General features: G+C 55.6%; 1 protein-coding gene and 3 long non-coding RNA genes across 5 annotated transcripts; 2 read left to right on the top strand and 2 right to left on the bottom strand.

The window, feature by feature from the left end:
* Positions 1-9,718: 9,718 nt before the first annotated feature.
* ID3 (inhibitor of DNA binding 3) lies at positions 9,719-12,020 on the bottom strand. Its single transcript, XM_002715985.5, has 3 exons — positions 10,955-12,020; positions 10,762-10,844; positions 9,719-10,212 (listed from the first exon to the last, which is right to left on the bottom strand). The coding sequence occupies exons 1-2, from the start codon at positions 11,252-11,254 to the stop codon at positions 10,785-10,787; spliced, it is 360 nt and encodes a 119-aa protein (XP_002716031.1). The 5' UTR covers positions 11,255-12,020; the 3' UTR covers positions 9,719-10,212; positions 10,762-10,784.
* A 3,168-nt stretch (positions 12,021-15,188) lies between these two features.
* On the bottom strand, positions 15,189-31,737 carry LOC127493476 (uncharacterized). The gene is made up of 4 exons (XR_011390847.1): positions 31,439-31,737; positions 31,062-31,295; positions 26,172-26,312; positions 15,189-18,208 (listed from the first exon to the last, which is right to left on the bottom strand). It is a non-coding gene; the product is annotated as an uncharacterized lncRNA (long non-coding RNA).
* Positions 18,228-36,811, top strand: LOC108177736 (uncharacterized). 2 transcript variants are annotated; one of them, XR_011390848.1, is made up of 3 exons: positions 18,228-18,361; positions 26,150-26,437; positions 36,552-36,811. It is a non-coding gene; the product is annotated as an uncharacterized lncRNA (long non-coding RNA). The 2 variants fall into 2 exon arrangements; XR_011390849.1 differs by lacking the exon at positions 36,552-36,811 and adding an exon at positions 30,643-30,960.
* An 8,888-nt stretch (positions 36,812-45,699) lies between these two features.
* Positions 45,700-48,217, top strand: LOC138850713 (uncharacterized). Its single transcript, XR_011390850.1, has 2 exons — positions 45,700-45,793; positions 47,087-48,217. It is a non-coding gene; the product is annotated as an uncharacterized lncRNA (long non-coding RNA).
* The last annotated feature ends 12,731 nt before the right edge of the window (positions 48,218-60,948 follow it).

Below are 60,948 nucleotides of genomic sequence, written 5' to 3'. Positions count from 1 at the left end.
CGTTAAGCTGGGCTTCGGAGGGTCCCAGAATCAGGGAATTATTCTAGAAAGATCTGCAACATTGTGCTCTCAGCCAGCCAGTTTAGTACCCTGCCTTGTTAGCACCTTCTTTCCAAGAAAGGGTGGGTGTGGGCGGGGAGGAAAGGGAGGAGTAAGGGGGAGCTACTGTCATTCAGTCCTGTTCGCGGGACACCTGTCGATGAGGCAGGTTGATCATTAGCTCCATCCCATTCCACAGATAAGGAGACTCAAGATTGCTGTTACTGGCACCCAACTGACTGGGCAACGCATAAAGCCCAGGAATAAGTTTGTTCTGAGTGTGCAAAGCGCAGCTTGCCCAAGGGAAAAGTGCACCATCAGCAGAGAGAACCCAAACCTTTTAAACCTCTGTTTATTCTCCAGTGGGAGGCATGCAGCAGGTGTACAGCGAGTGCAGGTTCTCATCACCACCACCACCCGTCATTCAGAGTGCCACACCATCCGTGCTGGGGACACGCAGGTACGTCAGACGCCTCCCGTGCTGGGGACACGCAGGTACGTCAGATGCCTCCCATGTTGGGGACACACAGGTACGTCAGACACCTCCCGTGTTGGAGAGGACCGGCCTCGGGCGAGGGAAAGGAGAGCAGGAGACCGTCTCCCACTTGCTCAGCTCGCGGACACTGCAGACCCGCACCAGCTCATGGGAATCTCTAAGTTACCTTCTGAGGAAGGCTGTTTCCTGCCCAACTTAGAAATAAGGAAATTAAAAAAAAAAAAAAAGGAAATCGAGGCTCAGTGGGCTTCTCCGACTTGGCTATATGTTGCAAAACAGGAATAAAGACAATTTTGGGGAAAACAAATGTGTTTAAAAGCGATAAAGTGTATTAACAAAGTATATCAATTATCTAAGGTGCATGGGTCACAGTCCCACTTTACTGAAGAGCATATCAAAGATAGCTTTTACTGAGTTAAAAAATCAATTTTTAAGAGCTCTTTTTTTAAAAAAAAAATTACTTAAAGGCAGAATTATAGAGAGAAAGGGAGAGACACAGAGAGAGGTCTTCCATCCGCTGGTTCACTCCCCAAATGGCTGCAACGGCCGGAGCTGAAAAGATCCAAAACCAGGAGCCAGGAGCTTCTTCCGGGTCTCCCACGCCTGTGTGGGTGATGTAGGCGGGCAGACAGGATAAAATTGATTAGGATGGTGAGCTGGAAGACCACGCCCCCTGTGTGATCTCATACCCCTATCTGACCCCACCTGTAGCCCACCTCCCAGTTAGGCTACATAACCACACCCCTTTGGAAGTGGATAAGAGGCCTGAAATGGTGGGGGTGGGGGCAGGGGGGGCTCCCTTGCTGCCCCGCGTCTTTGGAGTGCATGGGCTTTGGGCCTTCTCTCACTGAATAAAATCCTTAAACACTTACCATGTTGTCTGGTCTATTTGAGCCAGTATTCAGAATTCTCTGAATGTGTGGCAAGAGCCCACAGGCTTATTAATACTGAAAATTATTAATAAGCAGTCCAATATCACAGGGGCCCAAGGACTTGGGCCATCTTCTACTGCCTTCCCAGGCCACAGCAGAGAGCTGGATCAGAAGTGGAGCAGCTGGGACTCGAACCAGCGCCCATGGGATGCCGGCACTGCAGGTGGCGGCTTTACCCACTACGCCACAGTGATGGCCCCCATATGGAAGATTTCTGTCTCTCTCTCTGCCTCTGTGTATCTGTCTGTCTCTGCCTTTCAAATAAAATGAAAATAAATAATAAAATACAAATTTAAAAAAAGAGAAGTGGTTAGCCCCCTTTCACATGAGAAAGCCCCATACCAGGCAGGTGAAGCTACGTGCCTGAAGTCACACGCACAGAGCGGACAGCAAGGCTGGGCCCCAGGCTCTTGTAGGCTGAGAGCTGGAGCCACGACGCCCTCCCGGGTCCATGTTGGAGGCCATTGCCTCTCCTTGCCTCCCTGCACAGAGCGGGGAGCGAGGGCAGGAGGGTGGGCAGTGGACTGCTTTCCACCCATGTGGGAAGACACATCATGGTCTTCTCAAGTATGTGTGTCTGTGTACCAGGTCTCACTGCGCCACGAGAGACAGATCTGGCACATTTCCCCCAAAACATCAATTTCACTAAAAATATAGAGACATCATTGTTTTACATATCTATTTTTATCAAAAAAATCGCATATCTTTTTTTTTTTTTTTTTGACAGGCAGAGTGGACAGTGAGAGAGAGAGACAGAGAGAAAGGTCTTCCTTTGCCGTTGGTTCACCCTCCAATGGCCGCCATGGCTGGCGCGCTGCAGCCGGCACACCGCGCTGATCCGAAGGCAGGAGCCAGGTACTTATCCTGGTCTCCCATGGGGTGCAGGGCCCAAGCACCTGGGCCATCCTCCACTGCACTCCCTGGCCACAGCAGAGAGCTGGCCTGGAAGAGGGGCAACCGGGACAGAATCGGGTGCCCCGACCGGGACTAGAACCCGGTGTGCCGGCCCCACAAGGCAGAGGATTAGCCTAGTGAGCCGCGGTGCCGGTCAAGAATCGCATATCTTTAATGTTTATTATTTTCATCTCATTGAAAGGCAGACAGAGAGAGATCAATTTTCCACCCGCTGGTTCACTCCCCAGATGCCCACAAAGGCCAGGGCTGCACAGGCCAAAGCCAGCAGCCAGAACTCCCTCTGGGGCTCCCTCATGGTGGCAGGGACTCAGGCACTTGAGCCCTCATCTGCTGCCTCCCAGGACGCATCAGCAGGGAGCTGGGTCTGGAGCAGAGCCGCCAGGACTGGAGCTGGCACTTGGCTGTGGGATGCGCACACACATCGCAAGTTAGGGCTTAACATCCCGCTCCACAATGCACATCCTGCGGTGTTATATTAAAGCCCAGATGGCTGTGGATGCACGAGAATACAAACTACACGTAGTATGCTAAGACAACGGATGGCAGCTAGCACTGGGAAGCGGCTTCTTACATGCCAAGTACCAATCTAACAGTTCTGTGTTAACTAAGCCGTAGCGACTATTGTGCCCATTTTACAGACGCAGACACCAAGGGCAAAAGAAGTGAAGCCACTTGTCCGATCCACACGGCTAGCAAGTGGAAGAGTGCGGGAACTCCTGGACCCTTCAGGAGCCAACTAGTAGAGTGTCTGTGGTTTCCACTGGGTGTCCGGCTGAAGGTTTGCGATTTACACAAGAGGATGAGGATGAGGATGGAGCAGCAGCCGGTCGCTCTCCAACGTCCTCTGGATACAGTCATATATGAGCGCTGCCAATGGTGACGTGCCGGCTGGGCCCAGGTACTCCGCGTCCGCTGTCTCATTTAGTTCCTGAATAGAGGTGGCATTTGGCCTCGCCGTCAAAGCACAGACAAAGGCACCCAGCTTGCACAGCAGAGTGACTGGCTTCGAGCCTCACCTCGTGCTCCACACTCCAGCCTCCCATTCCTGCAGACCCTGGAAGGCAGCAGGGACTGCCCAGTAATTAGCTTTCTACCCACCCACCCCCCGCCCGGGCCCACGGGAGACCCAGACTGAGCTCCTGGCTCCCAGCTTGGGCCTGACGCGGTCCCGGCTGTGGCCAGCACTCAGAGGTGATGCGAGCAGACAGGAGCTCTTTCTGGCTGTCTTTCAAATAAATGCATAACAACATAAAACAGACATTTACCAATAAATAAAAAGACATGCCTACAACGGCCCTGAGAACGGCCAGCAGCTGCAGCCCAGAGAGGTGGCGCCACACAGCTCAGAAGTGGCAGCGACAGCGCTGGAAGGGAGGTCTCAAGATGCCACGGCTCTGCCCCTGCGTCGTGTCCCCCGCCGCCCACCGTTCCGTTCTCTCCTGGAGAGGGCGGGGGCACGAGGGAGCTGCTCTGGGCAGACTCACAGGGGCTGCAGCTCTGCTGACTCCACCAGCTGGAAGCACACGTGTCATGCTAACTCCATCATGAGAACAGAGCAGCCAGGCGCTGGGCGGAAGCATGAAGAGCTGGCTTTCTACCCCCAGGTCCGGGAGGGACTCGCTCCGTGTGACCTTGGCTGAGTCATTCCGCGCCCTGGAACTCAGCTTCTCCATCTGTGATACCGGGTTGGCAGCCTCCCGAGGGCCTGCCCTGTCCTGGCTGCCTTCCAGGGGCTTTGCATTCAGTCCGCGTTAACCTCCACCAGGGGCTCGGGGCAGCCGGGATTCCTGCGACATCACAGGGAGGAAACGGAGGCCGAGGTTGTCCAAGGTGGCAGAACCTGGGAGAGCAGGTGCGAGGCCAGAGCCCTGTGGTCCCTGCATCATTTATTCTGCCAGGCACCAGGATGCCCCCTGGGAGAGGGAAGGGGCTCGGCGAGGCACCGCCATGCAGTCATGAGATGCTGGGGCCAGATCACCCTGCAGCCATGAGCGAGGAATTTCATTGTGCATCTGACACCCAGCCAGCAAACACCAGGGTGGGGGTCACCCAGGCCTTCCGAGTATCAGGCGCTGTACATACGTGACCCAGTGTCATCATATCAATCGCTTGAGGCCCAAAGAAGGTAACTCACCTGTGACGGCACAGTTGACAAGTGACAGAGCTGGGATTTCACCCAGCATCTCTCCCATCCTGAGTGACAGAGAGCAGCCCCAGGAGAATGCTGTGGCTGGGAGAGGCCACTTCTGTCAAGAGGCATGAGGTAGCACACCCGTTTTTTAAGATTTATTTATATGTTATTTGAAAGGCAAAGCAAGGGGAGAGGAAGGATAAAGAGAGAGACTGTTTGACTTCCCAAACACCCTTAACAGCCAGGTCTAGGCCAGGCTGACGCCAGGAGCCAGGCACTCCATCATGGTCTCCCATGTGGATGGCAGGAGCCAAGGACTTGGGCCACCTTCTGCTGCCTTCCTAAGCACATTAGCAGGGAGCTGGATCAGAAGCAGAGCAGCAGGGGCTGGAATCAGCGCTCTGATATGGGATGCCAGCATTGCAGGCAGAGGTTTAACCCACTGTGCCACAACCACCAGCTGGTCAGCGGCTGTACAGTTTTAAAAGGGCTGCAGACATCAAAGGCAATGGATGTAAAAGCCTGGTATTGGAGTCCTGGGCTCTGACACTCCAGGGTAACCTCTGACAGGTCCCCTAACACCTGTGAGCCTTGCAGGGGTGTGGGGAAGCAGCCCCTCCCTCCCTCTCGCGTGTAGCCTGTCAAATGCTGCACATTAGTGAATGGCCGCTTTGGAACTCCCTCTCCAGCTCCCTCTGTAGGCAGAGTGGAAACTGCATGCAAAACGTGACTGGCAGGATGTGGGACAGACACCGACACGACACGTACGTGGCGCCTCCTGGTCCACGGGATGAGCCCTCAGTGGAGGCCGGGTTCAGGAGCAGGGGAACGGGTCTTCACACGCGGGGACCCAGCCTCGGCTGATGGGGAAGGGAGCTGGGGTGGGGAGGGCCGCGCTGCCTGCCCCGAGGGTCTCCGGGCCCCCATCTCTTCCCCGTCTTCAAACCTTTCTTTGTTGCTAGAAATGGCCTGGGCTGGAAACAAAACGAGGTTCAGGGGGAGCCTGAATGCGTGGGCAGGAGGGTTCTCCTGGGGAGGCTGCCGTGTCCCAGGTACCCTCAACTGCCACACAGCCTACACGTTCAGCCCCAAACCCACCAACTGCCAGCTGGCCAGCGACCACCTCCACTTAGGGTAATGAGTTCCACATGTTTCCACAGCGCCCAGCTAAGCTTTTCCCCAGCAGTTCTTACACTGTTCTCTCCCTCCTGGCTTCCAACTCACTCGCTCGGCCACCCCGGCTCCGTTTGCACTTAAGGTGGGTGGGGGAGGGGCTAGGTGGGCAGTGACAAGGAGCCAAGGCTGGGAGCAGTCTTGACCCTCAGGGTGGGGGTCGTGCTCCCTCCCGACGGTGAAAATGACAGTGGCTGCTCAGGGTAAGAGGAGCATCCTAAGACCCTGGCGCCGAGGCTCAGGGTCCAGTCCTGTACTGACCACTAACTTGCCACGTGTTTCCTTTCAGTACCACATTTGTGACCTCTAAGGGCCCTCTGTTCCCCAACAGGTTTTAGATTTATTTATTTCAGCTTGCCTGTTAAACATGGGTGGCCCCCAGGGGACAGGGGGTCCCTGGGAAGCCTAAGCCCCTCCAACCCCGGCCAACATTCCCACCAGCCTGGGCTCCCCCTGACCACACCCTGCCCCCATGAGGGCTTCTGCCTGCAGCATCGGCACAACAGGGCAGTGGGGCAGAAATGAGGAGGGGAGGGGGCATCGCCAGTGGCACAGCCTGGGTGGGGAAGGGCTACACTGGGGGTAAGAGGGAGCTGCAGAGAACCGCCCCTCCTTAACTGCGTGGTGGTCGGAGGCAGCCCTCAAAGCCTGATCTCAAAGTGACCTACGACCCTGACCCTGCCTGTCCACAGGCTGACCCCCACTCTGTCCACTCAACGCCAACCACAGACTACAGTCGCTTTCAACCCACACACCCCCAAGCCCAGACGGGCGAACCCCAGTTCTGGCCACACCCTGACCCGCTCCCTCTGCTTTCAGGCCGACCCCCTGACCTTGACCCCGACTGACCCCCAATAGAAATACTCCCAGAACAACTAAAGCTAAACTCTGCGAGTGCGAGAGGACATCCCAGCGCGAGAAGAGGGCGGAGGGCAGCCCAGGCTCCTGCAGCAGCTGCGGGCCTGGGGCCACCCTCGGGAGGCCCAGAGGCCTGTGCGGGGCGCGCCGCAGGCGCTCGAGGAATGCGTGAGCGAGAACGGGGTGCGCAGCCGGCGGCCGCGCGCCGGGCAAGGCCGCCGAGGCAGGAAGCGGGTGGGGGCGCGCCGGGGCCGCAGCGGCCCGGGCGCAGCTGGGGGCAGCGGGGCGGCAGCGGGGTCAGGGCCTCCGCGGGGTGGGGGTGGGGGGCCCCAGGCCGGGAGGCTGGGAACCGGGAGGCCGCGCTGCTGGCAGAGCGGCGGGGGCGCCGCGAGGCTCCGGATGGGCTGCGAGCCCCGCCCGCAGGCTGCGGAGGGAGCCGGAGCCAGAGCGGAGCCAGAGCTCAGACATCCGGGCGCCAGCGAACACCTGCGAGCGGCCCCCAGGGCCAGCGGGGGGAGCGCGGGCGCCGGGCCGGGGGCGGGGCCGGGCGGCTCCGCCCCGCGGGGCTCCGGGCCACGTGGGCCAAGGCTCCGCCCCTGCCGGGCGCCGGGAAGCCGCCGGGGGGTGGTACGGGGGGGGGGGTTCGCTCCCGGGGGCGGGAGGCAGGCCTGGGAGTGGGCAGAGCCAAGCCCTGGAAGCCGCTGTGCGCGGAGGAGACGGCGCTGGGAGGGTTCGGGGTGCAGCCTGGGCCTGGGGACGAGTGGCGGCCGTGCGGGCAGCGAGCCCCTGTAGCCAGTGCCAGGCTGCCCCGCGCGTCCCCAGCTAGGCACCGTGTGTGGTGTCTCGGCCTGGCTTTGAATCGCTGCGCCTTGTTTCTCGGAGCTGTGTGGCCACGGGCAAGCTCCTTGGCGTGTTCCGAGTGTGTTTATTTACAAAGTGAGGCGACCTCCCCGATGCTGTGTTTCAGGGCCAGTGCGGAGGCTGCGTGCGACAGCGGGCGGAGGGCACCGAGAGCCCGCGCCGCGGTGCCGGGAGCCCGGCCAGTGCTTGGCGCGCCTTGCGTATTGCTAGGACCACAAACTGTCAGGGAGGTACCATCATCGCCCAGCCTTCCCCAGGTGAGGGGAGACCCCAGGTGGCCTTGGGTCTCTCCTTCAGCGAGCACCCACTGGGTGCCCGGCTCAGGAGAGGGCAGAGAAGAGCCGAGATGAAACCAGAACCTGCGTATTCGAGCTAGACAAGATAGGGTTCCTCAACTGCACTTGCTGTGTAACCTGGATCAAGTTACTCAGCCTCTCTGTTCTTCGGTTAGCTAGGAATAATGATGCCTGATTGCTGGGTTTTGGTGTGGGTTAAGAAACAAAATAAAATAGCCTGGGAAATACTCATATGGGGTTCTGACAGAAGACTCTACTGGGTGGGAGAGTTTTCCAACCTGCAGCCAAATGGCTTTCCCTCTGGTGACTAATGGATTGCTGTGCTGGTCTAAGCTTTTTGTCTCTGCCACCTGAACAGCTCGGTCCTGGGAGTCCTGACAGGCAATTTCCTTGGAATTAGCTTAATAATACCTCGTAGGTGTGTGATGCATTTCAAAGAACTTTCCCACCATTATCTTAGGTTTAGGGAGGCAGCAGGGCCGGAGGGGGGCGGGAGGCTGGGAGAAGGTCACTGGCAGCTGAGCCGCTGGGCACCTGGCTCTTGGGGTCCTGCAGCTCCTGAGCGGGCAGAAGGCAGCACACGGTGTGGAAAGGGGGACAGGATGTAAAAAGCAAAAGTAGGGCCTGGCTGTGCGGCGGCGAATGGTGTCATGTGGGGTCAGGCGACTCAGGGCTGCTTTCCCAGGAGCCCGCTCTTGCACGTGCCGCCTGGGGTTCTCCAAAGCAGGGATCTGTGGCTGTTCCCAGACCCGTCCCAGCACACCTTGCAATCCCCAGGCAGAGCCACGTGAGGCCTCGCAACTGGTTTGGAGCAAGGGCTTCTCAGATGGGGACCGAGGGCTCCCATGGGCATTGGAAGTCTCCTGTGGCTCAGTGAAGGTGTGTGTGTGTGTAGCGGGTTCATGGATTCTAGGAAGCCAGGCCAGCAGCGTGGTGAGCAGACAGAGGTTACGCCCCTCCCCACATGCCCCTCGTCACCCCAGAAAGCTCACCAGGGTTAAGGCACGAAAGGTGATGACGTGACCTGTTTGTTATGAAATATCGAAATAACTCGTGCCAGGGGCCAACACACAGATGAGATCATATCATAAACAGAAATCTAGTGAGGCCAGGCGTCTGGTGCAGCCCACCTAGGGAGCCACCAGGTGGGGGGGCGGCAGGGGATACTATGGGTTGGGGTCTTAGCCACTGCCCCACTCCCAGGCTGGGCCCACGGAATGGCCAGTCCCGGGTCCCGCTCCTGTCTACCACGGTGGCCGTCTCTGTAGGTAAGGGTCACCCACCTTCTGTGCTTCAGGGACGGTGAGAACCTGGCTCAGACCCACTCCCCACTGAGCCTCACCCGAAATGGGGACAAAGATAAAGTGGGTTCCCAAGGGAGGGCTGTATGAACACCCCAAGGACACAAGGCTGTGGGGCTTCCCCCTCAAATTCAAGGTCAGAGACCAAACCAGCTAGTGTTGGAGGGGGGACTGTACTTGTGCTTCCCAACCCACGTCCACATCCTCCTGCGAGTGGCTGCAGATGTGAGACGGGCCTCTCCATTTCTGACTTCTGGAAGCCAGGGCTGCAGCCAGAGTAGAGAGCATGAGGGAAATGAAACCAGGTCCAGTGATCAGTTTATTCATCTCTGAAATGGGTCTACCAACCACCATACAGGTTTGGGCACCGGGCAAGGCCAACTGGAAGCTCCACTCTTACCACATCTCTGCTAGAAAACCATCACGAATAATTAAGGACACGAAGGGGGCAGCTAGCTAGGTCTCAGGGGATGCGAGAACTCAAGTGTCCCACTTGCCTGAGCCCCCAGCTTGCCAGGTGCCACGCCTCCTTCCTAGCACAGGGCTAGGTCTCTCCTGGGCACAGTCCCAAGGGGCCTGGAGCTCCAGCTGGAGCCCCAGCCCCTTCCCCCTCCTGTCAGCTGGGAATTCTGCTTTTCCAAGTGGCAGGGAGGCTCCGTGTCCCTAAATTCTGCATTAATGCTTAAGGGAATGAGAAGAACGGGAACGAGACCAAATTATATACACAAGTGTTTAAAAATCGTTTATTATGTAAAATGTTAACTTTTATAAAAAGTTTAATATACATCGCACGGTTACAGAAAGTCACCTTCCTGTAAAAAAGTACAAAAGCTATATACTCTATTATAGAGTTCATAATCAGGGAAACAGCTGCTCCAGGGAGACCAGGAGACCAGCCCTGCCGCCGCCTCGGCGGACTTTGGGGTGTACCCACTCTCACCCCCACCCCCCACGGGAAGAGTCTGAAAACTTTGAGGGTGTAGTGGGGGCAGGGTGACGACGCCCAGCTGGTGACCTGCGCTAGCTCTGGCTCTTCCGGCCACCCAAGTTCACAGTCCTTCGCTCCCGGGCGCCAGGTCCAGGCTCGAGACAGGGGGGTTCGGGGGAGTGAAGTGGGCAGGGCGAGGTTGGGGCCCATCCATGCCCTCGGGCTTCCGGCCGGAGAAGGTCGCGGGGGGTCCCAGGCGGAACGGGCGCCAGCACCTGCGTTCTGGGCGGGGGAGAAGAGAGGAGCCGTCAGTTTCCGCCGAGCGCGCCGAGGCGGGGGCCGTCCGCAGACTGGCCGGCGCCAGGGCGGAAACTCGCTCTCTACCTCCAGCTGATAACTCCGCGCCCCACGCTGCCCCCACCCAAGTTGGCGCCAAAGGACCACAGGCGGAGCTTGCGCTCGCCCTCCCCCCAGAATGGACACTGCTGGCGGGGCGGGGGGGGGGGCGCGGAGAAGACACAGCGCCCTTTAAAATGACTCCCAACAGAAAGGCTATTTTACTTGGTCAGAACCGCGCCTCCTTGCCTGGCTCTTTGGCCCCTGCATGCAGCCAGGGGCAACGTGCAAAGGTTAAACAGGGAAACGCACGTTCGACCGAAACTGGTTCTGCCATTCATTTGATGGGACCACCGACATTTCACTTGCGCCCCCCACCCCCGCCCCGGCCTGAATGGTCCTGCGCCAAGGAAGGGATAATCCTTTCAAAGGCCTGCCAACTCCAGCCTCCCTCGGCCCCTACCCACCCCCGGGGGGCGGGGAGGCCAGACTCACCTGGAGGTGCCAGGTCATCCAGGTCAGTGGCAGAAGCTCCTCTTGTCGTTGGAGATCACGAGTTCCGGGGCGAGCTCTGCTGTCTGCAAAAGGAGGAGAGCAAAGGGAGAGTCAGGCAAAGCGCTCGGCACCTCGGGGGTCCCGCCGCATCCCGGTCTGGGCGCTCAAACCCCGCCCCGGCTCCCACGCGCACCTGGATGGGGAGGTGCGGGCCGTCCGGGGGTCCGGGCGCCGGCTCGGCCAGGACCACCTGCAAGTCGAGGATGTAGTCGATGACGCGCTGCAGGATTTCCACCTGGCTAAGCTGAGTGCCTCGCGGGACGCCGGGTACCAGTTCCCGCAGGCGCGAGTAGCAGTGGTTCATATCGTCCAGCAGGCTCAGCGGCTCCTCGGCCGCCGGGCCCTTGCCGCGGCCCCGCGCTATGGCCAGACTGCGTTCCGACAGGCAGCACACCGCCTCGTAGCAGCCGCGCACCGGGCTCAGCGCCTTCATGTTGCAGCGGGAGGGCTTCGGAGATGCACACGAGAGGATACAGCTAGAAACCCACTGGGGCAGCAAGCAATGCGCGCACGCCCGCCGCCGCCCGCCCTTTATAGCGCCCGCCTCGGGGACACGCCTCCTTATTCAAATCGGCCCGCCCGGCCCCGCCCCCGCCCCCGCCCCCGCCCGGCCTGGGCGTTCACAGCCCGCTTAAATTGCTAACAGGCTTCTTCGAGCTGGGCGCTCGCCGGAGACCGCGGAGCCGCGGATCCAAGGAATGAGGAAGCGCTGATGCTGGGGATAGGCGGGCCTCTTCGCCAGCAAGGATTTAAAAAATCACTTAAAACCATTAACTTCAAGAATCTGCCTTTTCCTGGCAGCGCCCCAGATCTTAGAGCTCCCCTGCCCCCTGCCAGGCCACCCTTAACCCAGCACTGGTTCGAACCCACAGCTCCTCCGAGGTCATAAATCGCTAAACAGCAAAGCTTTTTTTTTTTTTTCCTAAGCAAAAGATTTTTTCAAGGGAAACTTGTAAGGAATTAGTGCCGCCTTGTTCCCCAATTTGCTGTTCGTCTGACCTCCAGACTCACTGGCGTCAGGAATTATCTTGTGACCAGAGGGAAAAAAAATTAATTGCGGTGAAGCTGAGGTTACAATGAAGAAAACAGATTTGGGCTAGGCGCTGAGATTGCAAGAGGAGGAGGGGAAGGGGGTTTGAGCAAAGAACACTATTTATTTGAGCAACAGGGGAAAAGAGAAAAAAAAAAAAAAAAGGAGAAAGCCTGGATCCAGCGTGCTTTTTGCATGGGGGAAGAAAAGAGCCGAGGCTTCGTTCCCCATGAACTCCTTAAGGAATCGAATGCATGCCCAGTTGTGCTTGGGAAATGAATTTTGGACAGGGTTTTCAATATGGGAGAGCAGGAGAAGTGGTTTCCATATAAACCTTTTTAGGAGCCCCGATTGGGTCAGCACATCTTGGGTAACTTTTGCTTCCCAGCTCCCCGCACGGTCCCCCCCCCCCGACCCCCGCACCTTTCCACACAGCTCTTGCAGAGGTCCCTGGTGAGCCCGCGGCTCTGTCTCTGCCCCCTTGCTGCCCGGGCAGGGCCGCCACCTGGACTTGATTGTCCGCAGCCCTGCTGAGGTGGCTGCAGCTCCTCCTGCGAGACCAGCATTGCCACGGGACACTCGTCAGCCTTCCTGTCACCTTCCAGCACTCTGGGGACTCTGCATTTCCGCAAGGCTGGTTTCCATCTTGGAAATGACCAGGAAGCATCCCCCCAGTGGTTTCTTCCTTCATCAGCAAATATTGATGGACTCCGTTTGCATAAAACAGTGGCTCCCGCTCTCAAGAATGTCACAATTAGAGGAGACAAGATCAACACAGGAAACAATGAAGAGTTCAATAGTGTGTGGCGTTGATTAACAGGACAATAGGGGCTCAGGCCTGGGAGACTCAAAATAGTGACAGTGGGAAGGACACGGGACTGGAAACCAGAAGCCCTGCATTCAGTGTGCCCGCTCGGCCAGTCCTTTGTCAGGTAATGGTGAACAAACCCAGATACCCCGACCTTAGCTGCCTTGGGAGTAAAGTGAGACGGTGCCAAGCGATTATTTAAAACCCTTTCCAACTGTAGATGGTGAAGGCTTTGTGAGATTTGGACAGGCAGGTGTAGGATGGCAAAGGGCCCAGACAGGATGTAAAACAAGTCCAATGTCACACTACCTGCCATAGCAGAACCAGTCTAGGAGCCTCCTTCCTGCCCCGGTCACACCACGGGCGGTGTGTCCTGAGAACAAGGCCTTCCACAGTCTTCCTCTTGGGAGAGTAACCTTTTCAATGAGGGGGCTGCTTTAGTATCTATAAGAGAGGGAATAACCTGTGAACAGTCAGTCTCAGGACGCTGCCAGCGTCAGGTGCCAGCCATTCGGTCGTGGGACTCCCCAGCCACCCCACAGAAGAGCCTCTCTTCTACCGCGCAGTGGTTTGTGCAGAACGGGCCAAGCCCGGCAGATTCTAGAAAAGTGACGGCCTTCGGAACAGGCAGATGTATGCGCAAATACGCACTCTTTCCGTTTATTGATGTGTCACCTCTCCGTGCCTTAATTTTCCCATCCACAGAATGGAGCTCATCGGCTCAAGTGATTACTGAATGCCCCGTTCTGCAAGCTGCTTCTCCCCACCGGCCCTTCCTGGGGACCTCCATGGGGGCGGCGGGGGGGGGATAGGTGCTTGGTGGGCCCCTCCCTCTACTCTATTGATTACCACGGGTGCCTCAGGCTTCTGTAGCGGTTTGTGGTTGGCAAAGCACCTTCATATTTAGAATTTCCCAGGATGCTTCCCGGCTGACAGGCCCATGGGCTTGTGTGACAGATGACCCGGGGACAAGGGCGCCGCAGAGTTAGCGAGCAGACGCCTGTCCGGGCTGCTCCTTGGACCAGTTTCCTTCCTAGTCCTCATTTTTTTTTTTGGGGGGGGGGGGACCAAGATGGGGTTGGGAGGAAGCCCGTGACCTTTCGGGGGGCCTCTGGGTTCTTAAGGGTTTGATTCCGAAAGCGGCAGGTTACGGCCGGGAACACTGAATAGAGCTTAGAGCTCAGCGGCTGCTCTGTGCCCCGCGCTCAGCCCGGCCGGCCCGGGCCTTCTGCAGCCCGCTTAGCGGTGGCAGGGCCTCAGCCCCTTCTTCCAAACGCCTCTGAACCTTCTGTTCCCAGTTCTGCGCCTTTTACCAGCTTTTTCCCCCCTCTTGCATTTTTTATTTTTATGAAAGGATGTCATTAAGGCTTTTGTCTGCGCTGTTTTTGTTTCAGAACTTTTCTCACAATCCTATTTTTTGTTGAGGAATCCGCTCCTTTGCCCAGCTGTGGGTCCCGGTCCCACAGCTGTGTTGATCTAAGACTCAGCCCCAGACAGCCTGGCGCCAGGGTGGGACGTCATGCGTTCACACAGGGATGCGTGTCCCAGGCAACCTTTCCTCGGGCAGTCACCGGCCGGCGACGGCCGCCCGCACCAATGAGCGCCCGACACCCGAGAGAGGGGCGGGGCGCCGCGGCCGGCCGGGGGCGGCTCGTGCAGGGCAGAAGCCGCGAGCGGGGAGCGCCCGTGCGCGGGGCCCCTTGCGGGTCGTCTCCCCTCTCTCTTGCAGCTCTTTTCTTCCTTTTGTGACTTCCCTTTCTCTCGGGCTTCTTCCTTTAGCGATCTGTAGAATTTTTCTTCTTCCTTCTCTCCCCCCCTCCCGCCCCCTTTTAACTATCTCCTCCCAGTGTCAGGAATCATTTTGTAAGCATTTCCAGGAACTGGGTCTTCCACTGCCAAAGTTAAAAAAAAATTCAATGTTGTGCTCTCTGATTTTCTGGAGAGCTGGCAGAACTATTAAGTTATACTGTTTTAACTTTTTTTTTTTTTTTTTTTTATGTGGTCCTGGAGTCTCTGTGCTGCTAATTTCGAAGTTTTCTGTTTCCTAAACCGAGTCCCTGTCTACCTACCTATGTGTGTATGGTGCAGGAGCGGGCTTCCCCAGGACCTGAGGAACTTGTCCACAGTTACTGGGCCATCAGTGGCTGACCTGTGGCCAGAACCCAGCCCTGGGGACCCCCTGGTCATTAGCATTATGTGGTCTGCTGCGTTTCCCAGCGTGTACCTGTTTGCTCACCAGGTGCTTGTCAAGGTGTACTGAGGGCTTCCCAGCCACTGGTGTGGAACATGTCCCTCCTCCCTCTCCCTAGTGAGCGGGACCCCAGAGTACTGCTTGCAATTCAGAGGATACCAGGAACACACAGAGGGTTTACAATCAACACCAGGTTTAAATTCTCGCCCAGACCACCTACCCTCACTCTGCCTCAGTCGGCTCCTCTGTAGACCTGGGATGAGAATAACATCCACCTGCCTCGCAGCTGGGCCGATCAGAGGGGACGAAGGACAGAAAGTGCTGTGGGCAGCAGTTAGTTATATTGTTAAAAGATGTACTTATTTATTAAAAAGGCAGAGACAGAAGAGAGGGAAAGACAGAAAAAGAGTGTCCATCCACTGGTTCACCACCCGAATGTCTGAAAGAGCTGAGGGTGGGCCAAGCCTAAACTAGGAGCCCGGAACTCTCTCTGGATCTCCCATGTTGATGGCAGGGACCCAACTACTTTGGCTGCCATCCACTGCTTTCCAGGCAGGACATGAACCAGGTACTCTTAGGTGGGATGTAGGTGTCCCAAGCAGGGACTTGACCTGCTGCGCCTCCTCGCCCTCCCTGGGTTAGCTAATTTATGTGCAGTGATGGGACACAGCCCCTGTTAGCTGAGGTAGGTGGTGCCAGGTGAAATGAACAGCTCCTGCTGTCCAGGGGAGTATGTGCGAAGCTGAAGTCTAAGGCATGGGTCCTTGCAGTGTTTCTGGGGACTCTGGGTGGCCCATGCTGCAGCTCTGTGCTGTCATCCTCATCCAGGTTCATTGGATCCAAATTGCCAACTCTGCTTGCCTTCACATACGTTTTCTCCTTGACTGGGTTTATAGACAAGGAGAGAGGCTCAGCACGGTTAGGTTCACACAGCTAGTAAGTGACAGATCCAAGCTTTGCACCCCGATCTGCCTGGCTCCAAAGCTTGGGTCCTTCTGCATCTGGGCTTTTCCTTCTCCTTTCCTGCCAAAGGACCTCCGGAGAAGGTAGTGTGGACAGACTTAGAGGGCTTTATTCTACCAGGTAGTAAAGCAGCGGTGCGTGTGTGTGTGCATGCGTGTGGGGGTCAGCAGCATTTGGCCTAGCAGTTAAGACACCCACATCCCATTTGGGAGTACCTGGGTTCGAATCTTGGCTCCAGCTCTTGATTCCAGCTTCCTGCTAATGCAGACCCTGAGAGACAGCAGCGACGGTTCAGATGCTGGGTGCCCATGTGAGAGACCTGGATTGCATTCCCAGCCCCATATGGATGAGTGAATCAGTGGATAAAGGTTCTCTCTCCCGCCCCACTCCCGCCCTCGGCTCTCATATAATGATAGCAACAACAGTAGTAATAAAAAGCAAGGGTAGATCCGTTAGCTAGGAAGACAAGATACAGTGCTAGGGTATTAGAGGAAACTTTTCTATGCAGAGAGACAGCACAGCACATTCTTGGAAATTTAAAGCTCTCCCCGTCCTCGTCAGAGCCCTTCCTGTCCATGCTTTAGGGGATGTTTATTCTTAAAGAACAGAATGGCTGTTCCTGTGTTTAGGGTTTTGCTGTGGAGTTCAGTGCTCTCTTCCAACCCAAGGCAGGCCTGGCTTGAGCCGGCAACACCACCTTGAAGTTAAGCAGCCCCTCACTTTAGCAGGTGGGTGGCAACTGACCAAGGCGTATCCGTGGCTGGCCTGGCCTCTGGGCTGGAGGGGTGGGCACTGCAGGGGAGCAGGAAGGAAGCTGACTTTCCGGGAGCCACCATGTGCTGGGTGCTTTATAAATTCTGGCTTGTGTCGTCTGTGCTAGAGTTTTTAGGGGGTAGGTGTTATTATAATCATATTCTAGACACTTTCTAGAAGTTCAGAGATTTGTCCACACAGCTGATGGTGGTGGTGGTGGTGGGGACCCAACACTTAGGATTTGAAGCAGGCTATCGGCCCAAACACTGATGCACACAAGGACAGACAGGCTGCACAATGCCCAGACACACAGGGGCCAGTCCCCTCACCCTAGCATTTCTAGACTGAGGACGGACAAGGCACAGCCTTTGCCTCCTTTCCCTATCAAGGAAAAAGTTTGGAACTTCTAGATTTCAGAGCGCATCAGCAGGTTATGTGGGAATTTAACCTGACTTAACAAATAGCCAAAGGACAAGTGTCGTAAGAATACATTGCAGAGACCTTACTGTGTCCCAGGCCCTTTCATTCGTGGTTCCTTTGGACAGTCCCAGCCACCTATGGGACCTACTGCAGCCTGCTCTGTCTCCCTGGCCCCACTGTCCTGCCCACTTCAACTTGCCTTGTGTCTCTCAGAGTGCTGTGGCCCCTACTGGCAGGTAGCAAGGGCCTCTGAACTCAGTGTCAGCCCCATACTCACTTATGAGAGACCATATTGGTTGGGGATGGGGTAGGGTAGGGGCCGGTGCTGTGGCAGGTTCAGCTTTCACCTGCAGCGCCAGCATCCCATATGGGTGCCAGTTTGTGTCCTGGCTGCTCCACTTCAATCCAGCTCTCTGCAAATGGCCTGGGAAAGCAGCAGAAGATGGCCTGAGTGCTTGGGCCCCTGCACCCACGTGGGAGACCTGGAAGAAGCTCCTGGCTTTGGACAGGCCCAGCCCTGGACATTGCAGCCATTTGTGGGGTGAACCAGCAGATGGGAGATCTCTCTTGCTCTGTCTCTCCTCCTCTCTCTGTAACTGCCTTTCAAATAAATAAATAAATAAAACCTTCAAAACCCAAATGCTGGTTGTACTGAATGACTGATTCTGTGACACACCCCTCTTGCCCTCAGGCACAAGGGTCTTTGTACAGACAGCTGCTGACAGCTGGATTTGGTCCCCTACTAACGATGGGAGCCAGAGCAAGAAAACACACACACACACACACACACACACACACACACACAAAGCAAGAGAAGGGGAAAACCTAAAAACCTTGCAAAGCAATGCTTGCCCTTCCTAGGTAGGGTCTTGGGTTAGCCTGAGTCCCACCAGCAGGTCAAAGCCTGCTAGAGGAGGGAGGCTGGGAGGGGACACATCTGGCCACAAAGGGGCTCCCTCCCCCCCTTACCCCCCTACCGGGCACGCTCCACTGTGGGCATCCCAGAAAAGGCAGAGGTAGGGCCTGCAGCTCAGAGAGCGCCTCCTGCTGGTCCAAGCCTTTGTACTTGGGAGGGATCCTGACAGCGGCCCAGGCAGTCGCGGGTTTAAGAAGGATCCCGGGTGCTGAGCGCCAGCCACGGAGCCGGACATGTACTGTGTCCCTCTGTCCTCACGGTGGCCTCAGACGTGAGAGGTGAGGTGACTCGTCCAAGGTCACACAGCTGTGGGAGGCGGAACAGAGTGCAGAGTTTATGAGTCAGGCCACCAGCTGGAGGGGGATGGAAGGGGGAAAGAAGCTCTCATTTGAAAGTCATTTTGTTGCACAAACCTCTGTGGTGTCGGGTTCGGCTGTGTGTGTGTGTCTCAGTCTCTGGGTAAGTGAGGGGCCCTCCTGGCGTGCGTGCTGCGCGCCTGGGCTCCTGTCTGTCCCCGAGTGTCGCGCTGGGGGCCCCCAGAGACACGATTTTCCCCAGCGGTGCGGTCCCGTCTGTCCATCCTCACCCAACCTCCCTGCCAGGTGCAGGCCAGGGCCAAGAGGACAATGCGCACCAGCGCCCGGGTGGCCGCCAGACCCACTGCCTCGCCCACTGCCACCCTCCCGCCCGCACCCCGCGCCCCGGCTGCCCCCACTCTGGCCCTGCCCGACCTTCCCCGCCCGCGGCCAGCGCCCCGCGCCCCCCGCCCCCGGCGGTGGCGGCGCGCAGCTGCGGGACACACAATCGCCCGCGCCCCCTCCCCGCCCCCCGCGCAGCCCCTCGTTCAACAAAAGCCGCTTTCTTTTCCCCACAACAGATTAAAGACCAGGAGGGGGTGAAAAATAGCTTCTCCAGCCGCTGGCGGGGGAGGGGCGCGGCGAGCTGGGGCTTTGGGGACTCTTTGATGGCGAGTGTGTGGGAAACCCGGAGGAATGTGGCTGCTCGGACGCCGCGGCGGGGCCCGGCGCCGGGAGGAGGGTCCGCCCCCTCCCGGGACCCCCGCGCCCCCTGCGGCCCCGGCGCCCTCGCGCCGCCCGCACCCTGCGCGCCGCTGCCCGCTGGCTGAGCGCCTCCCGGGCGCCCCGGGCTCTGTCTCTCCCCGCAGCCCCTCAATCCGTTTTCTCAAATTCTCATTTCTGCTTCTTCTGCCTACTTCCAACTCCCGTCTTTCGGCAAGCCGCCCCTGCAGCTCGCGGTCCCTCTCCCCTCGCTGATCTCCATCCGGCCGCTCCGTATTTCTCGGTCCCTTTGTCTGAGACCCGCTCCCCCGTGCCTCTTTGTCTCTCTGTGTCTCAGCGGCTCCTGCTCAGAGCCCCTGCCTGTGGCTTCCTGGGTTGGATCCCAGGGATGAGGGACTTGGCACCTTCTCTGTCGCCCTTTCTCCTGCCTGTTTGGAGACCGGTGTAGGAAGAGAGAAGGTGGAAACCCAGGCAGGCCGCACGGGGTGGGGGTGGGGTGGGGGTGGGAGCAGGGGCCCTAGGGAGGCTGGGTCAGCCAGACCAGGACCCGAGTAGGAATCGGGGCTCTCTTGGAGGCCTCCAAAGCTTCAGAATTATTTCTGGCTCCCTTTAAGTCTCCGAAAGGAATTCCTGGCCCAGGACCGGTAGTGGCCTTGGGATCCTGATGGGAAGTGGGTTGGGTCTCCTGGCCCCCTCCTCTCTAGTCCTTGGGACCGGCTTGGGGGAGGAAAGGGGCTGTTCCAAGATAAAGATCTTCCAGGTGGCTGAGGATGAGGCCCAGAGGGGCGCTTGGCCTGGGACCTGGAACCCCAGCTTTTGCATTTGGCGCTGCCACTGGCCAGCAGCCCTGTGCAAATCCCTTCCTGCCTGGGCCTCAGTTTCCCCACCTGTAAAATGAGATATTTGTTTAGATCAGTGGTTCTCAGGCTCTATTCTGCCCACAGATCCTGAGATCTGATTTATTCCAAATGCATTGCTTTTATTAATTAATCTGCTTCCTCATTCTGTATTTATGAGACACGTGTTAGCCGGTTTCTGATTAGCATGATTCACAACCACACAGTACTGGTCTAACTCAAAGCACAAAGATGCCCCCTAGCACCCCAGTCCCAGCCAGTGACACCCCAAAGCTCTTCATGTAGGTTCCATGGAGGAGCAGAGGCTCTGGGGTCAGGCCACTTGGGTTTGAATCCTGAATCTGCCAGTGCCTGGGGATCTGACCTTGGGGAGGTCACATTCTCCTTGGGTTTCCTGACCTATAAAAAGGAGAAGTCTATAACATCCACCCGGCAAGACTGTGGTGAGCACTGCTTCAGGTAACAGGATTAAAATGGGAAAAATAGTTGTTGAATTAATAGCAGTTGTCAAGATGTTCATGCAGTCTACCAAGGCTGTCCAATAGAAATGCGACGTAAGCCAGGAAAGTTCATGGAGAGAGCTGGCTCTGTGGTGTAGAGGGTAAAGCCTCCACCTGCAGTGCCTGCATCCCATTGGGTGCCAGTTTGAGGCCCTGCTGCTCCACTTCTGATCCAGCTCCCTGCTGTTGTGCCTGGGAAAGCAGCAGAAGGTAGCCCAAGTCCTTGGGCCCCTGCACCCACTTGGGAGACCCAGAAGAAGCTCCTGGCTCCTGGTTTAGCCTGGTCCAGCCCTGGCTGTTGCAGCCATTTGGGGAGTGAACCAGTGGATGGTAGACCTCTCTCTCTCTCTCTCTCTCTCTGCCTCTCCATCTCTGGAATTCTGACTTTCAAATAAAATAAGTAAGTCTAATGTAGGATACTGGCATCACAGTGGCTTAACTCACTGTGTCACAAGACAGACCCCCTAAGCTTTTTGTATCACAATAAACTTATTTTGTAATTCCATTTTTCCACATTTTCTTTGAAAATCAGAGAGATGTTCCATTTGCTGGTTCATTCCTCAAATGGTTGCAACAGCCAGGGCGGAGCCAGTCTGAAGCCAGGAGCCCAGAAACCCAATATGGGTGTCCCACGTGAGTGGCAGAGACCCACGTAGTTGAGCAGTCATCTCCTTCACATTAGCAGGAAGCTGGAATGAGAGGCAGAGCTGAGATTCAAACCTAGCACTCCTAATTGGGATGCTGGGATGCAGTCATTGCAATCAGCATGTTAGCTGCTGAGCCAAGTACCTGCCTGCTTCACAAACTTTCTAAAAAATATGTATTCAGGGCTGGCACAGCCAGTAAAACCCCTGCCTGCAGTGCCAGCATCCCATACAGGCGCCAGGTCAAGTCCCGGCTGCTCCACTTCCGATCCAGCTCTCTGCTATGGCCCAAGAGCTTGGGTCCCTGCGCCCGTGTGGGAGACCTGGAAGAAGCTCCTGGCTCTTGACTTCTGACTGGCCCAGCTCCAGTCGTTGCAGCCATCTAGGGAGTGAACCAGGGGATGGAAGATCTCTCTCTCTCTCTCTCTGCCTCTGCCTCTCTGTCACTCTACCTTTCAAGTAAATAAACATTTTAAGAATATGTATTCATCTTTATTTATTTGAAAGACAGGGTGACAGAGAGAGAGAAAGAGAGAATCTTCCATACTTCCCAAATGTCCTCAACAGCCAGTGTTGGGCTAGGCAGAAGCCAGGAGCCAGAAACTCCATGTGGGTCTGTCACACAGGTGGCACAGGCCCAAGTACTCAAGCCGTCCTCTGTTGCCTCTCAGGAAGCTGGATCACAAGACAGAGGTGGGGCTTGATCCCAGGTACTCTGATACGGGCTGCAGGCTTCCCAAGCAGTGGCTTAGCCGGCTGTGTCACGAGGCCCACCTCTCCACAACTTTTTGAGGTTTCCTTGTATGTAATTTTATATTTTCCAATAGCCACATTTTTCAGAATATTGAAACTGGGCCAGTGTGTGGCCTAACAGCTTAAGCCGACGCTTAGGATGCTGGCATCCTCCTTTATTGGAGCACTGGCTGCTCTGCCCTTTTTTTTTTTTTTTTTTTTAATTTATTTATTTGAAAGTCAGAGTTACACAGAGAGAGAAGGAGAGGCAGAGAGTGACAGAGAGGGGTCTTCCATCTGCTGGTTCACTCCCCAATTCACTGCAATGGCTGGAGCTGTGCTGAACTGAAGCCAGGAGCTTCTTCCGGGTCTCCTACACAGGTGCAGGAGCCCAAGGACTTGGGCCCTCTTCCACTGCTTTCCCAGGCCATAGCAGTGACAGCTCTGCTTCTGATCCAGCTCCCTGATATGCACCTGGGAAGGCAGTGGATTATAGTTTAAGTGCTTGAGCCCCTGCCACCTCTGGGAGAAACCAGGATGGAGTTCTGGCTCCTGGCTTTGTCCTGGCCCAGACCTGGATGTTGAGGGCATTTAGGGAAGAAGCCACATATAACAGATCCCTCTTTGCATTGCCCGTTCTGTCTCTGCTTGTCAAGTAAGTAAATATTTTTTTATTTTATTTGAAAAGTCAGAATTTATTTATTTGAAAGTCAGAATTACATACAGAGAGAGGAGAGCCAGAGAGAAAGAGAGATCTTCCATCCGCTGGTTCACTCCCCGATTGGCCACATGGCCAGAGCTGCGCCGATCCGAAACCAGGAGCCAGGAGCTTCTTCTGGGTCTCCCACACGGGTGCAGGGGCCCAAGCACTTGGATCATCCTCTACTGCTATCCCAGGCCATAGCAGGGAGCTGGATTGAAGTGGAGCAACTGGGACTAGAACCGGCACCCATATGGGATGCCGGCACTTCAGGCCAGGACATTAACCCGCTGCGCCACAGTGCCGGCCATAAATAAATCTTTAAAAAATAAAATAAAAAAGGATAGTGAGATTAAATTTGTGATTATTTTAATTTATTTTTTAAAAAAGACTTATTTATTTGAGAGGCAGAGTTACAGAGAGAAGGAGAGACAGAGAGAAAGCTCTTCCATCCGTTGGTTCACTCCCCAAATGGCTGCCATAGCTGGAGCTGGGCCAATCTGAAGCCAGGAGCCAGGATCTTCTTCCGGGTCTCCCCGGAGGGTGCAGGGACCCAAGCATTTGGGCCATCTTCTACTGCTTTCTCAGGCCACAACAGAGAGCTCAATCAGAAGTGGAGCAGCCAGGACTCGAACTGGTGTCCCATGAGATGTGGGCACTGCAGGTGGGGACTTAGTACTCTATGACACAGCGGCAGCCCCTGTGATAATTTTAAATTTTGTTTATTTGAATCTCAGAGAGAGATCTTCTATCCACTAGTTCACTCCCAGAATGGCCACAACCTCTGGGGCTGGGCCAAATTGAAGCCAGGATTCAGGAACTCCGCCTAGGTCTCCCATCTGGGTGGCAGGGGCCCAAGTACTTGGGCCATCCTCTGCTGCCTTCCCAGGCACTTTAACAGGGAGCTGGATCAGAAGCAGAATGACCAGGATTTGACCCAGTGCTCTGATACGGGATGCCAGTGTTGCAAACGGCACTTAACCTGCTGTGGCACAACGCTGGCTCTGAATTAATTTTAATAATTTATTTTACCTAGCCCAATGACATCCAAAAATTATCTCAGCATGTAATTAATACAAAAAATATGATTTTTCATACTAAATCCAAAAATCTGGTGTGCATTTTACAATTCAGCACATCTGTTTGGACTGGCCACATTTCAAGTGCTCAGTAGACAAACCTGGCTAGTGGCTACTGATCGGACAACATGGATCCGGTTGGTAAAAGAAAGTCAAGGCAGACAATAGAGAGAGGAGAGGAGCTGAGCTTTGAAGCCAGCTGAGATTCTGACAGTTGGAGAACAGTCAGGAGGAGGACAGGAGGGAGAGGACAGAAAATGGGGTGGACAGAGGTGCTGCTCAAGCTCTCCCGGGCACAAGCAGGAAGGGCGGACACGCATCAGGGTTGCGGAAGTGGTGCTGGTGTTGTGGTGCGGCCAATTAAGCCACAGCCTGAGAGGCTGGCGTCCCATATCAGAATGCATGTTCAAGTCCCAGCGGCTCCACTTCCATTCCGGCTACCTGCTAACGTGCCTGGAAGAGCAGAAGAAGATGGCCCGAGTACTTGGACCCCTGCTACACATGTGGGAGACCCAGAAGAAGTTCCTAGCTCCTGGGTTTGGCCTGGCCCAGCTCTGACCATTGCAGCCATTTGGGGAGTGAGCCAGTGGATGGAAGATCTATCTCTCCCTCTCTCTTTGTCACTCTGCCTTTCAACCAAATAAAATTAATCTTTTATCACTCCCCAAATGGCTGTGATGGTGAGGAACTTCCTCCGGGTCTCCCACGTGGGTGCAGAAGCCCAAAATTTGGGCCGTCCTCTGCTGCTTTCCCAGGCACCTTATCAGGGAGCTGGATCGGAAGTGGAGCAGCCGGGACTTGAACTGGTGCCCATGTGGGATGCTGGTGGTGCAGACCATGGCTTAACTTGTTATGCCTCTAACAGAAATCTTTAAAAACCAAAAAGACTGGGTTAAGCGGATGGAGGCGGGCTGTCTGGGGAGTACTGAGTGCTGGGCTACAGAGCATAAAGAATGAGAGCATGATTGGGTGGGGGTGGGGCAAGAATGTGGTCAATGCTTCAGAGCCGCTGTCACCCTGAGACACCCTCTGCCCGGGCGGGAGCAGCGGGACTGCTGGTACTCGGACTGTACCTGATTCTACTGAAGCTTTGATTGGTTCCAGCTCCTGGTTATTGAGGAGTTACTGTGACCAGGCATCATGCTAAGCACTTTTTGCTACATATCTCACTTAATTCTCTCAAGAAACCCTCATACATTGCCGATGAGAGTGTAAAACTTTGGAAATTAGTCTGGCAGTTTTTAAAAAAGCTAAACGGAGAGATGGCATCACGGTGTGGCGGGTTAAAGTGCCGCTTGGGATGTCTGCAACCCGTATCAGAGCACCGGAGTGAATCGCGGCTGCTCCTCTTCTGACCCAGCTCTCTGCTATGGCCTGGGAAAGCAGTGGAGGATGGCCCAAGTCCTTGGGCCCCTGCACCCACGTGGGAGACCTGGGAGAAGCTCCTGGCTCCTGACTTCAGATCAGTGCAGCTCTGGCTATGGCAGCTGTTTGGGGAGTGAACCAGTGGAGGGAAGACACCTCTGTCTCTCTGTGTGCCTCTGCCTCTCTGTAGCTCTGCCTTTCAAATAAATAAATAAATAAATCTTTAAAAAAAAAAAAAAAAGAAAAAGAAAGCGTATGTCTACCCAAAGACTTGTACAGACAGGGATGCTCTTAGCAGCGTCGTTCACAACAGCCAACAACGGGAAGCGACTCAAATGTCCATCAGCTGCCGAATGATCAGCGAATATGCGGTCTCATCACACAGTGGGATAGCAGACAGAGGCAGCAGCGGGCGTGGACCTCAAAGGAGGCCGAGCGAAAGGAGCAAGGCGCAAAGGACCACCAGTGTGTGGCTCCACTTATGAGAAGCTTCCAGAAGAGGCAAATCCACAGAGAGAAAGTAGACGAGTGGTTGCCTAGAGCTGGTGGCCGGGAGAGGGAGTCATTGCTAATGCGCACAGGGTGATTCTGGGGGCGTGATGAAAATATTCCAAAGTTGATGTGGTGCTGGTTGCACAACTCTGTAAATATGCTAAAAACCATTGAATTGCAGACTTCATGTGGGTGGATTTTATGGTATGCAAATTATACCTCCGTAAAACTCTCTAAAAAAGGAATTCTCCCAACAACTTTCATGATAGGCACTGCTGTTGACCCATTTGACAGCTTTCAGAAGCCCCAGGAAGGCGCAGCCACTTTGCCCGGGGCCCACTGAGCTGGGAGTGGAGGCTCCAGGCCTGCAACGCTGTGCTGCTGACCTGTGGCTTGGGCAGTGCCTTCTGCCTTCCTGGGCCTTTTAACCCGCCAGCTTGGTGCCAGTGGTGGTTTTCCATGGCAGCAACTGCGCCTTCAGTGGCAAGGGTCAGGACGGCAGCAGGGAGCCTGGGGTAGTTTGCAGATTCTGGAAAGCCTCCTCGTGAGTTGGTGGGAGTTATCTGGGGCCATCGTCATGCTTTGACACCCCCTCCCCAGCCCGGTCTCCTTCGTGGTGGAGAGAGGAACTTGGTTCCAAAGCTGAGCCCAGAATACAAGCGGGAGACTTGACCTGACTCACCCTGGAATCTACAGGGGTCACGGTGGTGGGAGGGGCTGACCCCAAACCAAACTCACAAACCAAGAAGCCAACGGCCCCACTCAGCCCTGCGACCATGTATTCAAACCATCAGACAGCCTCAGGTTGAAGGCCAGGGGGCCTGGGGGTCACACTCCTGTCTTCTGTCTCCAAACTCAGTGTCCCCGTGGAATCTGCCTACCTTCTCCGAGCCAAGTCTCAGTTTCATCCACATCAGAGTGCTCGAGTTCCAGTCCTGGCTCCGCTTCTGATCCAGCTTCCTGCTGATGTGCATCCCGGGAGGCAGCAGGTGATGGCTCAAGTTCCTGGGTCCCTGCCGCCCCTGTGGGAGACCTGGATTGAGTTACAGACTCCTGGCTTCAGTCTGGCCCAGCCCTGGCTGTTTCAGATGTTTGGAGAACGAGCCAATGGATGGAAGAGCTCTGTCTCCTTTTCTTTTGAATATGAGTAAGTAGAACATATTTTAAAATCATGCTAAATCTGTAATAAAAATTAAACAAGGTTAAGAAAAGGTTGAAGATAGTAGATAACAAGAGGTAGCATTTATGGGCCCTGATTTTGTGCTGTTTCAAGTGCTTTAGACACATTAATTTTTTTCTAAAGATTTTATTTATTTATTTGAGAGGTAGCATTACAGACACAGAGAAGGAGAGACAGAGAGAGAGGTCTTCCATCTGCTGGTTCACTCCCCAGATGGCCACAACATCTGGAGCTGCGCCGATCCGAAGCCAGGAGCCAGGAGCTTCTTCCTGGTTTCCCACGTGAGTGCCCAAGCCCAAGGGCCCAAGCACTTGGGCCATCTTCCACTGACTTCCCAGGTGCGTTAGCAGGGAACTGGAGCCGCCAAGACAAGAACTGGCGCCCATAAGGATGCCGGTGCTGCAGGAGGAGGCTTAGCCCACTGGGCCACACCACTGGCCCCACACTAATTCATTCACCTTCATACAACCTATGAAGCAGGTCATAGTGTCTCTCCCATTTTACAGGTGAGGAAGCTGAGGCTCAGAGAAGTTAAATATGTTGTTCACGAGCACACCATGTAGAAGGGCCTTGGCTAGCTCCAGAGCCATAGCTTGGGCGCCATTCAGAATGGGATGGGCTAGAACTGGAGCCGGCACCTGCCTGGCTTGTTGAAGTCCTGCCATGTGAGCATAAGGAAGAGCAGCCACCAGCTCAGATGACAGCTGGTCGGTCGGAGAAGCTGGCCAGCTTTGTGAACACCTCTCTCACCATTTGGAGCCTTCCTGCGGTCAGATCACAGGTGCAGTCCGGTCACCATGACAACCGCACTCATGGTCTCACCTCCGCTGCCAACTATTGTGTTTTCAACGATCCCAAGTTCATGACAGGATTTCGAGTTAGTATTTTCAATAGGAAATACTTTCACCTGGTTCAAAATTCAAGCATCAGGAAAAGGCGCAAGGTGAAAAAGCCGCCTTCCCAGGCCCGCCCCTGCCGGCTGCCACCTGCCGCCTGCCGCCCGCCAGGGGAAGAACTGGGCTGTTTTGAAATGAGAAAAGCTGAACTTGTCTGTCCTGGAGACTCGAGGCGTGAGGCCCACCTTGCTCTGGTTCATTTCTTCAGGCCGCCTCAGCCTGACTTCCTGTGCCCTTTGATGCACCGCTGCTTCCTGCAGGTGACGGCTGGCCCCTTAGGGAGTTGGCAGGTCCCTTCTCCGGCTGAACTTTCCCCCGAGGTGCCCGCTCCAGTACCCACCACGCCCCTGACCGCGGTCCTTCCCGCCCCCGAGCCCAGCTGGTTCCGCATCCCTGAGGGCCTGCAGAGCCTGGAAATGCCCGAGAACATCTCCCCACGGCCGACAGGGTGCAGGTGGACGCAGGAGCCACACCTGGGTGGCTGCAGGCCAAATCTAGCCAATGAGGTTTTTTTTTTTTTTATAAACCTGCCCCAGTGATTTCAAAATTAGAAAGCTTCACCTGAAAATCTGCTTTCCCAGCTTCACTTGAAACAGCTGACCCCGTCACCCCAAAGCCCTCTTCATGCACTGCGCAGCCGGGGCAGGGCGGCAGTTGCCCCTTTAGAGGGAGCACCTGCTCTCTGGGTTGTCACGGCCCCACCACTCCCTGCTGGTTAGTGTGATGCACAGAGCAGTAGTCCTCCCTACTCCAAAGACATCCAAGTTGTAATCCCTGGAATTTGTGAATGTATTATCTTAAACGGCAAGCAGGAATGCAGGTTGCAGATGGAATTAAGGATGCTCATCGGTTGGCCTTAAAAGAGGAGAGGTTATCCGGTATTATTGGGGGGGGGGGTCCAATATAGTCACAAGGGCCTTTAGAAGTAGGAGAGGAAGGGGTGTGCATTTGGCCAGGTGGTGAAGACACTGCCTGGGATGACTTGAGCCCCGAGCAGATTGCCTGGGTTCAAGTCCTCACTCTGTTCCCAATTATTCCAGCCTCCTATTAGTGCACACCCTGGGAGGCAGCAGGTGACAGATCAAGAAGCTAGGTCCCTGCCACCCACATGAGAGACCCTGGTTGAGTTCCCAGCTCCTGACTTTGACCTGGCCCAGCCTTGACTGTTGCAGACTTCTGGAGAGTGAACCAGTGGATGGGAGTTCTGTCTGTCTCTCTCTGCCTTGCAAGTAAATAAAATAAAGAAGTGTGTTGAAAGAGTGGAAGAGGGAGGCAGAAGAGAAAGTCAGAGAGGTGTTGTGTTCCTGGCTTTGAAGTTGGAGGCAAGGGGCCGGCACTGTGGTGTAGTGGGTAAAGCTGCCGCCTGCAGTGCTGCCATCCCATATGGGCACCAGTTCTAGTCCCGGCTGCTCCACTTCTGATCCAGCTCTCTGCTATGGCCTGGGAAAGCAGTAGAAGATGGCCCAAATGCTTGGGCCCCTGCACCCATGTGGGAGACCTGGAAGAAGCTCCTAGCTCCTGGCTTTTGATTGACCCAGCTCCGGCCATTGCACCCATTTGGGGAATGAACAAGCAGATAGAAGACCCCTCTCTCCCTGTCTCTCCCTCTCTGTCTGTAACTCTACCTCTCGAATAAATACATAAATAAATATTTTTTTTAATTAAGCTGCATTTAGGGTAGCAGGATCTAAGAAAAATCTCATGGCCAAGGGCACATAGGTGGACCAAACCTTATACACCGAGAAGGCCTCCGATCTTCCCAGCCCTGTGTCCTTAAATGGCCTCAAGGTTTTTTAACCTGGGCTTTCTTTACAATTCTTCCACCTCTCTTCTGCATATCCCAGGCAGGACTGATCATTTATTTAGATATTTTTAGGGAACACTCAAATAACTCTTATCTGGCAACAGGCACTGTTCTAAGTGTGTTGCGAACGTAACTTACTTAACGACTAGAGCGAGTACAGACGCTGGCGCTGCAGATGAGGAAGCTGAGGCACAAGGAGATGGATTGGCCCAGAGCCAGGTTAGAGAGCAGCTGCACTTTCTGAACCCCAAGTCTCTTAGCAGTTCCACGGGGGTGGATATGAGGGGACGCGGAAAAGTTCGAGAGGTGTACAGGTTAAGCCCCCACTTGTGATGCAGGCAGCCATGTCGGAGCAGCAGCATAAGACCCTGGTCTGGTTTGAGTCTTGGCTACTCTGCCTCTGATCCAGCTCCCCGCTAATGCACACCCTCAGAGGCAGCGGGTGATGGCCCGAGTACTTGGGTCCCTGCCACCCATGTGGGAGACCTGAATTGAGTTCCAGGCTCCTGGCTTCGACCTGGCCCTGCCCCATTGTAGCCATCTGGGGAGTGAACCAACAGTTGGAAGATTCTCTCTCTCTCTCTCTCTCTCTCTCTCTCTCTCTCTCTCTCATTCTTTCAAATACATGACTAAAAAGAAAAGTAATTTAAAAGATATATTTATTTTGGGGCAAGAACATTGAAATCCATGTAGTTTGTTTTTCATGGTATGCCTTTTCCACGAACTTTTTGAAGGCCCCACCCACAAGCAGGCCCTGTGACTGGCAGGGTCGCTCAGCTCTGGCACACCTGTGGGCTGGGTGAGTCCTTGCTGTGGGGGCCTGTCTTGGGCAGGGCAGGATGTTCAGAAACTTCCTTGGCCTCTACCCACAAAATTCCAGTAGCAACCCCCACCCAGGTGGTGACAGGCCTAAGTGTCTTCAAACCTTGCCGAATGTCCCCTGGGGGCAAAGTCAACCTTGGTTGAGAATCAGCGCCTCAAGGGATCCCGGGGAGGATTAGACAAGTGAATGCGGCCCTTCCCGTTCCTTCTAGACCTATGCTGGGGAATCCTGACTGCCTAGAACCCCCTCGTTCTTTCTGTTCCTCTGTTAACTTTTTTATTTTTAAATCTTTTTTAATTTTTAAAAAATCATTTAGAAGGCAGACAGAGAGAGAGAGAGAGAGAGAGAGGGAGGGAGGGAGAGATTTTCCATCCACTGGTTCACTACCCAAATGCCCACAAGAACTGGGCCTGGGGCAGGTGGAAGTAAGGGACTCAGAATTTCATTTGGGTTGCCCATGTGGTGGCAGGGGCCAAAGTACCTGAGGTGTCCCCTGCTGCTGCCCAGGGTGCACATTTGTAGGAAGCTGGAACGGGAAGCTGAGCCATCACTAGGACGCATGGACTCTGCTATGGGATGCAGGTGTCTCAAATACTGTTCTCCAGCCATTGCACCTGCTGCTCAGCTAACACTGAAAATACACCCGTAGGGGTCTGCACCGTGACACAGCGGTGAAGCCACTGCCTGCAGTGCTGGCATCCCATAAGGGCACTGGTTCAAGTCCTCGCTGCTCCACTTCCGATCCAGCTCTCTGCTATGGCCTGGGAAAGCAGTAGAAGATGGCCCAAGTCCTTGGGCCTCTGTACCCATGTGGGAGATGAAACTTCTGGCTCCTGGCTTCAGCCAGGCCCAGTCCTGGCTGTTGTGACCATCTGGGGAGTGAACCAGTGGATGGAAAATCTCTCTCTCTAATTCTTCAAATAAATAAATAAATCTTGAAAAAAAAAAAAAAAGAAAGAAAAGAAAAGACACCTGCCTACATGAAGACTGGGTGCCTGAGAGCTTGTCACAAATCCCACACTGGCTCTGGGACTCAGACCTGATTCTGGTCCTGTCACTCTCACCAACCTGCTATGGGACTTGGCTGCCCCATCTCCCATCTCGAGCCTCAGTTTCCCCATGTGTGCAATGAGGGCTTGACCCAGAAACTTTCTAAGAGGTCTTCTCACTGCAGAAATCCGCGGCTGGGTGATTCATACCAGATACAAACAAATTCCCTTCACAAAGTCCGAATTCTTCTGAAGACTTAGTCATTCCAGGGTTTGAACTTTCTCGCAGAAACCATTTGAAAAATTCATCCAGCTTAAAAAAAAAAAGAGAGAGAGAGCTATTAAAAGAAAGTAAAAGTTTCAAAACTAAATCCTAAGCAAACAACACTGAAAACAATACACACAGACACACATGCACACAGCACCCAAGGTAACTCTGAGAACAGGATATGAAACCTTGCAGGCCTGCACCGAGAAATGATTCACAGGCCTTTTGAGATGCTTCTATTTCAAGACATGATCCGCCCACTGGATCTGGTGGCTCCAGAAACAAAATAAACCTAAAGAAGCCGCAGTTTCTTATCGCCAGGCAGGGTGAGCTTCGCCGGCTCCTGCAGGTCTGCAGAGCCCTGAGCAGAAGACCAGGTTGGGGCCTGTGAATTCCCTTGCTGCTCTATTTCAAGCTGCAAGCTGCTGGTTTGTTTAGAGAGTCTTTTGCATCCCCCCTTGCTTGGCTGACCCAAAGCACCACAGCCTCTTGGGCTCAGAGCACAACCTGCAAGTTCCTAAGTTTAGCTCAGCAAGTGCGCATGGCTCTGTCCCACTGGATTCTGGGCCGGTCGCTGAAGTTGCCTTCAGCTAAGTAACCCGGTCTGGCTTTGCTTGTGCATATCAATATTCTACTTGCCCCTGGGTCAGGAAACAAGAGTTTTAGCACACTATTCAAAATGTCATCTCTTATGTAAAGTACAAAACATAAAAATAACTCATTTGTTCAATGAGATGCCTATTGAGTGCTTGTATTCCAAATCCTAGGCTAAGAGGCAGGGATGGACTGGTGGTGAAATACAGCCCCCAAGACCAGCACTGTGGCACAGCTGGTTAAACTGCTGCCTGTGACGTGGGCGTCCCATGTAAGAGTGCGGGTGCAAGTCCCAGCTGCTTCGCTTTTGTTCTAGCTCCCTGGTAATGTGCCTGGGAAGGCAGCAGAAGATGGCTCAAGTGTTCGGGTCCCTGTTCCCACATGGGAGACCCAGATGGAATTTTTGGCTTATGGTTTCTGCCTGGTCCAGCCCAGTCCTGGGTGTTGTGGCCATCTAGGGAGTAAGCCAGCAGATAGAAGACCTCTCTCTTCCTGCCACCCTCCTCATAAGTCTGCCTTTCTAATAAATAAATACTTCTCTTTTTTAAAGATAAAGAAATCCACATTTAAAAAATATATAGCCCCTGCCTTCCAGAAGCTCTGTTACAGAGGAAATGCAGACGTGTTAAATGTAGAAGAGATGTCTGGGGGCCGGCGCTTTGGTGCAGCAGGTAAAGCTTCGGCCTACAGCACCGGCATCCCATATGGGCACTAGTTCGAGTCCTGGCTGTTCCACTTCCAATCCAGCTCCCTGCTAATGCACCTGGGAAAGCAGTGGAAGATGTCTCAAGTGCTTGGGCCCCTGCACCCACGTGGGAGACCTGGAAGAAGCTCCTGGCTCCTAGCTTCAGATAGGCTCAGCTCTGGTTGTTGCAGCCATTTGGGGAGTGAACCAGCGGATGGAAGACATTTCTCTCTGTCTCTCCCTCTCTGTAACTCTGCCTTTCAAATAAATGAATAAATATTAAAAAGAAGAAGAGGAGGAGATTCTGTATGGAGCTTCCCTTGTGGGAGATGCCAAGGCTGGAGAAAAACTGAAAGAGCGCTTGTGATCCAGTGACGTGCAGGCTCTTCTTCAAAGATTTATTGTCTCATTTGACAGGCAGAGGAGTGGAGATGCTGGGACCCACATCCCAAGCAGCAGCTTAACCCGTGGCGCCACAGCCCTGGCCCCAGTTACACACATTCCTATCTGTACTTACCCTTGTTCTCGTCTTGTCTTTAAACTTTGGCAGATGCTTCACTGGCCCAAGCCTAGCCTCTGGCCCTCTCACTTCCTCGTCTTGGTCACTGCGGCGTGGCATCTTCCCTCCTCTCCTTGGGCTCTGTCCTCCGGGGCCTGTGCAAGCCCACTTCCCCCGGGAGGCGTTTGCAGCCCCATCTGGCCACATCCTCCTGGCTTTCCAGGACACGGATCGCGTGCGTGCCTCCTGGCTTGCAGCCTGCTCTGCCTTGTGTTTCTATAGTGAACTTTCACCCGACCCGTGAATTAGGGGAAAGAGGACAGGAACTGACACTACTGAGTGTGGGTGCCAGGCACTGTGCTAGCGCCTCACTGTACGTTCCATGCCGGGTGCCTAGAGGTGTTCATGAAGTCCTGGGTGAATGAATGCTTGGGGGCTTGCACTTCAAACTAGTAATGAATCTGTGAGGCAAATGCTGTTCCTATTCCCATTTTACAAGTGGAGAAACTGGGACAAAACCAGGAAAAACCTTCAATCATTGAAGTCTGTCTTTCTTTTTAAAAATATTTATTGTATGTACTTGAAAGGCAGAGTGACAGAAGAGGATTGAGGGAGACAGAGAGAGAGGGAGAGAGAGAGAGAGAGAGAGAGGTCTTCCATCCACTGGGTCACACTCCAAATGTTCACAGTGACCAGGGCTGGGCCAGACCGAAACCAGGAGCCAGAAGCTTCTTCTAGGTCACCCACGTGGGTGCAGGGTCCAAGGACTTGGGCCGTCTTCTACTGCTTTCCCAGGCACATTATCAGGGAGCTGGCTAGGAGGTGGAGCAGCCGGGACTGGAACCGGTGCCCATATGGGATGCCAGTGTCACCGAAGGCCTGATCCCGCTATGAACTTTGTGAAGTATCGTAGTCCAAGCTCTGACCCCGGAACCTGTGGAGAGCATCTTATTTGGAAGCAGGGCATTTACAGATGTAATTAAGAACGGGCTGGCGCCGTGGCTCACTAGGCTAATCCTCTGCCTGCAGTGCTGGCACACCGGGTTCTAGTCCAGGTCGGGGCGCCGGATTCTGTCCCAGTTGTTCCTTTTCCAGGGCAGCTCTCTGCTGTGGCCAGGGAGTGCAGTGGAGGATGGCCCAAGTGCTTGGGCCCTGCACCCCATGGGAGACCAGGAAGAAGCACCTGGCTCCTGGCTTCGGATCAGTGCGGTGCGCCGGCCACAGTGTGCCAGCCACAGCGGCCATTGGAGGGTGAACCAATGGTAAAGGAAGACCTTTCTCCTTTCTCTCTCTCTCTCTCTCTCTCTCACTGTCCACTCTGCCTGAAAAAACAAACAAACAAACAAACAAACAAACAAAAAACCTTGAAATGAGATCATCCTGTGTACAGGGTGGACTCTGAACCAAAGACTGCAGTTCCTGCAAGAACAAGGAAAGTGAGACTGAAGACGCAGGGAGAAGTGTGCCGGCAGAGGCAGAGGCTGTGGCGCTCCTACTCCGAGCCGAGGATGCCGAGCCGCACTGGCAGCCGCCGGGAGCTAACAGGGTAGCGTGGCACGGGTTGTCCCTCAGAGCGTCTAGGGGAAGCCAGCACCTCAAGTCTGGAATGCTGGCCTCCAGAGCAGTCAGAGAAAATATGTCTATGGCTGTCGGTTCGAGTCCTGGCTGCCCCTCTTCCAATCCAGCTCTCTGCTGGTGGCCTGGGAAAGCAGCAGAAGATGGCCCAAGTGCTTGGGTCCTTGGGGTGCCCACGTGGGAGACGGGAAGAAGCTCAAACGGCCATCATGGCTGGAGCTGGACCGATCTGAAGCTTTGAGGAGTGAGCCACCATATGGAAGATCTCTCTTTCTCTCTCTCTCTGCCTCTGCCTCTCTGTAACTCTGCCTATCAAATAAATAAATAAATCTAAAAAAAAAAAAACAAACAAAAATATGTCTAATGTTAGAAGCCACCAAGTTTGCAGCTGCCGGAGGAGGGCAAGGAGGAAAAACACCCTGGCCAGAAAATTCATGGCTTATAGGAAATAGCTTCAAGTTTAAAATCTTTTATTTATTTTCATTTTATTTAAAGGGAGAGTGAGAGAGAGATGAGGAGAGATCTTTCCTCTGCTGATTCACTCCCCAGATGCCTACAATAGTCAGGGCTGGACCAAGCTGAAGCCCAGAGCCAGTAACTCCAGCTGGGTCTACCATATGGGTGGCAGGGACCCAGCTACTTGAGCCATCACCACTGCCTCCCACTGTGTGCGTTTGCAGGAGACTGGAGCGGAAGTGGAGTTGCTGGGACTCGAACCAGGTACTCTGTTAGGACGTGTGGGTGTCCCAACCAGCGGCTTAAGTGCTGAGCCAAATGCTCTCCCTGTCTCTAGTGTCTTTTAGACAAGACTTTGGCTCCTACCTGGTCTATCATCTTGAGCAGTTGGCTTTGCTTCCCACAGCCTCAGTTTCCCCCTTTGTGTGTGGGGGGGGTCACAGTGACAGTCTGTGACAATGACAGTGACAGTGATAGCCTAAGTCAGCCTGGCTATCAGGCCACAGCTACCCTTGATGAAGACGCTGGGTTTGGCATGCACAATCTCACGGTTTCACGGGTGAAGACATCTCCACCTGGCGTTGATTCACTCTGGGGCCATGTGATAATTCATGCAAACAGCATGCACTCCGGGGTCAGCCGGAACCCACCCGGCTCCGCATGTCCCAGCTGCTTGAGCTTGTGCCACGCTTGCGTCTCTGTACTTCCCATCCCCGGTGAAATGGGCATGGGACGGCCCCAGCTTCTTGTTCATGTGATGACAGGATGAGTGATGTCACGCGTGCAGTGATGAGCTCCGTGGAGAGGAGGGTGCAGTTCCGGTGTGGAGTCAGTGGCCGCAGAGAGGAAGTGGCCACCGCTGCTCAAGTGGGTGGTTGGCGAGGGGACAGTCCAGAAAGAACCGGCGAGTCAGAAGAGGACGGCAACAGCTGGTGGCTGCTTTTCCCAGAGGAGGAATGAGGAACAGCCAGGGCTTTTGGGCAGCTGCTTCCTGGGGCTGTGATGTCAGCAGCCCAGCCAGGAGGCCGCAGTACCAGCGACTGCCTCGCAGCTGGCCGGCTCCACTTCCTGTGCCCTGAGCCCGTCCTCGCTGCCTTTCTCATGACCCCCAGGAGGCAGCTGGGCTGCGGCTCAAGGAGCCGCTTGCAGGAGCGGCGCTCTCTGCAAGTCGGGAGAGCGGGCCCCCACCCTTCCCTGGGACTCCTGAACCTCCCAAGTGACGCTTGTCCGCTGCCTCCAAGCCCTGGGGTGCAGCGGGAGGGCCTCCAAGACCACTGAGGTTGGAGGAGGCAAGGGGTCCTCTGAGCAGGCTGCGTTCTGATGCTGCTCCCCCCGCTCTTCAGAGCGGCCCCACTTCTATCTTGTTTATATATCGGGTCTTCATGTCAAATTTAATTCAAGAAGAACAGATTCGATGACAAAAGTAAGTTAAAAAAAACTCCAGCAGCCCATAGCAGAGGGCTGACTCAAGTCCTGTTTGCTCTGCTTCCAGTCCAGCTCCATGCTACTGTGCCTTGGAAGGCAGCAGAAGATGGCCCAAGTCCTTGAGCTCCCCTGCCACCCACGTGGGAGACCCACATACAGTTCCTGGCTCCTGGCTTCAGCCTGGCCCAATCCTAGCTGTTGCCGCCATTTGGGGAATGAACCAAGGGATGAAAGATCTGTGTGTGTGTGTGTGTGTGTGTGTGTCCCTCTCTCTCTGTAACTCTGCCTTTCAAATAAACTTTTAAAATATTTTTTATAAAAAGAAAACCTCTGATCTGTTGATTTGTGAATTAAATCTCAGATAAAAAATATTAACACCCAATAACTAGAAGATAGGAGTGTGAAGCTGCCCAGTGCTAAGAAGTGGCAAATGTTGGGGCTGGTACCGTGGCACTGTGGTTTAAGCAGTGGCCTACAGTGCCAGCACCCGTATGGGTGCCAGTTCAAGTCTTGGCTGCTCCACTTCTGATCAGTTCCCTGCTAACAGCCTGGGAAAAGCATCGGAAGATGGCCCAAGGGTTTGGTTCCCTGTCATCCACGTGGGAGACCCAGACGGAGCTCCTGCTCCTGGCTTCAGCCTGGTCCAGCTCCGGCTGTTGGAGCCATCTGTGCAGTGAACCAGCTGATGGAAGATCTCTCTCTCTCTCTTTCACTCAATCTCCCCCTCCCTCCCTCCCTCTCTGTAACTCTTTCAAATGAATAAGGAAAAAAATACATCTTTTAAAAAGGATGCATGGCCGGTGCCGAGGCTCACTAGGCTGGTCCTCCGCCTTGCGGCGCCGGCACACCGGGTTCTAGTCCCGGTCGGGGCGCCGGATTCTGTCCCGGTTGCCCCTCTTCCAGGCCAGCTCTCTGCTGTGGCCAGGGAGTGCAGTGGAGGATGGCCCAAGTCCTTGGACCCTGCACCCCATGGGAGACCAGGATAAGTACCTGGCTCCTGCCATCGGATCAGTGCGGTTCGCCGGCCGCAGTGCGCCGGCCGCGGCGGCCATTGGAGGGTGAACCAACGGCAAGGGAGGACCTTTCTCTCTGTCTCTCTCTCTCACTGTCCACTCTGCCTGTCAAAAAAAAAAAAAAAAAAAGGATACATTTATTTATTTTGAAAGTCAGAGTTACAGAGAAAGAGGGAGAGACACAGAGCAAGAGAGATCTTCTATCCGCTGGTTCACTCCTCAGATGGTTGCTCTCCCAAGGCCTTTAGCAGGGAGCTGGATTGGAAGTGGAGCAGCCGGAACAGGAACTGGCTCCCATGTAGGATGCCGACTTTGCAGGAGGTGGCTTTACCCGCTACACCACAATGCCGGGCCCTAAAATATTAAACTCTAAAAAATCGGCGATTTTCCATCTGAAAAACAGTCCTGCGACATTTTGTACCCTTTTTGTTCCCTGGATGGGAGACTGAGGCCAAGTAAGGACAGGAGGCTCATTCATGGTCACCTGGACAGGAGACTCAGTGTGAGAATCAAGAAACAGGCCTTCTGCTGAAGCCAGACGCTTGCACGTCACCCGGCAGCAGGAGGAGGGGAGAAGCCGAGCCGCTCTGATCCCCGCACCCGTCAATCATCACTGCTTTGGTGGGAGACCTGGATGGCGTGCCTGGCTCCTGGCTTTGGCCTGGCACAGCCCTGGCTATTACAACCATTTGGGGAGTGAACCAGCAGATGGAAGATCTCTCAGCCTTTCAAATATATAAAAGCATTAAAAAAAAAAAAAAGAAAGAAAGAAAGAAAGAAAGACAGGTGAGCCTGGGCTGAACACCCAATCAGCGTCCCTCTCTGAGCCTCGGTTTCTTTCCTCTGTAAAAAGGAGGTGCCGGTGCCTGTAGAGGGCCACTGGGCGGATCTAATTTATTCATCATTCTTTCAACAATTTTTTGTATTTATTTTTTATTTTTTAATTTATTTGACAGATAGACAGTGAGAGAGAGAGAGAGACAGAGAAAGGTCTTCCTTCTGTTGGTTCACCCCCCCAAATGGCTGCTACGGCCGGCATGCTGCGCCAATCTGAAGCCAGGAGCCAGGTGTTTCCTCCTGGTCTCCCATGCGGGTGCAGGGCCCAAGCACCTGGGCCATCCTCCACTGCACTCCCTGGCCACAGCAGAGAGCTGGCCTGGAAGAAGAGCAACCGGGACTAGAACCCGGTGCTCATATGGGATGCCGGCGCCACAGGCGGAGGATTGACCAAGTGAGCCAAGGCACCAGCCCATCAACAAGTATTTTGAAAGCACCCACTATGTGCCAAGCCTGGGGGAATCAAAAAAGGATCAGGATGTTGGAAGCCTGTCATGGAACCCTGTGCTTTTATGGGAGAGGTCAGTAATTGATAAATGAATGCGACAAGGTCAAAGAATGGTAAGTTCTAGTTTATAAGTACAGAGGGTAAGAAGGCAGAGAGAGGCGATGCTGGAACGGAGCCAAGCCAGGTGCTGGTCTGCTCGAAGTGGAGGATAACTCCTGACCGTGAACCTGTGCATCACAGTTGGTTACTATTACATGGAAGTGGGTGGGCGTGGGCACTGTGCTCGGGCTGCGTGTTTGCTTCTCCACTTGAGACCGACGATGGTGAGAATAATTGAGGGCCAGTCTTGTGGTGCAGTAGGTTAGGCCACTGGCTTGCAACACTGGCACCCCCCTATCAGACTGCCAGTTTGAGTGCTGGCTGCTCCACTTCTGATCCGCTTTCCTGCCAGTGCCCCTGAGAAAGCAGCAGATGATGACCTGGATCGGGTTCCGGGCTCCTGGCTTCAGCCTGGACCAGCCCTGGCTACTTCAGCCATTTGGAAAGTGAACAAGCAGATGGAAGATCTCTCTCTCTCTCTCTCTCTCTCTCTCTGTCACTCTGCCTTTAAAGCAAATAAATACATCAATCAATCAATCTTAAAATAATGGTTGACATTTTCAATGCACAGCCCCAGTGCCCTGCATTACATCGTTGAGTTCTCACGGCAACCCTGCAAGGTAGGCACCGACATGTCACCATTTTATTTTTATTTATTTATTTATTTTTGACAGGCAGAGTGGACAGTGAGAGAGAGACAGAGAGAAAGGTCTTCCTTTGCCGTTGGTTCACCCTCCAATGGCCACCGCTGCCGGCGCGCTGCGGCCAGCGAACCGCAGTGATCCGATGGCAGGAGCCAGGTGCTTTTCCTGGTCTCCCATGGGGTGCAGGGCCCAAGGACTTGGGCCATCCTCCACTGCACTCCCTGGCCACAGCAGAGAGCTGGCCTGGAAGAGGGGCAACTGGGACAGAATCCAGCGCCCCAACCAGGACTAGAACCCGGTGTGCCGGCGCCGCAAGGCGGAGGATTAGCCTAGTGAGCTGCGGCGCCGGCACCATTTTATTTTATTTACTATTATTTACCATTTTCCAAAAATAAAGAAACTGAGGCTCCGAGAGGTGAATGAACTTGCCTGAGGTCACATGATCAGAAAGTGGCAGAGCCAGACCTTGAACTCAGTTGACCCCGGATGCACTGCCCAGCTGTGCCTGGTCCCCTGCCTGCACTCAGCACAGGCTTCCCCACAAGGACGGCTGCGCCGACAGGGCACGCTCCTGGCCCTGGGCAGGCCGGCTCCGTGAGTGGCCTCCGGGGTCCTGTGCTCACCTTTCCCCGCCTGGCTCCCTCCAACCTTCCAAAACAAGCCCCTGACTCCCCAGGGTGGGATGCCGCCATCTGGGTAGATTGTGAAACCCCGACAAGTTCTGAGACCGTGACTCAGAAACGTTACGTCAAGGAGGAAATGGCAGGCCAGCGAGGACTCGGAGCGTCGTCTCAGTGCGTCCTTCTCTGGCTGTGTCACGCGGGGCCCCTGACCCTGCACTTTAGTCACCGCAGGCATCTGGAATACAGATGGCAGCCTGCACGCCTCCTGTCTGCTCCTCTCTCTGAGGACGGGGCTCGTACTCCTCCAAGCTGCCTCCTGCGCCTCCTGTGCTTCTCTGAGCGGATGGCTCCAGCTCGGAGGCCTGGCAGGCCCGGGTTCAAATCCTGCCTCAGCCACTCACCAGCGAGTGCCCTTGGCAGGTTTCTGCGAGGGCTAAGTCAGGCCACAGTCGCCCACCTGCGAGGGCTGTTTTGTGGAACGTCAGTCGGAGAGCGTCGTGTTCGGGGCTGTATCCCAAGGTCTCGATGGCACCGTGCACACGAGTGCAGCAGCCCCTGAAGAAATACTTGCCAAGTGAGTCAATGAATGAACACACCCATCCCGTACACGGGCTGGGCGTCTGGCACAGCCAAATATCCGAATGCCTAGTCTGCCTGCCGGCCGCTCCACTTCCAATGTGGCTTCCTGCTAATGAGCACCCCGGGAGGCAGCAGGCGATGGTGACGCAAGCACTCGGGACCCCGCCACCTTCCTGGGAGACCCGTATTGAACTCTGGGCTCCAGGCTTCAGCCTGGCCCAGACTCAGCTGCTGCAGACATTTGGAGAACGAACAGTGGATGGGATACCTCTCTCTCTCTCTCTCTCTCTCTCTCTCTGTGTGTGTGCCTTGTCTCTCTTTCTTTCAAATAAGTAAAATTGGAAAGTGGGAGTGGCCAAGACACACACAACATTCCGTAACAGAGAGCCTGGGTTCTGTCTCCAGCTCCAGCTCCTGGCTCTAACTTTTCCCTAATACAGACCCTGGGAGGCTCAAGTAGTTGGGTCCCGGCCAACCACAAGGGAGACCTGGATGCCTTCAGCCTGGCCTAGCCCTGCCTGCTGCAAGTATTGGGGGAGTGAAGCAGAGGTGAAAGAGCTTTGTCCACCTTCTGAACAAAATGAAAATAAATAATTTTTTTAAAGTTCTACAACAGTGCCTGGCCCATAGTAGGTGCCTCGTATCTGGCCAGTGTTTTGATTCCTATTACTGATTCCTGAAAGAGAACCTCCGGCCCAGCCGACCTCAGCTGCCCCACCCCCCTCACCCCCTACCCTCTCTCTGCATCAATGAATGTGTCGGCTTCTGGAGCAATGCTTGGTTCTGGATGAGTTACTCATGTGAGTCACGGTCCCACAGCTGGGACACTTGGGCTAGAGGAAGGGGGTTGGGCAGAGCAGACTTGACCTTGCAAAGTTCAGGTGGAGGAGGGGACATCAGGGCCTCATGGGGGGTGGGAGGGGGCTGCTACCTGAGGGGGCGGCTGGGACCGGAACCTTTGCAAAGACTTCTCTCCCAGGCCTTGGCTCCCCTCTGGGCTCTCTAACTCTAGAGATGCCCCCAGGACAGGTCTATCCTTGGGGACACAGGGACCTTCTTTCTGTAGCTCTGCTGAGGGACGGACAGGAAAAGCGCCTTGATAGAAATCAGGAAATCAGTCAGGGTCCCGACAGAGGACTCCCTCGAAGGTGCAACAGAGAGAGTTGAAGGAAGGCATCGATACAGGGTGGGCAGCGGTCAGGGATGGGGGTCACGCAGGGACTGGCACCACTGTGAGCCTGCAGGGGTCTGGGGAAGGAGCGGTGGCAGCTGCAGCTGTGGGCTTGGGTAGACGGGCTCCACGCAGCCACGTGACCCGGCGTGGAGGGAGAGCCTGGGCGTACTCCTGCTCCCTCCCTTCCTCAAGCCCCAGCCTTGGGCAGGTGCTGTGGTGCAGTGGGCTAAGCCTCAGCCTGCACCGCTGGTGCCCACATCCCATATCAGAGTGCTGGCTCTGGTCCTGGCTACTTTGCTGATGATCCAGCTCTCTGCTTGTGTGCCTGGGAAGGCAGCAGAAGATGGCTCAAGGGCTTGGGCTTCTGCCATGCATGTGAGAGTCCCAGATGGAGCTCCTGGCTCCTTGCTTCCACGTGGCCCAGCCTCAGCCATTGCAGCCAGTTGGGAAGTGGAAGATCTCTCTCTCTCTCTCTCTCTCTCTCTCTCTCCCCCCGATGCCCTGCCTTTCCAATAGTTAAATAAACCCCCACCTTTGCCATCGCTTCCATTGGCTACCCTCAGGTGGCAGCCCAGCTACCTGCTGGGCGTCGGGGGAGGACCATCAGTCGGGGGGCACCCATGGGGGCTCACGCAGGCTTTGCTTGTGTTTGGAGCACCTCCGTGGGGGCTTCATGGATCACCTGCAGTCTGACTGCCGCCCTGGGAGCTGAGGGAGCTGAGGGTCCGAGATGGGGGGGTCACTTGCTCCTGGTCACACACACCGACCTTCTGACCCCCATGTCCGCGTTCCCTCCATGTGGCTCCACCTGACAGAGCTCACGCTGACATCCGGGCTGCTGTGCCCCCACCCAGAGGAAATCTCTCTGGACCGGGGGCTGCTGGGAGCAGGGGACGCAGGGCGGTGATTCTGGCTCCTTCTGTGGATCAACAGCGGTGAGACTGACGAGGCCAGGGGAGCGGGGGCCGCACCGCATCACCCACAGAGACGGGAAAGCCGTGAGGTCATCGCTCCCTGACGGCTGTCCGCCCAGGGAACCACGCACGCACCTGGAGGTGAGTGCTCTCAGACAGGAAGCAGCATCTCAGTTTATAGAGGTGACATCACGGGAGGTCAAGGCCATGGAGAAAGCTGCAGTTCCCGGCGGGGGCAGGGTGGGGGTGTCACCCTGTCACCCGGGGAGGCCCCAGGTTTGAGGAGGGGGCAAAGGAGTGGGAGGAGAGTGCCGGCTTGACAGTGGTTTCCGTGGAAAGGGGTGGGATCTGGGCTACCCGGGGGGTCTCTGGTTGCCTAGTAGTGGGTCCTGGTGTGAAGGGGCAGTGTAGGGCAGGTGTAGGGCTGTGAAAGTCAAGTACGGGGGTCTATGGAATTGTGGGCTTTGGGTGGGCTGGATGGTTGTTACGGGTGTGAAAGTCGCATCCACAGGCAGGTTGCTGACCATCTCCAGGACTCAGCTGGCCCTGGGAGGGGAGTCGCCCCAGGATTAGCAAAACCCCAGCACCATAAAATCAAAACATGGTTAACACACTCAGGGGTTGAGTACCAAACAGCAGTGCGTTTGGACAGCGGTAAGGCAGCGCCTGGGACCCTGCACCCGTGTCGGCGGGCCTGGGCTCCGGCTCCCTGCTCATGCAGACTCCGGGAGGCAGCGGGTGGTGGTTCAAGTATCTGTGTCCCTGCCACCCACAAGGGAGACCCGGACGGAGTTCCAGGCTCCTGGCAATTTTTATAATAAAGACCTGTTCATGTGTTATTTACAATTCTATGGAAAATAATTAATTTTCATGTCCTCTTCTACTTCCCCCAGCTAATGTCAAGCTTGTGTGATGAGCACAATGATGGGGCAACACGGGGGCTGAAAGCTGAGAGGGGTCCACATTTTGATGAGGCAGTCAGGGGGAGCTTCCTGAAGGAGGTAAGTTTTGAAGGATGGGTGAAAATAAGCCGAGTGAAGAAAGAATATACTTTTGAAAAAATATTTTATTTTTATTTATTTATTTGAAAAGCAGAGTTAGAGAGAGAGAGAGGTCTTCTATCAGCTGGTTTACGCCCCACATGGCCACGTGGCCATAGGTGGGCCAATCTGAAGCCAGGAGCCAGGAGCTTCTTCCAGGTCTCCCCCATGGGTACAGGAGCCCAAGGCCTTGGGCCATCTTCCGCTGCTTTCCCAGTTGCATTAGTGGGGAGCTGGATTGGAAGTGGAGCAGCCGGGACTCAGCTGGCCCCGAGAAAGCGTGCTCTAGACTAAGAGAAGCAGCAGCTGTGTTTAGAAGCACAGCCACGAAGCCGGCGAGGTGAGCGGAAGCAGATGTCGAGGGGCCTCCAAGCCCGGCTGAGAGGTTCTGAGTGCCCCCAGAGGGAACAGGGAGCACTCGGCTTCACCGCGAGTGGGCCAGGGCGGTGAGGCAGGGGCGGGCTGGGGCGAGGCTCTGCGTTGGCCCTCCCACACTCTCCCTGTTTCCTTTTTGAGCCTTAGTGCAGACTCTAAACTTCAAGGTGTAGCAAAATCAAAGGTGCAGCAGGATTTGTTGAAAACCCAGTTTGCTGGGTCTCCTCACGGGCCTCTAAGTCTGGGCTCGCTCCCAGGAGCTTGCATTTCCAGCAGGTTCCCCGGGAGGCCGCCCTTGCTAGTTGGGGGGCCCTGCTTGGGGAACCACTACTCTGACATACCTTTCCATTCTGCACAGGGCCTTTGCGGCTGCTGTTCCCTCTCCTTGGAACACTCTTCCCCAAATCTAAGTCACCTCCTCCGAGAAGCTTTCCCTGACCACCTGCTGTGAAGCAGTCCCTCCACGTCTATCTCCCCAGGAATTGTAGGGTGACCAATTCGGTGCGTTTGCTGAGTGTAAAGTGCTTGGCACTGCAGATCTGCTCGGGGATGCTTGTGACACAAATGGCTGCCAGGGTGGCTTCCTGCGGCCGGGGGGAGTCTGATGGTGGCGGCCCCGGACGAGAAAGCTCTCTGGGTATTAAGCAGAGCTGTTGATGTGGGTTAGAGAAGCTCATCCTCTCGCTGGGGAGGGGCAGGGTGGAGTGAGAAAGGTTTAAAATAGGTGACCTTTTCAAACACATGCAGGAGGAAGGAAGAACGCCGTGTGGCCCAGGGGCCAGGGCCACCGCTGCCGGCCCCCAGCCCCCAGCCCCCAGCCTGGGAGAGGGGGGTTCTGCCGCCACACTGTCCCCTCCTTGCTCCCCTCTGCCTTCCTGCCAGCCACTGCTGCCCTCCACATCATGGAGGCCTGGGCAGGGCACCGGGCCTCAGTTTCTCCAGCTGGGGAATGGGCGTGGTGTGGGAGGGGAGGTCTTGAACTTGCAGGTCTCGGAGGATCAAGCCCAGCTGTTCGCCTCCGCTCACTCACACTCGCGCCCACTGTGAGCTCTACAGCAGGCCTCCAGCTGAGCGCCTCCCCCCCATCCTCCTGCCCCTCTCCTGGCCTCCGAGCCCGGGGATGCTGGGGTGGGGGGTGCCCATGACACCCGGGGTGGATTATCACTCTCTGACCTCAGTTTTCCTTTCTATAGATGGGGTGTGTCTACCTTCTAGACTGTGGCAGAGACAGCAAAGGCCCTATTGTGACAGAGGCTCCCTTTGCTCCCCTCCCCGCCCTTCCAGCCCCTGCTGTCCCGAGGCTCTTCAGAAGATCTTGAAATTCCAGTAACACCGACAGCTTCGGGCTGAAATTCCAGTAACGCCAACGGCTTCGGGCAGATCCGCCAAGCTTCGGGCACATCCCTCGATCCTGTCCCGTCACTGACTCCGCCCCCACTGCTGGCTCAGCGCTAGGGGCAAGGCAGGGAGGTTTGTGGAACACGGACCCGATGCCAAGTACCGGGTCCGGGTGTCACACACCTCGGCCACCCTTCAGGCAAGGGTGGCCTGGGAGGTGTCCTGGTAAGCGATGAGGGTGGAGAGGCCGGCTTTGCCCGCACCGTATCTGAGGGCAATGGGGAGCCACCCTGGGCTGTAGTCAGAGGGCAGTGCTGTATCTGAGGGCAATGGGGAGCCACCCTGGGCTGTAGTCAGAGGCTGTATCTGAGGGCAATGGGGAGCCACCCTGGGCTGTAGTCAGGGGGCAGCATGACCCCACTCGGGCTGGCAGCTGTGCAGGGCTGAGAGGGGTGGGGAGGAACCTACAAGGTGAATGGGTTGATTTCTGCTTTCCAGGGTGGTCGTGAGCGAGCCAGTCCCTGGGCCAAGGGGGAAGGTGCTGTGGGCGGGGCAGGTGGGAACAGAGCCGTCCAGGTTGGGACTGGGCGGAGAACATGGGGGAGAACCCTGTTGTGTCATGAGGGGGCTGTGTGGTCTTGGGTAGGTTGCTTTGCCTCTCTGAGTCTCAGCTGTAAAACGGCCTTAATCTCAGTACAGCTTCCTGGGGAGCAGTGAGTGTCCATGAGGTCGTTGAGACATGCATAGCACTCAAGCCCCCCCCTCCGAAAGCGCTGGAGCACCGCGGGGCGCCATGGGAGGGGCGGCATCCTCAAGGGTCCCCTGGTGACCCTCATCGCCCCTGGGATGGCCTTTGAGGTGGGAGGGGGGAGGGGAGCGGCACTCCTACGAGCATCCCCCAGCCCGGTCATTCCAGGTGGGCGCCCTCCGGTAACATTTTTCGGCTTCCTGGTGGGGAGGGTGGGAACGGCGGCCAAAGCGCAGGTGCCCCTCCTGCCCCTCCCTGTCTATTTCCAGCGTGGCTGCCTGAGGCCTCTGCCAGGTGTGGGCGATGACTCAGAGTCAGGCTGAGCGGACAAGGCGGCCCTGGGGGCCTGAGGCTGTCACCGCCTCCTTCCCGCGGCCTTTCCCGTGGGCATTTGGGTGGGGGGAGGGCTGGGCTGGTGCCAACGGGCTCCCATCGGTGTCACCAAGAGGAGATGGGACAGTGCCCCAACAGGCCCCAAATCTGCCTCTTTGCTGGCTGGAGGGGGGCACAGGGGCCATGTCTTGTTCATCTCTGCTTCAATGCACCTAGGACAGGGCTGGGCACCTGGTGGGATGCGGCATGGGCTCAGAAGACAGACAGACAGGCTTTAGTTCATCCTGGGCGGGGAATCTGCCTCTCTGAACCTCAGTTTGCTCATCAGCGAAATGGGATTAGCAATGTGGGCCTTGTTAAGGACCACTGGGAAAGAAATCGTCTGCATGCCTGGGACAGCATCTGTAGTAACACTGACCACATCGCCTTGTCAGCAGTTATTTCCAAATCTGCCTCTCCGTGTCGAGTCGGCTCTGAACAGAGGCCTCTGAGACAGAAGACGTGAACTTGAATCCTGGACCTGCTTTGGCTTTGCCGTGTGACTCTGGCTAAATCACTCACCTTCTCTGAGCCTCGGTTTCTTTGTGATGACCACGGAGGCCACAGGGTGCAAAGGACACAGCACGGCCTCTGGCCCCCAGAGGCGGCTGCACCAGCGTGGAAGAACAAGGGGCTCGTGACCGATCGATCGGCAAGGATCAGCCATGGCATCGGCTAGAACAGAAACAGCTTTTGTTGGCCGGGAAGAGAGCTGGGCTCTGAAACCGGCTGAGAAGCCGACTGGCCGAGTGTCCTTGGACAAGTCTTTCAGCCTCTCTGGGTTCAGCTTCCAGCGTAACAAGCAGGACCAGGATCCAACGCCCAGGAGCCCACTGGCTCCTCCTCCTCCTCCTCCGGTGGAGGCTCGCAGCCTCTACCAGACCCCTGGGAACGGAGCCCTCGGTGAGAAGCAGAACACGGACGATCTGACCGTGTCCCGGGTGGGCCTCGGGGCAGTGGAGTTGGTCAACCAAGCTCATCGTGGCCCTGGCCCCAGCCAGCCACAGGGAGGAACCCGAGGCCTCTGCAGGAAAGAGGATGTGCCCGGGGCGCGCAGCTAATGAGCCAGCAGGAGCTGGCAGCTGAGCCCACACCTGGCCGGCCCCAAGACCAATGCTCAGGCCACTGCTGTGGCCCGAGGCTGCCCCACACGGCCCCGTGCACCTGTCCTCCTGGCACGCTGGGCGCACGCATTATTTCTACACTCCTCCTGTTATTAATGCAGAAACAGGCCGGGGAGCGGGAGGCACTCTGCCAGGAGCACTCAGCTGTGCGGTAGAGGAGCCAAAACTTGACCTTGTTTCTCTTGCCCTTGGTCCTCTCCGGCTACACCTGGGGCTCTCACAAGGCACTTCCGCTACCTGGATACCACCAGCCCCTGCTCTGCGCCCCAGCCACCCAATGTCCTCTCCAAATCCCCACCTCCTCGTCCTCCAGGCCACCAAGTTTGCAAACAACACTCTCTCCCCCTACCTCGCTCTCACCTGATGCATTCGTTCATTCATTCATTAAATCATTCTCTCAACAGATATTTACCGAGTGGCCTCTGAGTGCCCAGTTCTGTTCATTTGACAATGAAGCATTTATTTATTTATTTATTTATTTTCATTTTATTTGAAAGACAAGGTGTCCCAAAGCCACTGCTGTCTGACCTGAACCTCGCAGGAGAGTGGATCGGGCCTGGGAGTGGGTGGACAGCCCTGCAAAGGCAGGGGCTGTGACATTCAGGAGAGCAGGAGCAGAGAGGTGGAGCCGGACGGCAAAGGGAGATGAATGCCGGGCCCAGAACGTGGACTTGACCCTGAGGGTGCTGGGGGGCCTTCGAGGGCTCATGAGCTGTGGAGTGACCCCTGCAGATGGGATTTAGAGCCCTCAGCACGGTGGCGGTGCCAGGGATTGGAGAAGCCGGGCTGGGCGAGGTCTGGTTTAAGCTGGTCCTGGGGGCTCAGAGGAACTGTGGCCCGTGAACACCCAGAGCTGGATCGAGCAGGCTGAGGGGCCTGACTTGAAGCGGAGGCCGTGGAGGAGGAGGGGGTCCCAGGTCTGAGCCAGAGAGAACCAGGCAGGTCCTGGCCTGGGGCTGGACAGAAAGGGGCGGGGAGCTAAATGAATTGGACTTGGAAAAGTCACACTAAGGCATTCAAGGTGAGTCTTGTGGCTGCGCTGCACACGGTTCCTCCCTGCAGAGAAGCCGGCTTCTGGTTTACAGTTTCTCAAGTGCTTGCTGTATGCCAGGAGCTGTGCAGCTGACCCCGTGAAACTGGCACAGCCATTACTCCCGATCCACAGGGCAGGGAACGAGGGCTCAGAGCTGTTAAGTCACGCGCCGAATGTAGCACGCTGACCTTGAGGTGGAGCTGGGTCAGACCCAGGTCTGCGTGTGCCGCGGCGCTGGTGCTCCCGGAGGGCCCCGTGTTGCCGGTGTAGACAGAGGAGGGAACCAGGGGGCCCTGCTGGAGGGCTTCTCGCCCATCGGTGCAGCCTCGGGCGGGCAGGCTCTCAGCGCTGTCACGGCCTCTGTCAGTCGCGAACCTCCACAGGGTGGGGACTATTTTTTTTGTTTTTAAGATTTATTTATTTGTTTGAAAGTCAGAGTTAAAGAGAGGGAGAGACCCACAGGGGGAGAGAGAGAGAGAGAGAGAGAGACCTTCCATCCACTGGTTCACTTCCCAAATGGCCACAACCACCGGAACTGAGCCAGGCTGAGGCGGGGAGCCAGGCACTTTATCTGGGTCTCCCATGTAAGTGACAGGGGCCCAAGCACTTGGGCCATCTTCTGCTGCTTTCCCAGGCCATAGCAGAGAGCTGGATCAGAAGTGGAGCAGCCGGGACTAGAATCATACAAGCTACCTGTGCTGCAGATGGCAGCTTAACCTGCCGCACCGTGGCACCAGCCCCAAGGGGGGACTTGGTTTTAATTAAAAATTTTGTACCGGGGCTGGCATGGCGCAGTGGGTTAAAGCCCTGGCCTGAAGTGCTGGCATCCCATATGGGCGCCGGTTCTAATCCCAGTTGCTCCTCTTCCGATCCAGCTCTCTGCCATGGCCTGGGATAGCAGTGGAAGATGGCCCAAATCCTTGGGCCTCTGCACCCACGTGGGAGACCCAGAAGAAGCTCCTGGCTTTGGATCGGTGCAGCTCCGGCCATTGCAGCCTTCTGGGGAGTGAGCAAGCAGATGGAAGAACTCTCTCGCTGTCTCTATCTCTCTCTGTAACTCTGTCTTTCAAATAAATAAATAAATAAAAATCTTTTTAAAAAATTTGTACTGGGGCTGATGCTATGGCTCAGTGGGTTAAAGCCCTGGCCTTAAGTGCAGGCATCCCATATGGGTGCCGGTTCTAGTCCCGGATGCTCCACTTCCTATCCAGCTCTCTGCCTGGGAAAGCAGTGGGAGACAGTGCAAGTCCTTGGGCCCCTGCACCCCCGTGGGAGACCCGGAGGAAGCTCCTGGCTCCTAGCTTTGGATCGGCCCAGCTCCAGATGTTGCAGCCATCTGGGGAGTAAACCAGCAGATGGAAGACCTCTCTCTCTCTCTCTACCTCTCTGTAACTCTCTTTCAAATAAATAAAACAAATCTTTCAAAACATTTGTATTTATTTACTGTTTTATTTATTTGAAAAGCAGAGAGACAGAGAGCAAGAAGAGATTTCCCATGGTTCACTCCCTAAATGCCTGCAACAGCCAGGGCTGGACCAGGCAGAAGGAATCCGGGACCCAATCTGGGACTCCCACGCGGGTGCAGGGGCCCAGGGACTTGAGCCTGTTGCCTCCCAGGGGGCGCATGCGCAGAAATGCTGGACTCCGAGGCAGAGCTGGGGTGGGAACCCAGGCACTCCGGCATGGGGTGCGAGCCTCCCAAGCGGCGTCCTAACGGCCGCACGGAACACCGCTCTGGCGTGGAGGACCGTTTGGGATGGACTGCGCCATGGTTTGAATGTTTGTGTTCCCTCCAAAATTCAGGTTGCAACTTTGTCCTCAAGAAGACAGGATTAGGGTGGGGGAGCCCTTGAGTCGTGGCGGCTCTGCCTTCACCCATGGCTTGGCTCAACTCTTTCGCTATTCTGTAAGACCACAGCGATTCCCTCCCCCCAGCCCCTGCCTCTGCCCACTGCTGAAGGATGCAGGGAGATCGGGCCCTCAGCGGACAGGGAATCTGTCAGAGCCTTGATCTTGGACACCCCAGTCTCCAGAGCTTCGAGGAAATAAGTTGTGGTTGTATAAATTGTCCAGTCTCTGGGATTTCGTCAGCATGGACTAACTTGGGCCCCAGCGTCCAGCACAGGGTCTGGCAACATGGTGGGCTTTTTTTTTTTTTTTTAATTAAAGATTTTAATTTATTTATTTGAGAGGCAGAAAGACAGAGAGAGTGAGAGACAAAAAGAAAGATCTTCCATCCACCGGTTCACTCCCCAGTTGGCCGCAATCACCAGGGCTGGGCCAGGCTGAAGCCAGGAGCTTCCTCCAGGTCTCCCATGCGGGTGTAGGGGCCCAAGGACTTGGGCCATCTTCCACTGCTTTCCCAGGCCATAGCAGAGAGCTGGATCAGAAGAGGGACAGCTGGGACTAGAACCGACGTCCATATGGGATGCCAGTGCCACAGGCAGAGGCTTAGCCCACTACGCCACAGCACCAGACCCCATGTGATGAGCTTTTAGCAGGGGTTTCCTGGGCTTTGCACCTGACCAGGCCTAGTCCACTTGGAAGCACTCAGTCCCTGGGTGCCTGCAACCCGGGCTGGCACCGGTGGGCTCAGACTCAGGGTCCTACACTTAGGTCAGCTGGCTTTTTACTGCATTTCAGATTCTCGCTGTCCAGGCCCCAAGCTCAGTCTTTCCCAGATCAAATTCTCTCTCTCTCTCTCTCCTCTCTCTCCCCCCTCCCTTTCCTTCTTCTATGACCCGCGTAAACTTGCTTTCGCTTTCTCCTATCCCGGTATCCAGCTCTCCCTCTTGGCAAAGTGGGGTCTTGCTTTAGAGGTCAGAGAATAAGCTGAGCCCAGAGAGGCTGGGCTGTTGACTCAGTTCTTGGAATCTCTGAGCCTCTCTGGCTGTTGCTCCACCCCCAGCCGGACGCACAGAACAGGTGCTCAGTAAGCATTCGTGCAATGAATGAACAAACTAGGACTGACTGACTGAATGAGAATTCAAGGCATTTGCGGCTCTGCTGAACTCTGCTGGCAAAGCTCTGGATTGATGCGTCTGACCTTGGCATTCCCGGGTCTTGGTTTTTCTGCCTTTGAAATGAACTGGTGTGATGGACCCAGCCTAGCCTGCTCCAGTGGCCTTGGCGGCAGGTGGGACATCCCCACGCAGAGCCTCCCTGCCCTGGGCACACCCAGATTTCAGCGAAACAAGCAATGTTGGGTGAAGCAAGGCCTTCCAATGATTTGTAGCCGTGGCGATGGCTGGCCTAGAAACCCGGGGCTCCCTGAGCCTGTCACTCCCTCTTGTTCCGGAAGGAAGCCTGCGCAGGGCCGAGCAGGGCTGTGGCTGATGGCATTACAGGGACTCCTCTGTTCGAGATCCATGCAGCCAACAATTACGTACGCAGCGTCTTCCAAATGCGGGCCCCTGCTCCAGCAAAGAGCAAGGAGCCCTTTGGATTCTGGTGGGAGAAAGAGGAAATGAAACAATAGGGTGCACATTAAGCTGAGGACTTGAGATCATGGGGAGCAAGAAAATGGGGTCTCCTTTAGCAGGGATGGGTCACAGCAAACTTCACAGAAGAGATTTTATTTTATTGTATTGTATTTTATTTTATTTTTTTGCCAGGCAGGATTAGACAGTGAGAGAGAGACAGAGAGAGAGTTATAGACAGTGGGAGAGAGACAGAGAGAAAGGTCTTCCTTCCGTTGGTTCACCCCCCCAAATGGCCGCTATGGCCAGCAGGCTATGCCGATCCAACGCCAGGAGCCAGATGCTTCCTCCTGGTCTCCCAAGTGGATGCAGGGCCCAAGCACTTGGGCCATCCTCCACTGCCCTCCCCGAGCTGGACTGGAAGAGGGGCAACCGGGACAGAATCCGGCGCCCTGACCAGGACTAGAACCTGGGGTGATGGTGCCAAAGGCAGAGGATTAGCCTAGTGAGCCGCGGCGCCAGCCAGAAGAGCTTTTATTGAAACTGCAAGCAGAGCCTGCGAAGCCGTTGACCTTGCACGGAGCACGGGGAAGGGCACGCTTGGTGGAAGGACCAGCACATGCAAATACTCAGAAGGGGGACAGGGATCATCAGGAATTAAAAAAAAAAATTTTAAACAAGCAAATCCATATAAAAGTGCAATTCTTTAGTTATTAGTAGTGATGGATTAATTGTATCCTTGGACAAATCCAGCCCCTAGTGTGTAGCCGGCCCCGTGCTAGGCCCCGGGGACAAACAGTACCGAATGAAAGCGACATTCTTGTCACACACGTCCAGGCCTGGCACCCCCTGGGGCTGAGCTGGTCTCCTGTTTGCAAAGGGCTCCCTGCTCCCCAGGGAATCCAAACACACTCTGCGGGTTCTGGCATCCCAGGCGTCCCTCCAGCCGCCAGCAGCTCCCAGCTCCCAGCCTCTGGAGGGGGAGGCTTCTCCACTTCCTGCCGCCCCCTCCCCCACCCACCTGGGCACAGAGGGTCTTTCATCCATTGTTCCTGCTTCCTGCCCGTGCGGCTCCAGCTGCCCGGCTGAACCCTGCAGCTTTACTCTGACAAGCAGATGCTGACACCAGGACCCTCGAGGGGGCTGGGGAGGGGCGTGGCCTGGGGTGGGGAGGGGCTGGGGAAGGGGAGGGCTGGAGCTTTGTGTGAAAAAGGGTTTCCTGCCCTGGGGAGGTGTTGGGCCTTGAGGGCTAAGCGGATGGGAAGCAGGTCCCGCCCCCAGAGGCTGCACCGTGCTGGGGGAGGGAGTGATTAATGACCCCTGGCACAGCAGGGCCTTGCGCTCCTAGGACTGGGTTTGAATTCTGCCGCATCTTCCCCAGGTATGAGGAGTGGAGTGAGCACTGGACCTGGAATCAGAGACCCAGGCTCCCGGGCCATCGCAGCCGTCTGCCAGCGGGGTGGCTGGGGCAGGCTTCTGGAGCTCTCTGGGCCTCCGTGTCATTTGGGAAGTGGATCTGTGACTTTAGGCTATGCGATGGCATAGGATGTAGAGGTGCACACTCCATAAAATGGAATGTGTTTTCTGCCCGTGGGCTCTTCCACCCCAAGCAGGAAGGTGAAAGGTGTGGGTGTTTGGCACAGCGGTTATACGCACGCTGCTTGGGGTGCCTGCATCCCATATCCGAGTGTGTGGGCTTGTCTCAGCTCCGATTCCGACTCCAGCTTCCTGCCGGTGTGCACCCTGGGTGGTAGCAGGTGATGGCTCAAACAGCTGGGGCCCTGCCACCCACAAGGGAAACCCAGACTGAGTTCTAGGCTCCTAGCTTCAGACAGGCCCAGTTCCAGCTGTTGTGGGCATTTTGGGTGAACCAGTATGGAAGTCCTATGCCTGCTTCTGTCTTTGTTTTTCAAATAAAAATAAAAACAACAGGGCCTGTGCTGTGGCGTAGCATGTAAAACTGCCGCCTGCAGTGCCGGCATCTCATTTGGGTGCCAGTCTTGGCTGCTCCACTTCTGATCCAGCTCTCTGCTATGGCCTGGGAAAGCAGTGGAAGATGGCCCAAGTGCAGACCCAGAAGAAGCTCCTGGCTCCTGGTTTCCGACCGGTGCAGCTCCAGATGTTGCGGCTATCTGGGGAGTGAACCAGCTGATAGAAGACCTCTCTCTCTCTGCCTCTCCTCTCTCTGTGTAACTCTAAATTTCAAATAACTAAACAAATCTTTAAAAAAACAAAGGAGACTTGATTGAACATTACTGTGTGCTGGCTGCTAGGTTGAGGACAAGGAACCATAAGACTCAGTTCTTGTTCTTAAAGTGAGACAGACACAGATTGTGAGTTTGGTTAAGGAATCAGCAGCAGTCAAGGATGTGGCTCTCGCTCCAGCCTGCCTGGGTTCGTAGCCTGGCTCTGTCACTTACTGGTTGTGTGGCTGCAAGCAAGTCACTTAAATCTCTCCATGCCTCAGTTTGCAGAATCTGTAAAATGGAGCAATAATTACAATCTCCTGATTGTTGGGAGGATTAGATGATTTAACACTTGTAAAGCACTTAGTTTAGTACCTGTTGTATGTGCCCAAGAAATCGAGGGTTTTTTAAATTTTTTTTTTAATTTTTTTTTTAATTTTTTTGACAGGCAGAGTGGATAGTGAGAGAGAGAGAGACAGAGAGAAAGGTCTTCCTTTGCCGTTGGTTCACCCTCCAATGGCCGCCGCGGCCGGTGCACTGCACTGATCCGATGGCAGGAGCCAGGAGCCAGGTGCTTTTCCTGGTCTCCCATGGGGTGCAGGGCCCAAGCACCTGAGCCATCCTCCACTGCACTCCCTGGCCACAGCAGAGGGCTGGCCTGGAAGAGGGGCAACCGGGACAGAATCCGGCGCCCCGACCGGGACTAGAACCCGGTGTGCCGGCGCCGCTAGGCGGAGGATTAGCCTAGTGAGCCGCGGCGCTGGCCCAGAAATCGAGTTCTTATTCTAGATGCTGCTGAAGCCAACATGGAGTTGGGGGGAGGCGGCCTTAGGGGCTCCCAGTTTTGGAGTCAGAGCTGAGTCTTTTTGTTTTGAGTTTTGATCTTTCCCTGGCTACCCATATGCGCTGCCGTCCTCTCTCACAACACGGGGCAGCTGCTGGCGCTGTGGTCACGCCCGGCGCTCTCCGGAGCTCTGTGTTGCTGTGTGGGACCATCAGTTAGGCAGGCTTCGTAAATGCCTTTCCAGCGTACGATGTTGTCAATGTTTCTCGGGAGGTAACCCCATCATAAGTGGAGGTGCACCTGTAGCTAAAGGTTGAGAGCAGCGACAGAAGGGATTGAGTAGGAAGGAGGCCAAGTTGAGAAACACTGAGGACATCAGCGCTGGGGGACTCATGGGCGTGGGGGTAACAGGAGTCAAAGAATCTCTCAAATATTTATTAAGCACCTACTCCATGGGGAGGGGTGCTGTGCACTCTCCATCTTCATCCATCCACCAACTCTTTGTTGAGCGCCTATTATGTGCAGGTGCTAGGTGCTGAGGCTACAACACAAAGCCAGCTGGGCCCTGGGCCCCTGGAGCTCACAGTTCATTGAGACCCACTGCTATCCACTGATGGCTTGAGACCCCCAGGAGGTTGGAGATTCGTGGTGGTCTGCAGACTCCCAGACTAGAGCCCCACGTCCGCCCTGGCACCCAGCTCAAGGAAGTGGCTCCACCACTCAGCGGAGGCTCAGGCCAGAAACCCGGGTGCCGCCTCTAGCGCCCTCCTCCTTTCAACTCCCCACCCGCCCCTCGTCCACCTCATCCGCGGCTCCTGTGGAGGTATCTGGGAGCTGCCCAGTTCTCTCTGGCCTGCGCCACTCCTGCCTGGTTACCGTGGCCGTGACCTCACTGGGCTTCCTGCTGCCACCCGTGCGACCCTTCTGCCTGCCAGCGGCCAGAGCTGCCCCCTTCAGGCAGATGGCACCTTCCTTGCGCTGCCGCAACGCCTTCAGCAGCTTCCCGCTGATGGGGAATCAAACCCAGAGCAGCCCAGCAGTCCTCAAACAGGGCTGGCCCTGCCGCCTTCCAACTTCCTCGTGCAAGCCACTGGCCTCCTGCTTCCTGTCTCTCCTGGGATGCCATTCCCTTCGCTCCTGGCTGGGCTGACTCCTCGGTTCTCCCAGGCTCAGCCCATGAGCCCCCCCCTCCAGGGCCCTCCCTGCCCATCCAGGCTCAAGGCCGTCTCCCATCTCCCATCTCAGCACTCGGCGATGCGGGGACTTTGATCACCTGTCTCCCCTGCCTCCAGAGGCCAGGTCTCCTCAAGGCAGCCTGCACACCTGCCTGGCCCTGGGCTGTTGCTGCAGCCTTGCCTGGTGCCTGGCCCAGAGCCGGCTCTGCGAACCGCAGCGACTGCTGAGGTCAGCCATGCATCCAGCCAGCTGCGCTCTGTCAACCACCAGCAGTGGCTCTCAGCGCCCCTGCTCAGACAGAGCCACGCTCTCTCCTCTCCCCAGCCTCAGTGGAATATCTTGTGGGTTCTCTTGTCACCTATCGATCTCTAATAAGCCAGGTTATTTTTAGAGCAGGTGAAAGCAACGATCTAACATCTCTGCGAGGATTTTCCACTCCCAGCTGCCTTTCACCACCGCTGGGTTTCCTGTGTGTGGCGGCCGCGGAGCCCGCCGAGCTCCCCAGCCTTGTTGTTCTGGGGGCAGGAGAGGGCCTCGGAAGAGACCCAAGCTGCCCCTTCTTCCACCCTGCGTGGGTGCGGCGTGCAGGCCTGGGGTGAGTGAAGCCAGGCGTCCCCATTGCAGCACGACCTTGGCCTGTCATCTCCCCTCATCTGCAAAACGAGGGACTTGAAGGGCTCATCGCTGGGGCCTCCGGTGGCTGCGGTGTGGACGGAACCGTGAGCCCGTGGGTGTTTTCCAGCTCTGGACATCACTTAGAAGACAGTCTCAGCTCTTTCTATGAATGAACCATACTGGGTGCCGCGTATAGTGCCTATGCAAATGCATGCAAATGAGTGCAGACTTCAGGCGCTCAGAGGCTGTTGTCTACAGGAGCATGGTCTGGCCAGCCTGGGGTGCAGGGTACAAACTCAGCTCAACCTTCATCCCTGCTCGGAGGTCTCCCCACATATCACCCCACAGAGGGGAAACCTGCCCCTGGAGGGCCAGCGACCTCCCCGGGTCACACAGCAAAGGCCCACCAGTGCCGGGTCTCCCTCCTGGCACTCTTCCCACATGATCTTCCCGTCCTTCAGCCACAGAAGAGAGCAGAATAAAAGTCACCAAGAAGCTCGGCCAAGTTCTGTGTTTGTAGCCGCAGCCGAGCCTCTGGTCATGTGGCCGGGAGGTGCAGGGCAGAGGCGTGGAGGGCGCTCTGCGTGGTGCAGACAACAGCCGGGCCGTGCTCAGAAGCTGCGGCTACTTAGCTATTTATTTTACTTATTTGAAAGGCAGAGAGATAGAAGGAGGGAGAGAGAGAGAGAGAGAGAGAGAGAGAGATCCATCCGGTTCACTAAAAATGACTGCAAAAGCCAGGGTCGGGCCAGGTCTGGTCTCCCGCACGGGTAGCAGGGACCTGACTGCTTGAACTGTCACCTGCTGCCTCGCAGAGTATGCATTTGCAGGAAACTAGAATTGGAAGTGGAGCCTGGACCAAAACCCCAAACCCAGTCGCTGTGATAGGAGATGGAGGTGTGATGTCTCAACTGTGTGCCAATGACAGCTTCGAGACCAGCCTCCCCTTCCCACGGGAGTGCATCCTCCTAGTCTCCTGGAGTGGAAATCCTGGAGCCCCCATTGCCTGCAGGGTAGAGCTTGCGTTGAGCAATAGTGAGAAACAAGCCTGCCACGGCAAATTTAGGAACATGGTCTTCATTCTGAGAGTGACAGGAGCTACAGAACGGCAGTTTTACAGCGGCGAGAGAGCGATCAGGTTCATGTTCAGGATGACCCCTTTGCAGGCTGGTGGCAGGGAAACCAGGTCGGAGCCTGGGGCAGGAGAGCCAGTGATCAAGGCAAGGACCTGTGCCAGGTCTGGGTGGCCAGGACAGGGCACGGGCATTCGCAGGAATGGACCGGTCTAGGCTTATTTGGTTGGGGAAGGAGAGCACTGAGCACTGTGCGTGCTACTGAATCCAGCGAGGAAGGGAGCTGAGGCTCTCCTCTCCGTCCCTCTGTGTGCAGACAATGCTCCACACTGGAGCCCACGCAGGACGGGGAGCTGGGGTCAGCGCAGCAGCTGCCTGCTGGGGATCCAGGACAGAGGGCAGCTTGACCTTGTTCTCTGGGGACTTCTGTTCTTCTGGCTTGGTAAAGAAAGACCTGAGGGCGTTAGGGGACCACAAGTCAAGTATTTCTCAATCATGTATTTAGTGCCCACGAGGGCAGAGTCCTAGCATGGGGGACATCTGTGTCAAGGCCACGCGTTTCTGAATCTCAAGCGAGGACACAGGAGTTACATAGGATATTTTTTCGGATTCAACACCTGGGGCTGGACCAGACCAAAACCAGGAGCCCAGAACTTAATCTGGGTCTCCCACAGAGGTGGCAGAGACCCAAGTACTTGAGCCATCACCTGCTACCTTCTCGGGGTGAGCACTAGCAGGAAGCTGGAATCAGAAGAAGGCTGGGCTGGGACTTGAACCCAGGCACTCTGATATGGGATGTGGGTGTCCCAAGCAGCACCAAACACCGGCCCCATCTCTTTTGTTTTAAATCGTTCTATATGTGGTACCCGGTACAGCAGCCCTGGGCAGCTAATACCACAGCAACATTAAATTATCAGAATGAAACCTGATCACCCACTGACCCCTTCTAAAGAAGGCGGCCCTTGTAGAACAAACGCGCCCAGAGCTCCCCAGGGCAATGCCTGGAGTGACTTTTTGCCTGGCCTTGGCTGCCCCCTGGCCTCCCCGTCACCACCTTCCCCTCCACTCTCGGCTCCATCCCCAGCCCCTCTGGGACCTTCCTCTTGCTGCTCCCGCCAAGTCTTCCCGCCGCCTGCCTTGCCTCAACACCTGTCCCCACTTCCCCTTCCTCTGTGACCGGCAGACCGCCTGGTTTGGATCCTGCCTCTGCTGTTTCCTGGCATCAGCGACGAGACCCTGAGCACATCCTCGCCACACTGTGACTCCATTTCTTTACCTGCGAAGTGTGGATCCTAGCAGTTCCATCCCTCAGGCTTGATGGGGAATGGAAATGTATTAAAAAAAAAAAAGTTGAAATGACCAGGGTGTGGCACAGCAAGTTAAGCTGCCACCTTCGATGCTGGAATCCCATATGAGTGCTGGTTCAAGTCCCGGCTGTCCCACTTCCTATCCAGCTCCCTGCTAACACTCCTAGGAAAGCAGCAGAGGATGGCCCAAGTCCTTGGGTCCCTGCACCCACATGGGAGACCTGGATGAAGCTCCTGGCTCCAGGCTTTGGCTAGGTCAAGTCCTGCCTGTTGCTGCATTTGGGAAGTGAACCAGCTGATGGAAGATCTCCCCCCCCACCCCGTCCCTCTGCCTTTCAAATAAAATAAATCTCTTTTTTTTATGGAGGCTGATTTTCTTTTTTAAACTTATTTAAAAGGCAGAGTTACAGGGAGACAGAGAGAGAGAGAGAGAGAGAGAGATCTTTAATCTGCTGATTCACTCCCCAAATGTCCGAAATGGCCAGGGCTGGGCCAGGCTGAAACCAGGAGCTTCATCTGCATCTCCCACGTGGATGCGGGGACCCATGCACTTGGGCCATCCTCCACTGCTTTCCCAGATGTATCAGCAGGGAGCTGGATCGGAAATGGAGCAGCTGGGTCTCAAACCGGCACCCATATGGGATGCTAGTGTTGCAAACAGAGGCTTAACAGCTATGCCACAATGCCAGTCCCAACAAAATCAATCTTTAAAAAAAAATGCTGGCCGGCGCCGCGGCTCACTAGGCTAATCCTCCGCCTGCGGCGCCAGCACACCAGGTTCTAGTCCCAGTCGGGGCGCCGGATTCTGTCCCGGTTGCCCCTCTTCCAGGCCAGCTCTCTGCTGTGGCCAGGGAGTGCAGTGGAGGATGGCCCAGGTGCTTGGGCCCTGCACCCCATGGGAGACCAGGAGAAGCACTTGGCTCCTGCCATCGGATCAGTGCAGTGCGCCGGCCGCAGCGCGCCGGCCGCAGCGGCCATTGGAGGGTGAACCAACGACAAAGGAAGACCTTTCTCTCTGTCACTCTCTCTCACTGTCCACTCTGCCTGTAAAAAAAAAAAAAAAAAAAAAAAAAAAAAGTGCTGTTGAAGCCCCAAACCTTTTAGGGTCAGCATTTGGCCTAGCAGTCAAGATGCCCACATCCTGTATCAGGATGCCTGGGCTCAAGTCCCGGTTCTCCAGACTCCAGCTTCCTGTTAATGCAGACCCTGGGAGGCAGCAGTGATGGCTGCAGTCCGTGGGCCCCTGCCAAGGGTGTGGGAGACCCACACTGAGTTCTCGACTCACAGAATTGGCCCAATCGAGGTTGCTGTGGGCATGTGGGGAGTGAACCAGTAGGTGGGAGACCTCTGTCTCTGTCCCTCTGCCTCTCAAATAAGTAAATGAAAACTTCTTTTAAGAAGGGCTATAACCTGGGGTCAGCGCTGTGACATAGTGGGTTAAGTCTCTGCCTGCAGCACCGGCATCCCATGTGGGCACCGGTTCGAGTCCTGGCTGCTCCACTTCCCATCCAGCTCTCTGCTGCAGCCTGGGAAAGCAGTAGAA

This window comes from Oryctolagus cuniculus, chromosome 7 (genome assembly GCF_964237555.1).
Source record: "Oryctolagus cuniculus chromosome 7, mOryCun1.1, whole genome shotgun sequence".
NCBI lineage: Eukaryota > Metazoa > Chordata > Mammalia > Lagomorpha > Leporidae > Oryctolagus > Oryctolagus cuniculus.
Note: the sequence above shows the minus strand (reverse complement) of the source record. Positions and strands in the feature narration are given on the sequence as shown.

Bases quoted from the DNA above. Each gene is read 5' to 3' on its own strand.
- ID3 (XM_002715985.5), bottom strand. From the start codon at position 11,254: ATGAAGGCGCTGAGCCCGGTGCGCGGCTGCTACGAGGCGGTGTGCTGC. The intron at 10,845-10,954 runs GTGCGCGTGGGA...CTCCTTTTGCAG, and splicing joins GCCCGCACCTCCCCATCCAG to ACAGCAGAGCTCGCCCCGGA.